We start from the raw sequence: 72,089 nt of genomic DNA, 5'->3' as shown, positions 1-72,089 counted from the left end.
GGGATCATCAAATTTACAATTTTGGTAAAGGACTACCTGCTCTATCCATTTAGTTTCAATTTAGTATAAATAGCACTAAAGAAGATGTCATTCAAGTGTTTTACACATAAACACTATATAACAAGTTTGGCCCCGCCCTGGGGTCAGAACCCCTACCCCGGGGATCATGAAATTCACAATTCTGGTAGAAGCTTTCCTGCTCTACACCATTTATCTATGCATTTAGTTTTTCTTACATGTGTGTGTGGTTCTTGAGAAGAATATCTTTTTAAATTGGTCTAGTTTGGGAAGTTTTTGCCTAACCTCTAAGGCCCCAGGGGTGCAGGAAACCTGAAATTTATAATTTATGTCCCCCTTGTTCCAAATATGTTTCATACCAAATTTGAAAAGAATTGGAATGATAGATATCAAGAAGAAGTTAAAAATGTCTATTGTTCACTCATTTCTCATTTAATAACTGACCATTTTGGTCCACTCTGATACCAAAACCCCTACCCCTGGGATCATCAAATTTACAGTTGTGGTAAAGGATAACCTGTTCTTTTCAAATATCTATTTACTTTGAATTTAGTATCAATAACACTAAAGAAGATGGTATTTAATTGTTTTACACATAAACACTATATACCTAGTTTGGCCCCGCCCTGGGGTCAGAACCCCTACCCCGAGGATCATGAAATTTATAATTTTGGTAGAAGCTTTCCTGTTCTACATCACTATGCATTTAGTTTTTATTTTACGTGTGTGGTTCTTGAGAAGAAGATTTTTGAAAATTGGTCAATTTTGGGGAGTTTTTACCCTGCTCCTAGGGCCCCAGAGGTGTTGGAGTCCTGAAATTTACAATTAATGCCCCCTTGTCCCAATGATGCTTCATACCAAATTTGAAAGAATTAGAATGGTAGTTATCATGAAGAAGTTAAAAATGTTCAATTGTTAACGCACGACGGACGACAACCAATTGCAATAGGTCACCTGAGTTTACTCTTTATAAAAGAAGCAACAATTTCTTCCATTCTCGGAGATATGAATCAGAAAGTCTTTTGATTTCTTGGATTACTTTTATTGGGAGAACTTACATTTTTTTTCAAAAACCCTTAAAATTTGCGTCATTTTCTTAATTTCACCTTATTTTTAAATGACAGAAAATAGTAAAAATGACTACTTAGGAAACATATTTCAAGCCCTACCAAATCAGTAAAATCCAGGAGCTTCCGGGGTCTTCGCCCCCTGGGTCCCCACTAGGGCTTCGCCTTTGACACACTGGGGGCCTTAAGGCGACCCCCAGACCCCCTGTCTCATAAATTTGCGCCCCCTAACCACAATTCTTGGATCCGCCCCTGACTGTGGTTAGCCATCCGACTCAAAATCAACTAATCCTTACTTCAGTAAGCAGGATTAACCATTGTAGATAAAGTTAACCATCCACAGAACAATTTACTGACTCTCATAATGTGTATAATTATAAATATGCTCCTATGAAAGTCACATGTAGCGACAAAAGAGATACCTGATCCCACCTTTGGTGTGTCCAGGGGTCCGTGTTTGCCCAACTATCTATTTTGTATTGCTTATAGGAGTTATGAGATTGATCACTGTTAAAAAAAATATGCACTGCTTCAAAATAAGTATGTTATGTTGTTACAAAAAACATATACAGTGTACATTGCTTTAAGATTCATATAAATTTATACTGTTACAAAAATATATATACATTGCTTCAAAATTAATATAATTTCATACTGTTACCAAAAACACATACACTGCTTCAAAATTGATATAATTTTATACTGTTACAAATACATATTCATTGCTTCAAAATATACTTTTCCAGCAAGGACCCGAGTTTGAAAAGATCCCCGGTACCCCTTGCTTGTCGTCGAAGGCGACTAAATGGGGCGGTCCTTTGGATGAGACCGCGAAAACCGAGGATAATGTGAAGGGATTAACACAACAGAATGCCATTTTTTTCTCAAGTAATTCTCTGCAAGGATTTACACTGTAAATTAAGCACAACAGTGTTACATCAAATTGACGAAGCCATTAATGCACTTGACGAATCTGGAATAGTCAGTGTGACGAGTAAATCATTAAGTTTGACTAAGATCGTTGGTCCTTGAGACGAAAACGTGCATCAATTTTACTATCTATTAAAGTCAACTTGACAATATACAAAGTTCATATTGATATTAGATGAAGTCAATTTGACTAAGCCAGTTAGTACCATTGACAAATAATCCTAGTCCAATTGACTAACTGCATAGTTATTGAGTGGCCAGTCAACCTGACAATTTCACCTTGTCATGCAAGTTGACCAGGAATTTCTTTCAGTGTAAGTGCCGAGCATAGGTCTAAATTTTACAGCCCTTCACCGGCAATGGTGACATCTCCATATGAGTGAAAGATTCTCGAGTGGGACGTTAAACAATATACAATACAAAATATAATTTTATACTGCCAAAGTTTCAAAGTTTCGGCTTGAGAATCACTGAAGAGACATTATTTGTCGAAATGCGCATCTGGTGCATCAAAATTGGTACCATATAAGTTTTACATTGGTATCATATAAGGTTTACATTACGACCTCTGGGTCGAGGCCTCTGCTGGTGGATCTACAACCCAGTAACTAAGTACTTCGTTACTGGCTTGAAAATACGGATGTATATTTAAAGGGGCATGAATACGATTTGAGCTGAAAATTTTCAAATTTTATCTTTCCATTTTTGTTATTTGAAATGCATAACTATTTCTAGTGGTCAACCAAAATTTGAATATCAGTTGTTGAGTTATGAGTGAGATACAGCACCCGCAATTCTTTGTTATGTAAACAAGGTTCGTGCCATGTTTTTGTTTACATCAGACTGTTTAATAGAAAATTGCGTGTTTAATGCAAAACCACAGGGTTTTGACACAATATGAGCAAATTGGTATATATAGTATGATAGTGAGAAGGGAGCTAACAAAGCAGCCATTAAATTCTCGGTTGCTCGCTTCAAACTCTCAAAACTTCGGTATTAATCGTGATAATGCATAAAAACTTTTCCCAGTTGAAAGTCAGAATATTGTTCTGTTTTATAATACAAAAATCGTTTACCTGACTTCACAGGAACTTTGAAAAAATAAGTCCAACCTCCGAGAATTAGGTCGCCGTCGTTAACCCTACACCGTTTTCTCCATGCGATTTTCCTTCATTACTTTGGATTTTATGCATCTGTCATCCGTTGTAGTCCAACTTGGAACATCGTCGCAAACCACGGGTTATTGTTTCATTTTAGAATGATTTGCGACGATGAACTTGGAATTACTGTTTAAAATATAGCTACTTGTGGTCACCCTCACAATATTGGAGAGAATGTTGATCGTCCGTTTTGGCAGATCAGATTCGTTTTCACCAGCTAATAGCCTCCGAGTGCAAAACACTAGAAAATATTTAGTTATGTTAAGAATTCACTTATAAATTGAACACATCTGTTTAAACGAAAATTTTACTAGTTTATTTAACCTATGTAAACAAAAACATGGCACGAACCTTGTTTACATAACAATGACTTGTGACCTCTGTATCTCCCATGTACCTTGACAACTGACATTCAAATTTTTGCTGATAATTAGTAATACCTTAGTTGAGCATTCTAAACATTAAAAACAAAAAAATAAAATTTGAAAATTTTCAGCTCAAATCGTGTCCATGTTCCTTTAATTGCTGCGACAAGATTTAGAAATTCATTTCAAAATGAAGAATGATCTCCCTCATGCATATCTCTGATCCTTAGACGAATTTGGTTCCAGTTTTTGGAACTCTCTTTTTTTCCTTTTAGCTCTTACACGTTTATTGTTATTTCGAATTTCCAAAATTTCGGCTTGAGCATCACTGAAGAGACATTATTTGTCGAAATGCGCATCTGGTGCATCAAAATCGTTACCGTATGAAAGGTGAAGGTAATGAACAGTGATCAATCTCATAGCTACTATAAGCAATACAAAATAGATAGTTGGGCAAACACGGACCCCTGGACACACCAGGGGCGCGATAAGGGGCCTAGGAGGAGTAAGCATCCCCTGTCGACCAGTCACGCCCGCCGTGAGCCCTATATCCTGATCAGGTAAACGGAGTTATCCGTAATCAAAATCAGTGTGCCAAGAACGGCCTAACAATCGGTATGAAACAAGTCAGACAGCATTTGAACCAATGTATAAGTTTTACATACCAGGGGCGGATCCAGGAATTGTGGTTACGGGGGGCGCCACTTTATGAGGCAGTGGGTCCGGGAGTCCAGGGGGGCGAAGCCCCCGGAAGCTCCTGGATTTTACAGATTTTATGGGGCTTGAAATATTTCTCCTATAAAGTCATTTGTACTATTTTCTATCATTTTAATAAGGAGAAATTAATAAAATGACCCAAATTTTAAGGGGGTTTTGGAAAAAAATTAGGTTCTCCCAATAAGGTAATTCACGAAATCAAAGGATTTTTTCATTTATTTCTCCGGGAGTGGAAGAAATTATTGCTTCTTTTATCGTTTACTACATTTTCCGAAACAAGATACCGCGAATTATCTGAAATTTGAAAATTTTAGGCTGCGCCCCCCTCTTAATCCGCCACTGCATACTGCTACAAAAAGACTTTTCTACTACTTCAAAGTTGATATAAATTTCACCACACACACAGCTGAACATGGGATAACACGGAGTAGTGGAAGACAGTCAATTAGCGGAGGATGTGACATCACTGTTGCATATTGTTCTACTCTCAATATCAATCTAAATAAAACAGAGGCAATTTGGATTGGAAGCTGTAAAATTTTCATGCCTGAAATTTTAGCACTTGAATGTATAAACGATCAATTTTACACTCTGGAAAAACCGTTCTTGGCCCACTGAGTTTGACTATGGATAACTCGATCAAGATATAGGGTTCACGGAAACACTGAAGCCCCGTGTTACAGCAGGTGATGCACGATAAAGATCCTTTCTGTTCAAAGGCCCTGAGCGCAGAACATAGACCTAAATGGAGCCCTTCACTGGCTCGAAAATCCTTCTACATTCAGAATGGGTGATAAAGATCTAAAAAGTGAGAAGTTTGAGCTTGAATATAGTCCAAGTAATACTTCAACGCCCAAAAGCAAAAACTGGATAAGGACGGAACAGAAAAATTAGAGCATTCTGTCAGATGGCCTACACTTGATATAAAAAAGTCTCCTTTCCAACCCACCAATTTCGAATTTCCTTTATCAGGTTTAGGGGGTTAAAAAAGGTATTTTCAGGGATCTTGGTGTAAATGGAAATGGCTCCACTTCGATGTGTCCTTAGATGCAGCATTTTGTTTCTGCTGTATAACATCTTACAAGGGTGGTATGTTGTCCAATCATAATAAGGAGAAGGCATTTTTGTCAACGGGATTCCGTAATTGGAAGAAAGCCACAATGCGCTTCGAAAAGCATGCCAACAGCAAGTGTCATGGAGAAGCAGTTGAGAGATAGTTTACACTCCAAAAGTATTGACGGATGTTGGTCAATCTCTCAGTAAACAACACTCGGAACAAAAACAAAGACAACAGTGATTGTTTCCTGAAAATACTTGGGAGTCTAAGATATCTAGCAAAACAAAATATTCCAATCAGGGGGAAACAGGAGAGTTCTAATTTTCAGGAGTTGGTTAAACTGCAGAAAGTGATCCTGATTTGCAGGCATGGATTCAGAGAAAAACTGACAAATATGTTTTAGTACAAATTCAAAACGACGCACTTAAAGTAATGGTCAATCAAGTTCTTAGAAATGCTATGAAAGATTTAGAGAAGTTCAAATTTCTAACCATAATGGCTGATGAGACTACTGACATTTCTAATAGAGAACAACTCGTTATTTGCCTCCGATACATTGATGACCAGTTTGTGCTATACGAAGTTTTTGTTGGCTTTTATGAAGTCGATGACATTATTTAAAGCCGATACAATCGTTTCTGCAATCACTGATACCTTGACCAGGTTCAATAATCCTTTTGATAAATTACGGGGTCAGTGTTATGACATGGCTGCCTCAATGGCAGGGTCAAAAAGTGGAGTTGCAAAACAAAGAACAAAGTACAATTGTATACATAAAAAGACCCAAAAATTTTCTCTCTATAAAATGTGTCTGGAATTAACCTTAATAAGCGTTTTAAGAAAGTAAAATATATGACAGGTATACTATGTCAACAAAATCAGAATGATATTTCTAATTGGATAGCATTATGACATCATGAATAAGACATTTCCCACCTTTTTTTCAAAATAAGCCTGAAAACTGTCAAATGTCATACAGATTATTGCTCAGGAAAAGATGTGCGCATTTGTCGAGCAAAATAAAAATGATATATATTGTGTATTATTTTAAGATGAAAAACATACTTGAATATGAATTTGCTCGACGCATGCGCTATATGTTTTCTGAAAAGAAAACCAGCTGAATTTGTGGATATTTTCATTGAAAATGGCATTTTTGCAATTTGATGCCAACTTCTAGCTCTCGTCATATGACAAAAATCATTTTGCTGATCAAACTGAGCGGATTTGGGGTTTGCTAATCCATTCCTTATTTGAATGCCAGGGTTTGAGCTCCAAGTGAAATCATCAATATTTTGGGCCAAATGACTTTAGAAACTGTACTGCTCTTTATTCGCACTGTCGTGACCCTGCTCTAAACTTGGCATGCTCTGATGCTGTTAAATCGTCTACAATTATGAGAGATGCCCTTGAAGTAACGCGTGAAATAACAAAATTGATCAAAGAGTCGCCAAGAAGAGAAGCAATTTTTAAAAATTTGAAGAATCTGAGAATTTAGAGACTTCATCACCAGGAATAAGAGTTTTGTGTCCAACAAGGTGGGCAGTTCGAGCAGATGCTCTTCAGAGTGTAATACCTAACTACAAAGTGTTATTGAGTGTAAGGGGGGTATCGATGCAGTGTGTAAAAGTTTCAGACATGAGATGCAGAATAAGAGGGCTTATGACCTAGATGAACAAATTTGACTTTCTCTTTGGTTTTCTGTTGGGTAAACAGTTGCTTCGTCATAGCGATATTCTTAGCAAAGCCCTTCAGACGAAAACGTTGTCTGCTGCAGAAGGTCAGAAAATGACTCTCAGCACGGTGAAAACTCTGGATTCTCTTAGAACAGACGAAGCTTTCCTCTCATTATATGAAGATGCCAAAAAAGCCACATATTTTGATATTGATGGTTCCGCAGTGCCTCGTCGAAGACTACCTCCGGAAAAAAAATGACTAAGGATTTCTGTATTGTATTACCACGACAATTGCGAAGATTTGTTCAGAGTTTTAAAAATATTTTGAGGCAATTGATTTACTTGTGAATGGCATTAGAAGTCGTTTCGATCAGCCAGGATATGCCAAATATATGCAGCTGGAATTGTTTTTGTTGAAGGGGGCCAGAGGAGAACATTTTGATAAGGAATTTGAGTTGATCACAAATTTTTACGGTACAGACATCAATGCCAAAAATTTGAGAATCCAATTTCAAACACTCGGGTGCAATCTCCCCCTTCCATTCAGACAATAACTGAATTCATCAAAACAGAAGGCATATTACTGTATAGCGAAATTGCAGTTTTGATTGAACTTCTCCTTGTAATGCCAGCAACATATGCTACCAGCGAAAGAATGTTCAGAACACTGCTCCGCATCAAATCGTATCTGCGCTCAACTACTGTATAAGGGAATAATTTCACGGGTTGTAATTTTCGTGGTTTTATTTTTTTATTTAGACACATTCGCGGGTTCATAAATTCGCGGATTCGGATCACTATAAGCCCCCCGCTTTTTTTTTTAAAAACACATTGTGTATTAAAGAAAGGTTAACAAAATATTCACGGTTTCTTTAATTCGCGAATTTGTCTAGACCGCGAATATAGCGAAAATTTCCACCGCGATTTATTTCCCCCCATTGAACCAATTAACCTGATGATCCTTCACATATATAAAAAAGAGACGGAGAATCTGGATCTACGAGGCGTGGCAAATGAAAATGTCAGTGAGAATGAACACCAACTATCCGTTTTTGGAAAATTCTAATGAAAGGACTGAAATGTTGTGACATTTTGATGAGCCATTAGCCAATCCCTGCAGCTCACTCAGTACTGTAGTTTCAGTTACAGTTTGTATATGAAGTCAATAGGAAGAGGAAGTAGCTTGTGTGTGTGCTCGACGTAGAAACTTTTTTGTTGGTTTAGTGCCCCCCCCCCTTACTTTCAATTTGCTACCGACGCCTATGATGAGTGAGAAGTAATATAGAAAATGAGACAATTAAAACACTCATGATATAAACGTATGACAAATATCAATACAATTTACGGGGCGGGCTGGCGAAATTTTACTGCGAGTTATTGTTCTTGGGCTGGAACGACGTGGAATCATCCACACTATACTAAAGGGGAAATCCTGGTGTATCTAAATTGCTTGAAGTTTTGCGCTCTAGAAATACTAAAGAGTTAAATAATTTAGGGATGTTTATATATTTAGCACTTAATAGAGGTCATGAACAAAGAGAACCTCTCTCTCTATTAAAGTTAGTCTGTATATTATTATGTGTACGTATATTTGTATATTATGATTACAACTGTGTTGTTTGTGTATGAATATAGTTCTACACACAGCCCACTAAATATACCAACAATGAAAGGAAAGCTGTTTTTTCTCCTCTGATTGACTGATTAATTGTATCTTGTTAAACATCTCTCTAGAGAATTTTTCACTCATATGGAGACCTCACCAATACCGGTGAAGGGTTTCAAAGGCCTTTGCTCGGCGCTTACGACCTTTGAGCAGTGAGGGTTCTTTAGCGTGCCACACCTACTGTGACCACCGCGGCGATCTCTTTCCGGAATGATGTTCAGTGTTACGCGAGGGGATCTGGAAATCCCCATTGAACTGTGTTATAGGATAGCGTTCTCCGTTTTGACCTTGATATTCATTTATCTCGGTTTTACATGGTGAATTCAGGTACTGTCACACCACTGGCATACATTGTAAATATAATCCTGGTTCTTTTTTTAAAGTTTTTGTTGCTTTGTCTTGTTTTCTTGATCGATTGGTCTCTATGATGAACGACTTACTAAATTACTAAAAATGGGGTGTGTCGTTGGCCATCACAAATTTCTTAACCTTGGAAAACATTTTCAACAGTATTACATCGCGTGATATAAGTGAATTTTTGAATGAGTTTCTTTTTTATTTCTAAAATCAACAGTTTGGCTTTCCAATTTTCGAATGCAAAAGTATATTTACATCAATCTACCAGATGTACCAGGTATATGTGGATTAAGAAATGAAATTTTTGAAATCTACATGAGGGTAGGAACTGCGACGCTCTACGCCAGCATCCTTCAACTGTCCACTAAATGATTTTATTTTAAATATGGAAAATGAGGAAATTAACACTCACGGATTTATATTCCTTTTGTATCTACGAACGAAACATACATTTAGTTTTTTTTTTATCATAAACTATCACAGATTTGTAGCTCGCATGTAACACATTACTTTTCAATACAAATATTATTAGTTCACCATTATTGAATGAAAAATCACTGTAATGAATTATAAGTGTCGTGAAATAACTTGAATAATCTTGAATTTCATTATTTTTTCTTCTCGAAATATTATTTTCTACTTTTATAATGAAAAAATGTACGCATGGAATAAAAAAAAAATGAAATATATAGGCTCCATTGAGTTCAATAACTATGATCTAATTACTAACCAGTAATTGCCCTTTGATTTCAGTACTATGACCAACGACCTTAAAGAGAAACTTTAAGTCGGATCATTATTCAAGTTTTAATCAGGGCAATATGGGGTTTTAAACACAAAGTCCACTAATGCATGTAATTTAAACTTAATGACTTTAACAACTTCAAAGTGTCTAGTCACGAGATTATTTATCCACTGAATACTAAATCTGCTTATTCCATTTATTACCAATTCTTACTGTAAAATCATTGTCCAACAGGCACGGAACATCGATTTTCAAAGTTAGGAGGGGTGCAAACGGAGAAATTGATTTCACAATTGTCCAAATTTTTGACAAAAATAATAGACATACTTTCCTACAGGAGCTTGAACACACAATTTGAATATGGCGGCCTAGAAGAATAATAAAGCATAAAACCAAAGAGTAGACGTACGTTAAATGAGTCGATGATGACACTGGGTATCCCCCACTCCCCATGATAGTCAGAGAGAGTACAATAGGTTTACTTCGTGTTGTTTTACGCAAATTAGGCGCTATTTCAGCCATATTTCGGCGAGCGCAAAATCTATAAACGTTATGACAGAGAACGCCCTCGTACATGATGCGTTCTACACAGAACAATTATTGATGACTAAGGTTTCTATTAGTGGCAACAGACAGTTTAAAAGTAAATTAATGGTGTTTCATATCACTAAAGCTATCTGAAATTGCCCATATACGATTTGACTTTACAGTTTCGACGGTGGCATCAACCTGTTCCGGGATCCGTGGAAGTGCTCACAAGTCCATGTTCGGATCCATGGAAGTGCTCGCGTGTCGTTGTTCGGATCCGTAGAAGTGTTCGCATGTCGTTGTTCGGATCCTTAGAAGTGCTCGCGTGTCGTCGTTCGGATCCGTGGAAGTGCTCGCGTGTCGTTGTTCGGATCCGTGGAAGTGTTCGCGAGTCTTTGTTCGGATCCCTAGAAGTGCTCACGAGTCGTTGTTTGGATCCGTGGAAGTGTTTGCGAGTCGTCGTTCATCTTAGAGGCTGTGAATTGTTGCCGGAATCCGTAGAAGTGCTCGAGTGTCGTTGTTCATTTTGGATGAACTGTTGAGTAAACGACATTTTATCAAACTTATTTGGGCGAGAAAGATCCCGTGGTCTGCCAGTGGTTAAGATGGGGATTCAGGCCACATTTGTAAAGTGTTGCAAATATTCCATCTGATTTGCGGCCAAGAAAAATTTAAAGAATCTTGAATATGAACATTTCTTTCGCAAAATACCGGGTGTTCATGCGACAAATCCTCCCAAAGATCAGCAATTTCAGCAACTATAAGAAAGATATCTCTGAGCTGCTTCCACATATCAGAATGCGCCAGACTTAGGAGATTTTTAGATGTCGTTGGACTTTCTGGGTCGCATGCTGGTTCATAACTCACAGTCGTAGAGAACAGAATAAATCTGTGACATGGTAGGAAGATTTCAAACTAGTAAGATACACGTCAATAATTAACATTGAAATGATGGTGCAGGGGAAGGATATGCGATCCTTTGATTTTGGAATGTTATCAGCGATGAAACCCAAGATGGGTTTTTCGAGGAAGGAGATGCAAAATGATGTGTTCGATTCATCAAAATTCTCTACCTAATGATAATTACTTAATTAGCCTATCAATAACACACTTTGTGCAGCCGTATAATAACTCGGACTGCTTCCACATGGGCTGCTCTCAAACACTTTGTAAAAACTGCCTTCACAATCGGATCAATAAAAAATCAAAGTGAATCAAACAATACACCCCGAGCTCGATACTCTTTTTGTAAATTTTAAAGTTTATACATGACGTGAATACTTCTCGTTTCCAAATTCCTTAAAGATAACCATGGTATGGCACTCTGAAATGACTTTAAAATTGCGGACGACTGTTTATTTATACATTGATGAATATGGCTAATCATTAAACCCATCACTGTACGTGTATCCCATTTAGACCTATATGATTGATTGATTGATTGAATATTGTTTTACGTCCCTCTCGAGAATCCTTCACTCGTATGGAGACATCACCACTGCCGGTGAAGGGCGGCAAAATTGAGGCCTACGCTTGGCGTTTATGGCCTTTGAGCAGGGAGGGATCTTTATCGTGCCACATATGCTGTGACACGGAACCTCGGTTTTTTGTAGGTATGCGTGATAATGATGTGTAGGTATGTGTGATAATGACGTGTAGGTGTGTGTGATAATGACGTGTAGGTGTGTGTGATAATGACGTGTAGGTGTATGTTATAATGAAGTGTAGGTGTGTGTGATAATGACGTGTAGGTGTGTGTGATAATGACGTATAGGTGTATGTGATAATGACGTATAGGTGTGTGTGATAATGACGTGTAGGTATGTGTGTGATAATGACGTATAGGTGTATGTGATAATGATGTGTAAGTATGTGTGATAATGATGTGTAGGTGTGTGTGATAATGACGTATAGGTGTGTGTGATAATGATGTGTAGGTATATGTGTGATAATGATGTGTAGGTGTATGTGTGATAATGATGTGTAGGTGTATGTGTGATAATGATGTGTAGGTGTATGTGTGATAATGATGTGTAGGTATGTGTGATAATGACGTGTAGGTGTGTGTGATAATGATGTGTAGGTGTGTGTGATAATGAAGTGTAGGTGTATGTGATAATGATGTGTAGGTATATGTGTGATAATGATGTGTAGGTGTGTGTGATAATGATGTGTAGGTATGTGTGATAATGACGTGTAGGTGTGTGTGATAATGATGTGTAGGTGTGTGTGATAATGAAGTGTAGGTGTATGTGATAATGAAGTGTAGGTGTATGTGTGATAATGATGTGTAAGTATGTGTGATAATGATGTGTAGGTATGTGTGATGATGACGTGTAGGTGTATGTGTGATAATGATGTGTAGGTGTGTGTGATAATGATGTGTAAGTATGTGTGATAATGAAGTGTAGGTGTATGTGTGATAATGATGTGTAGGTGTGTGTGATAATGATGTGTAGGTATGTGTGATAATGATGTGAAGGTGTGTGTGATAATGACGTGTAGGTGTGTGTGATAATGAAGTGTAGGTGTGTGTGATAATGAAGTGTAGATGTATGTGATAATGACGTATAGGTGTGTGTGATGATGACGTGTAGGTGTGTGTGATAATGATGTGTAGGTGTGTGTGATAATGACGTATAGGTGTATGTGATAATGACGTGTAGGTGTGTGTGATAATGACGTGTAGGTGTATGTGTGATAATGATGTGAAGGTGTGTGTGATAATGATGTGTAAGTATGTGTGATAATGATGTGTAGGTGTGTGTGATAATGAAGTGTAGGTATGTGTGATAATGAAGTGTAGGTATGTGTGATAATGATGTGTAAGTATGTGTGATAATGATGTGTAGGTGTGTGTGATAATGATGTGTAGGTGTGTGTGATAATGATGTGTAGGTGTGTGTGATAATGATGTGTAGGTGTATGTGTGATAATGATGTGTAGGTGTGTGTGATAATGATGTGTAGGTGTGTGTGATAATGACGTATAGGTGTGTGTGATAATGATGTGTAGGTGTGTGTGATAATGACGTATAGGTGTATGTGTGATAATGATGTGTAGGTGTGTGTGATAATGATGTGTAGGTGTGTGTGATAATGATGTGTAGGTGTGTGTGATAATGATGTGTAGGTGTGTGTGATAATGACGTATAGGTGTATGTGTGATAATGATGTGTAGGTGTGTGTGATAATGATGTGTAGGTGTGTGTGATAATGATGTGTAGGTATGTGTGATGATGACGTGTAGGTATGTGTGATAATGATGTGTAGGTGTGTGTGATAATGATGTGTAAGTATGTGTGATAATGATGTGTAGGTGTGTGTGATAATGATGTGTAGGTGTGTGTGATAATGATGTGTAGGTGTGTGTGATAATGATGTGTAGGTGTGTGTGATAATGATGTGTAGGTGTGTGTGATAATGATGTATAGGTGTGTGTGATAATGATGTGTAGGTGTGTGTGATAATGATGTGTAGGTGTGTGTGATAATGATGTGTAAGTATGTGTGATAATGATGTGTAGGTGTATGTGATAATGACGTGTAGGTGTGTGTGATAATGACGTGTAGGTGTATGTGTGATAATGATGTGAAGGTGTGTGTGATAATGACGTGTAGGTGTATGTGATAATGATGTGTAGGTGTGTGTGATAATGATATGTAGGTGTATGTGATAATGACGTGTAGGTATGTGTGATGATGACGTGTAGGTATGTGTGATAATGACGTGTAGGTGTGTGTGATAATGATGTGTAGGTATGTGTGTGATGATGACGTGTAGGTGTGTGTGATAATGACGTGTAGGTGTGTGTGATAATGACGTGTAGGTGTGTGTGATAATGACGTGTAAGTATGCGTGATAATGACGTGTAGGTGTGTGTGATGATGACGTGTAGGTGTGTGTGATAATGACGTGTAGGTGTGTGTGATAATGACGTGTAGGTGTATGTGATAATGACGTATAGGTGTATGTGATAATGATGTGTAGGTGTGTGTGATAATGATATGTAGGTGTGTGTGATAATGACGTGTAGGTATGTGTGATGATGACGTGTAGGTATGTGTGATAATGATGTGTAAGTATGCGTGATAATGATGTGTAGGTATGTGTGTGATGATGACGTGTAGGTGTGTGTGATAATGATGTGTAGGTGTGTGTGATTATGACGTGTAGGTATGTGTGATAACCGTTTGACATAGCTGGTATACTCGTCTTTGTAGGTCTAACTTGACCAGGGATAAACCTCCAACTCGCAGAAACGACTCATAATCATCAGGGCGATCAATTCTAATTTGGACAACACAATAAAGCTGTATGATATCCGCAGCTTCCTAGAACTATGGATTCTTAAAGAAGACCCAGAAATGATGGAGCATCATTCTATTATCGATTATGAGTTGATCAATAACAAAATTGTTCATGCTTTGAACGCTGTGTGCGATTGCCTCTAAAATAACAATACCATGATGGACGTTTTTCTTTACATTCTTAGTTTTGAATGTACGAGTAAATTGCATTCAAACTCGGATCATCTTGAAGTGTAATATAACCGTTTATTGAATACAGACGATATACCCTCAGAACGTTGACAAGCCAAAAACTACACATCATCTGCATTGTGTATGCCTGAAATCCATATCACTGTAACCTTTCTACCTTTAAACTTTATTATCCTTTGTTTAATATGCGTCTCCAATACATGTCACGTTTTCTTACCGTCGTGACCGATGAAGCATACAAAACATTTAGGAGATATTGACCGCCAGCTTCTTATTTTGGACAGGTTTTCTTAATGTTATACTTGAAAGAATTGCGCAAAAACTTTTTTGACCAAGAACATCCTTACCGACTACAAAGAAAACGCCCATTTCGTGGTTACTTCCCCCATTTCGGCTCCTTGAAGTTTTGTGGTAGTAGCGACATTAATTTGCGTTAAATTGGTTTCTACATACGATAAGAGTTCAACAGTTCAGTTAGATTTACAGTGTAAATAATGATTAATGTACTGTTGAAATTTTATGAACAAAAATGTATAGGCCCATAGAAGTTGAAAACAAAAATACGTGTGTCGCCAAATTCAAGAGGTTTGGGTGCACTTTCAGTGTGTTAACTTAGAAATCTAAAATAATCAACAAAAACAAGGTGTTCATTATACGTCTGTATTCAGAATTATGTATGGCAAGTGGTGCGTGACGATCTCTCTTAATCTACAAATCTAGAATCAGTGACCGCAATCGACCTGTACTCGGCACTCCAGCAGATCACCACACAGGTGTAAATCAAACAGTTAAAAAATAGTAGAAAGGCAAGTACATGTATACAGTATCAATCAAAAGAAAGGCCCTTTTCTGGCCAACTTTAAATGTATAATGGCAGTAATTTGACTAAACACGGATATGATAATTTCATTTTGTCACGCCAATTTCTAATTACAATTACACATCTATATATATATATGCTTGAATCAGGGACATGCAATGCAACAACCGAGACAGGTACGGCAACAAGCAGACTGACTAGGATGTAATACAAAATCAAATGCTATGAGAATTTCATACTTCAGAGATATATGTTCTCTACAATACCATTCCATTCACACACGACATGCTGTCTTTCACTAGATAAATTCATAACACTTCCTGACTGCAAGCATCACGTTCACAGAAATTTATTTTTGTGCATTTTTTTTTTATGAATATATTACTGGAAAAAATATCACGTAATAAAATGCCTATAAATGCTTGAATGATCCTGTGAAACTTTCTTAAAGTTACACAAGAAAACTTGGCACTTGTTAAATATCACTATTGTATGTACATTCTATAAATAGACAGTCTACAGTCTATAAATAGACTGTCTACAGATAAAACGTGTGCACGGAATGCCTCTTCCCTGACGAATGGGAAGAACTCTTGCTATCAGTCTGTTTTGTGCCTTTTTTACTTGCTCCTCCACGACTGGAGCCGCTTGAGGACCCCGTCTTCTGTGGGCTTAACTTCTGAACTTGACTGAGAGGAATGACGGGCGCAGAATCAGCTCTAGTGTATCTCCGCGGGGGCACAGGAGGGGGTGCGTCTGGTGGAGATTTGGGCTTAATTTCGTTAATGCCGCCGACAGTTTTGAGATTTTCTGTGCCCTTGTGCAGTCCGAGTTTGGCAAGGTCAGCGGGCCGGTACCGGCTGCTCTGGTTACCTGGTTCACCCCGTTCTAAACGCTCTAGCCTAGACCGGAAATCGTCTAACTTTTCATAAGCGGGCTCTTCGAAAAAGCTCTCTTCATCCGAGTCGTAATGGAACTTGTCTTTCGGGGGCATTTTGCCGTCACGTAGATACTGATACAGCTCATCCACGTCGTCCATTAGGAAGTCCTCGCGGCTCTTCGAACGTTTCACTCGAGAATGTCCATTCACATTCTCTTTTGGTGAAAACATGTTAACCATTTGGTGAGATTTATTTTTAACCATGGCGGCTTCGGGGACAGCCAAAATGAGATGTATGGTGTTATTATAGTTGGCAACCATTCTGTTTACTTTAGTAATAATGTCTTTTATTGTCTGGTTTTCTAATATCTCTACAGAATTTGTTGCTGGCAAGACTTTCATTAGCACCTCTGTTGGTACGGGAGTTATCCTAAACATACCTCTGTCCAGGGGGCACAGGAACGCCACTTCATCCGTGTACACCCAATCCAGGCGAATTACCCCCGTAAAACGGTTACTGTCCACTTTGGGCCACACGCCTTGAACTAACTTCACTGTGAGGGGGAGACGGAAACGCCCAATAATATCTTTAATGGTCATCACCCCCGCCACGTCCTGGGGTCCCGCTATGGGGGTAAAGAGTCCTCGTTGTTCAAAATCCAGGAACAGAATCACACCTTTAGAATCTCGACATTTTAATACTTTACGCCGTTCTCCCGTTGGCGCTTTCACTGCGACGTCATTCATGAGGGTCAAGGATTCCCCGGCGGGTACAATCTTTGATTTATCGTACGTCATCTGTCCATCTTCACTCGACATAAACGCCTTGATATTCTGTCTCACCAAACAACGAGTCGGCCTCACTTTTGCCAAGTTCATCACACTATCAATCGGTCTGGCGGAACGCCCATCCTCGGACAGGAGTTCGAACCACCCCTGGTACGTGATCGGAATCGAGAGTCTCTGTTCCAGGGACTGGAGTCGCAGTCTCCCGTCCCGACCGTCGATTCGTTGTACGCTGTGTGATAACACTTTTATATTTGTTTTGATAGAATGAATCAATACCTCCTGTTGTAAATTCCTAAACGGGATCTTGGACACTCCCAAATTCATAAATTGTCCCTTAACAATCTTCCCGAGGGTCGGGACGTCCACCTGCATCAGGACGTCTCGGAGGGTCAAGGACTGGGTGTCCCAAACGGCCGTCGGGAGAGAGCCCATGTCTTTCGCCATACTGCGTACCGTGTTTATGTTCCCGCAATTAGCATACTTGTAGAGCAAGTCTGGATAAGCCTGTAATAGCATGGCACTCATGTGGAACGCTCCACGGTCTGTGCTTACAAGACCAGGTAATCCAGCTAACGTTTGCTGCGCTAGGTAAACAGTCCCGTTATGGGAGAAAATTGATCGACAGTTGTTCGGATTCGATCAGCTGGAAATGTTTATATCCGATACTGGCTCGGATATAATAAACTATGGACATGTATCAACAGAGCTGGTCTAGCATACACCGACACGACGTGACACGGAGTGGATTGTCGTGTACAGTGTAACGTACTGGTTCAGGGTTTACGCTGGTCTGAGGGAGAAAACTGAGTGCTTACAATTTTTCATGTATTTTGGTTTGGCTTCCCGCCATGCACACGGGTCTCAAACTCCCACACAATTTTTACATGTACCCAGTACAAAATAATGGGGATTACAAGCGGGGTGAATCAAGTCACCACATCTGTAAATATTTTCTCTGTGAATGAATGAAAAACTGTGTCAGTTTGCCAATATGTCTTTTAAGGGGTGACATCATTCTATTATTCTAAAGACTCGGAGGAATTCTTCCTTTTGTGAACAAAGAAAGGTCTTAGCATTTAATGCACCCACGTTTGTGTGTGGGGAAAACCTCAAGGCTGTGACTCAGATTTAAAATTACCCATAATGCGTGTAGTTCAATATTGTGTATAAAACATACAGTTTTAGAACCCGATGTTACTTTGATCTATTGACAAAGTCTCTTTATTTGTTTGCTTTCTATGGGTGTCAACAACCTTTATCCAAAGACGGGATACCCTGCCTGTCTTCGCAATAAACAGATAATGACTGCGGATTAAGTTACGTCAAATTATATCAATCTGATACATGATTTAAATCTATTTAGTTTAAATCGATCATTGACCTAGTTACTGATAATTGCTGAGACCCATATTGTCCTGTTTGATGACTTGATTCAGATCATAATTACAAGTTATGTTGAGATTCCCTCTCCCCCGTCTGGAATGAGATTTCAGTCGGTGAAGCGCTCTAAATTGCCGGTGACACATTGAATAGTGACCCCGTTGGAAAATGACCCAAAGGTCCTTTTCCAACGGATGTTTGATCAATTTTCAACGTTGAAAATTGACCCAGACCGTTAATTAACTACCCCCACCCCCCCCCCCCCCCCCAGCGTGAAATTTTGACCCTTGTTGAAAATGACCATTACCGATAGACATGTTATCCTCAAGAGATCATTTCTGGTGGGGTCATATTTCAACATTGAAAAATGACCCCAAATATACACAATGTTTCTTTGCAATCCATATCTCAGTCCGGTACATGTAGTAGGGGGCCATATTTCAACATTAAAAGAATGCCCCATATCTACTAATAGTTTTCTGTACAGTCCATATCAAAGCCAAGTAATGGGGGTCATATTTCAACATTGAAAAATGACCCCAAATAAACAAAGTGTTTCTCAAATGCAATGATTCCCGTGTATGGCGTGTAAGGTTGGTTGGAGGTTGGAAATAACGAAAGTATCTGGTGATGCAAAATATGATACGCTGGTATGTTACATGCATATAACACTGTATGACTATTTAGGACCTGTCCATGGGGTTAAAAATTCACTGGTATGTTACATGCATATAACACTGTATGACTATTTAGGACCTGTCCATGGGGTTAAAAATTCACTGGTATGTTACATGCATATAACACTGTATGACTATTTAGGACCTGTCCATGGGGTTAAAAATTCAAAATTTTGGTACATTCCTTTCTGTTTTCCTATAATATTATATGCATACAGCTTTTATCTAGTATCAGCAAAATTAAAGACGTCCTATAAATGATAAAGACATTTAATCACTATAACCATTTTGGCCCCAAAAGCCCTACCCTGGGATCATGAAATTTACAATTTTGGCAAAGGGTTTCCTGTTCCATCCAGTTTCATATCATAAGCATTTGAGATTGATTGTATCTTGTTTAACGTCTCTCTCGAGAATTTTTCACTCATATGGAGATGTCACCAAGACCGGTGAAGGGCTTCAAATTTAATACCTGTGTCACATTACACTGCGATTAGGTATCCGACTAGGTAGCGGGTTCTGAGCGGCCTGAGAATGCCAAAATCTGAAAAGTGTCCGGCCGGGGACCATGCGGTGAGAACACGCCATTCAGGGCCCGTATACCCCACCGGCAGCTTTTAGCGCGGAGTTAAATCCTGGCGATGTCAACCCCATCGTTTGTCCACCGCAAGGCTCACCGGAGTATGCCTTACGGTGGCCTGCCGGACACCCAACGGTGACCACTGCACGCCGGTGATAGACAGTTCGTAAAATGGCGGGAACTTTCCCACCGATATCCGAACGATCTCCTGGCGGCGCCCGTCCGATGCTCGACCGATGTCCATTCGGTGCTCGGCAGATGCCCGGATGATGCAAAGGTGCCCGGATGGACGCCGTACGGCTACCTGGGGCCCTATAAAACAGACCGCCCGAGCGCCCTTTCCCACACTTTGAGTTTGTACAGCACGTAGGTCGTTTCACGTCAGAACTTTCACAGAACTTTCACAACTTTTTGTACATTTTTGTACAGGTTTTTTTTAGAAAACTTTGAGCAAAGTTTCAAAGTTAACATGCCCCCAAAGAAAGCAAACAAGGATAAGAAAGGGAAGAGGACAAGGACTTCTCCCAGAAAGGAGAGGGCAGTGGCAGTAGAGGAGGGGGAAGATGTCCCGCCACCCCCTTCCGACGAAGAGGGGCAGGACGTTGGCGATCGGGGAGGGGACACAGACCAGGGGACCCGTCCGGGGACCAGCCAGGGAACAGGCCGGGGGTCAGCCGGGGAGCCAGCCAGGGGGCCAGCCGGGTAGCCACACAGTGGGTCAGGCATGGAGTCGCTGTCGATCTCAGCCACCTCAAGTACTACACAAAGCTGGAGACGGTCCCCATTGAAGTGGATGAGAAGGTGGCAGCATTCTTCGAGGGGCATCCCCTGTATTACGACATCATCCACGAGAACCACAAAAACACACAACTCCGCAACGCCAAACTGCTAGACTTTGGCATGGACGAGGGTCTCCATCGTGAGTATTTACATTTCTCAAATTTTCCGTATGAATTCTCCAAATAAATTCTTAAAATCATTCTATGTTCATTTGGCATTTATCTGGGTAAAAAAAAATTGTGGCAAATTTACAAACAAAATAAGTACAAAGACATTGGACAAAAATAGAAAGCTGAAATGAAAAATTGAAATAGAAATATTAAAATATTACAATTGAGAAAATGTACATTAATTATTTGACTGTAGGAAAACATTTAACATTTACAAAGTTTGCATGTCACAAAATCCACCAAGCGTATTCATTATTAAAAATTAACTTTTTTTGGGTACAGCTGATTGGGTGTGGCAACGCTTTGTGTCGATGAGGACAGATCACAACAAGATGGTCAAGGAGGGCAGAACCGGGAAAAGTGGGTCAAAGGCCAAGCAACAGACACCACTTCAGACATTCAAGCTGAATGCCTATCGTTTCCTGGATGCCCACTACAAGCCCCGCACCAAGACTGAGACTCTTGGCATGGTAAGCATCTGCCAAAAAAAAACATATTTTAAAGACATTAATTATGTACACTACAAAATAATGTGTTTAAAAGTTGTGGAAGATTAGGAAATACATTTTTTTTATATTATTCTTTTACCTTTGTGTTGCCAATGTTACTTTTATCAGCATTGCATGACTTCTTATCCCAATCTACAAGTTTTTCTGCTATGCTGGTCCTCTTTATCCAACTACAACTTTTCTTCCTTATGCTTCAGATTGCAGGTGAAGAGTCCGAGGGGAGGGTTGACTCCTCGTCTGAGGACGACAGAGCTTCGCGGACCTCATCGGCCCAGAGGTCCAGAGGTGGAGGGGGTGATGAGAGGGCCCAATCGCCGGGCCTTCGCATTGTTGCTTCTACCAGTTCCCTGGGCTCCACCTCTGCTGCGGCTGGAGGCACATCATCCAGGGCCCAGAGGAAGAGGTCCAAGAAAGAACACCGGGATGTGTCAGACGTGCTGGCGAACCTGCTAGAGGAGTCACGACAGGAAGTGAAGTCGGCCAGAGAAAATGTAAGAATTCATAGTTTACTCGTTATGTTTTATATGCTAAACTTGAACAATCTGTAACATAAATAATTTGTTAATGTAAAAAAGTGTTATTTCCTAATCTTCCACAAGTTCAAACTTTTTAAATTACAGTGTACAAATCATTGTTTCTAAAATATTTTCTGGTTGTACGCCTCTTACATATTCCGACCACCTGTTGTATCTGTCATGCACCTTTCACGACAATTTTTTATGTTTTATGCATTGCAGTTCTCAAGTGCCAGTCAGGGCCGTTGTGAGCGTGACGCGTGGGGGGAGTGGCTGCTTTCTGTTCAGCGTGAGATAGTGCCACAGCAGTGGCGCCACTTCCAGGAACAGACTTTTAGATTGGCCATGAACTGCCTCACCGTCCCTCAGCTAGCGGCTGGCTACGATCAGCAGCAGATGCCCCCTCAGCAGCAGATGCCCCACCACCAGCAGATGCCCCACCAGCAGCAGATGCCCTATCAGCAGCAGATGGCCCACCAGCAGCAGATGCCTCCTCAGCCGCAGATGCCTCATCCTCAGCAGCAGCCACCTCAGTTTGTGCCACATACTTCCTTTACGCCACAGCAGGGAGCAACGCAGCAGCCCCAGTTTCTGGCACCCACCCCACCAATGCAGAGACGCAGTACGCCATCTCCTCAACAGGTACAATTTATTTTTATTCCATAAAACTTTTGTTCCTGTAGTTCATTATTTAAAAAAAAAATGCTCCACACATGTTTTATTTACAATTAAGACTTGATGCCACCAAATAATATTTTTTAAAAACATTTATGTGCAGTGTCTCTTTTGATTATGTTTCAGGCGAGTTTCCAACACCGTTCACACTCGGCGCCACCCGTATGGGACACCCTGGCAAGCAACTATGCTGCTGGAAGCGCATCATTAATCAACCAGGCCTGGTCAATGTCAGGCCAGTCAAGCAGCCAGGGCCAGGGTCAGGGTCAGTCGAGTACTCAGGGTCAGTCGAGTACTAAGCAGAGCAGTCAGAGTGAGCAGAGCAGTCAGGGTCAGCGCCAGCCCCTCACCCCCCTCACCCTTCGCCCGAGAACGTCACTCACCTTTGGCGATGCCCTGGATACACCACCGTCCTATGCACCCAGAGACTCTGCTGAGACAGTGTCACAGACTTTACGGGATGCACAGCTCACACTGTCTCAGCCCAGTGCAGAACAAATGGTGTACGTGCCGGCTGAAGTACACCCGGAACCATCCGCATCAGGGGACTCGTCGTCAAGTAGTCAGGGAGAGGAGGACGTCTAGTGTATGAGACTGAGATACAAGCTTTGTGTGATAATATGTGTTTGTGTGAGAAACTGTGATACCGGATTAACCACCGGGTCGGACTGAGATATATCTTTGTGTGAAAAAGGATGTATCATAGGAAATGACAGAGATACTGGGACATTATACTGTGTCATACTCTAATATGTACTATGTACCTGAGTTGAGGGGGAAAATAAAGTTTTGAACAGTGAGATTTAACACTGGGTCATTATCACTGATGTACTATGTGTCTTGAGTTGTTGGGGAAATAAAGTCTTGAAAATTTATCCAAATGTGTTATTGCTTTTATGGCTCCTTTCAGATGAAAAGAATGTTATGTGTTTGGGTTGGCAACTTTCCTTGAACAATTTTTTAGAGAAAAGGCACAGTAATCTTCAAGTGACAAAGATTTCTGTTCCTTTTCTCTGAAATATTCTTGAGTGAAATTTGTGAAATATTGTGTTTTCGGGTGGTAAACTTCTGCACACAAGAAACCTCATGACTTCTTTCTAGAACTCTTGAGAGAAAACAAATAAGATTTTAGTAGGAATGGCCCGGTTATATTTCTTTTCCCTCCAAAGTTCTCCCCCCCCCCCCCAAAAAAAAGGGGGTTCCGGTTTTAACACAACTGTATTGTTAACTTGATACAAACAACAGGAAAAACAAAAACAGTTGTTAAGGTTTAACATAGCTTTATTGTTAAAAGTTAATACAAATAACAAGAACACAACACAAATAGGTGTTAACGGGTCACAAAACTTGATTATTAAATGTGTTAACAAAAAAACACAAGTTACTTCAACTGACAGATAGGAAGTCATATATGATGTTTCTTTTCATACCGTGACCTTTTAACTTTCATATCAAGGCCAAATGATTAGCAAACTCCTCTAGCAAGGAGATTATTAGGAAATCATATATGATCTTCCTTTTTCAAACATGACCTTTGACCTTAACTTATCTATCAATAGCAGCATCCTGCCATGGAACACTCCCAGCAGGGCTGTTAAAGTATTTCATTAAGTAATGGCGCTGCTTTTTCCCCTCTGCAGTCTGCCTTGGTCCGCGACCAGCAGCCTCAACTTCTGCCATGACTGCGCCATCCCTCCATGCTCCTGGGATAATATTGTGATTGTCCCCTTCTATATCCAAGTCGGCATTCTGTAGGTTAGGGTATCGCATTCTCATGATATTGTGCAATGTCAGACAGCCTGTAACAATCCATACCGTTGCTGGTGGTTTAGTGTTCATTGTTGTCAGCAAACAACGGAACCTGTTGGTCAAAATTCCAAAAGCATTCTCCACCACCCTCCTAGCCCGTGAGCACCGATAGTTAAAGATCCTTTCCTCTCGGAGCATGTAACGCTTGGAGAATGGCTTCATGCAGTAGGGTCGCAGGGGAAAGGCATCGTCTGCCACTATAAAGTATGGCGTGTCTCTGTCGTCGTTTGGCAGAGGGTCGGGTTGGGGGAACCCAAGCCTCCCTTCCCTAAGCGCGGGCTCCAGAACAGATCCGTTGAAAACACCTGCATCTGACGCTGAGCCATTTGCCCAACGTCAGCCCATAAAAATTTATAGTCTGCATCAACCACTCCTAGCAGGACCATTGATAAGAAGCCTTTGTAGTTGTAGTATAGGGTGCCTGTCTGCGGTGGCTTCTTTATGGCGATATGCTTGCCATCAATTGCGCAACAACAATGCGGAAAGTTCCACCGGTCCTGGAAGCGTTGAGCAACCACTGCCCATTCAGCTGGTGTGCGTGGCGTGCGGAAGACCTCGTCACGGTATTCTTCCAGTATAGCTCGACAGACCTCTGGCACGAACAGGGAAATCGTGTTGTGGGCAACACGGAAATCAAAGGCTAGCGACTTGTACGAGTTCCCGGTTGCCAAGAAGCGGAGGGTGATGGCTAGCTTTAAGCCTGGTTTCAAGGGTGGCCGCTGTCTGTAAACAAATAAAAAAGATAACATTTTACTACAGAAATATAGAACCTTTCAAATACAATTTAACTATGTAACCATTTAACAATTTAAAAATATAACAATAATTTAACAATAATAGTATTTTTATAACACTTACGTGTCTGGCTTTTCAATGCGTGGTCCCACCCGCTGCAGTAGTTCATGGAACATTGCGGGTTCCATTCGGAGGAAGGACTTGAAGTCTCCTTCATGCTCCCTCTCAAGTTCTCCCATCAATGTCTCATATTGACCATACATGACGCGCCTCTCTAGCCATGGTCTAACCCACCACCGACGTCGACGTCTCTGACGTCTCCTTGCCCTTTCTTCCTCAGCTATTAAAGCTGCCAAGATAGTAAGATAACGCTCACGTGCTTCAGCGAGTTGTAGACGTAGGAACGGCAGTCTCAGATGCCTCGGAGGATTGGCCATGTCGATGTTGATGGCAACAGCGTCGATGATGATGTTGGAGATGATGACGATGACGATAGGTATATTTACACCAGTTTGCAATTGCCTTAATTGCACTTAACACGCATGAAAAGGCAAAGGTCACCGAACGATACCCGGATGTTCTCAGAACGGACATCGTCCTGGCTTCATCCGATACCCCTCAGGTGTCCAAGCGGTGACCGCACGGGGGTACCTAGTCCGTACGATGTCCGTATGGGTACCGGACGTACCCCTCCCGGTTACCTTCCGGTTACCTACCGATAACCTTACGGATATCGGGCGGCCACCAACACCATCATTCCATACGCTCCCCGCCCGGTAAACATACGGCTGCCTTCCTTGTCCCGCCCGAGGTGCGGGCGGTATATGAGGAGAGCTAATCACCCGGCAGACTTGGAAATGTGTCCCTACGGTGTTAGATCTTGACAGGTCCCCCCCGATACCTATACCTCGCCCGGTACCCGCTAGTAATGTGACACAGGCATAAGCCTATGCTCGGCACTTACGGCCATTGAGCAGTGAGGGTTCTTTACCTACTGTGACACGGGACATCCGTTTTTAAGGTCATCTCCGAGGACCCGTGACATTCACACCTGATGCCGAGCGTTTGGCGATGGAACTATCACTACCCGTTTTAACGATCTGTCGCGGCCGGAATTCGAACCCCGGCCTACCGCATGCGGGGCGAACGCTCTAACCTCTCGGCCACCGCGGAGACGTGATAAGTTATTGTTTCCAGAAATCTGTGATTTTTTTGTGGAAAAATTCGTCGTTTTACCCCAAAATGAGGAATTTTAAGATACATGTATGTATTGGCTATATTTTTTAAAAATGTAATCTTATATAAGGAATTCTAATATATGGAATTGTTTGTTTTGTCATTTTTTTGTTTAACATAAAAGTTATTCATTGTTTCCAGAAATCTGTGACTTTTTTGGTGTAAAATCCGTCGTTTTCCCCCAAAACGAGAAATTTTAACACATGTGTTGGTAAAAAAAAAAATCAGTGTAATTTTATAATATAATGAATTCTAAAATATGGAATTATTTGTTTTGTCATTTTTTGTTTAGCATAAAAGTTATTCGTTGTTTCCAAAAAATCTGTGATATTTTTGGTGTAAAAATCGAACCCCCCCCCAACCCCCCCCCAAAAAAGAGGAATTCTAACATGCTTATTACTCATAATGGGTTTTTTTTCCAGTGTAATCTTATTTAGTGAATTATAAAATATGGAATTGTTTGTTTTGTTGTTTCTTGTTTAATATAAAAGTTATTCATTGTTTCCAGAAATCTGTGCTATTTTGTTGCTTTTTCATTATTTTGCCCCAACATTTAGAGAACATATGAAAATTAATCTAAAGATGGCTGAAATTGGTGACACTAGTCGCAATTGATCAGAATAACAGTAAAATAGATTGTTTTGACATTGGGTAACTTTTGGCCCTTATGCCCCTTCGTTTGTCTGGGGAAATGATCCCTTCTGTCTGCTCTCTCTCTCTCTCTCTCTCTCTCTCTCTCTCTCTCTCTGACAATCTATTTTAAACATTTGTATTATGTATGTAACATTTTAAAGTAAAAACAATGACCCCATTACTGATCAAAATTTAACGTTAATCACTTTTCAACGACCTTTTTTTATCAAAATTTAACGTTAAAATTTTATCGGGGTCAACTTTTAATGTTATGAAATGACCCCTGGGGTTGTTTTTCAACGGGGTCACTATTTAATGTTACAACGGCCTTTTTGGAAGAGACATGAAATCGTACTAAGCTATGACCACTCATTCCATTCATAGAATGAAACTCAATGATATTTGTATGCAAGGCAATATTCTTAGTACAATGTTACTAAATTATGAATACACCTACTAGTAATTATTGATAATTCGATCCAGATTTTGATGAATAATTGAATATTTATTTTGATATAGTCACCACCATTTTCCAGGTGAAGTGAAGGTACTCTATCAGTTCCAGACTAAAGAGCATTACACTTCAGAGTTACACGACAATATTTGTTGTTCATGAAACGGATTATACTTGAATTTAAACTTTTAACGATTGTATAATATCCGGTATATGATTGAATAACCCGTACCAAATCACATGGTAAGGGTCCTAGCCACAGGAAAGTATTATGACGTACAAAAGCGAATCCAGAAAACATTCGAACCGGGAGGGAGCAGGGATGGGGGCGGATACTGCGAAGTTGGCACCTTTTCTCGCACTCCATAAAGGGGGGTGGGGGGTTGCGGACCCAAAGCGATGCAAATGATCTTTTTGCTTGGTTGTAATGGTTAATCAACAAGGGTGTTTCAATCTACATGTACGTAGACCCCCTCCCCTAAATCCACCACTGACCTGGTGCTGCGATATTCACACAGACCCCCCTCCCCTAAATCCGCCACTGACCTTGTGCTGCGATATTCACAGATTGTCACTAGGGGAGATAAACCGACCCTACAGTGATGGCAATCGAAACTCCTCGAATGTCTCGCGCACTCGACATAGATCTCGGATGTAATACGGTGGCATCCATGAGCGAATTTGATGCATTGACAATTGGCAATGCATCAAATTCACTCATGGATGCCACCGTATTACATCCGAGATCTATGTCGAGTGCGCGAGACATTCGAGGAGTTCCGTTGCAGTGATGGCAGTCATTTAGACTTTAAGAATAGCAATAACGCTTTCTGCTATTTTTCTACATTGCCTTTCTAGTCATGAAAAATGGAAGAAATTTTTAAATGAAAAATCTTAGGAATTATTTTTTTTTACCTCGTGTTTTCAAAAAATAAAATGTTTAAATATGGAAGACAATTCTATCATATAGACAGTGAAAAAGGCGGTTGGTTCGGACTTTGAAATTGTATTGATACTATTTATACTTCTAAGCAAGAGTTCAGTTTTTGGCTTCATTGGGTTTGTGTGGACAGATAATCATGATTGCAAAGTACGAAAATGTATTGCCGAAAATAAACAGTAAGAATACATGTACTTGCTTGAAAGACCAGAATCTTCTACAGAAAATTCTAAAACGATATCCGATTCCCTTTCTGTTTCGCTAAATTCATCAATATTAAAGTTCTACCATATGAAGCTCAGCAGAGTTGTAATAGATATTTTCAACATTTGATTTGTCACTTAGTAAGTTTTACTTTTAAAAAAATCATCCTACACAGTACCGGTAAGAGAAGGTTAGTGTCAATTATCTTAGTCGTCTGTGAGAGAGTCGTACAATGGGCGAGAGTCGTACAATGAGCGAGAGTTGTGCAATGGGCGAGAGTCATGCAATGGGCGACAGTCTTACAATGGACGAAAGTCGTACAATGGGTGAGAGCCATGCAATGGGCGATTCACGGATGAAAATGAGACATATATGTATTTTTAGATTTACATTTTGTTCTCTAATGTTCAAGGATCAATAATTAGTTTGGCCCTTGCGCACGCATCTTCGCTAGCCAAAGGTTGTCGGTCCACTTCGCTTCCCATAAATGGAACACTGTCCACTTATCTATAGAGAATAGGTGGCAGATGTTTTACTTCGTAAGTGGACGTATATGTTCAATTCTTTAAACGAAATAATATGCCACCTAGCTCAACAAAACGGACACAGACACCAAGCTTCGACGACGATTTTACAAATTGATAAATGTAGGTATTGAAAATATACTTTACAAAATTCTTAAAACTTTTACACTCGATCAGGAGCGAACAGCGTTGACTGTAGTACATGTATGGTGAATACTATACATACATACATAACTGAAAAGAAACGTTGTTGTGAATGTTAAATATAAATGCAGCATTTTAAATTTGTGAATGTTTATGTATTATTATTGGCACGTTTCCCGTATTTCTGTAACACCCAGTCTGGGGATGTGTTCATACGAACTTACATTTTTTTTTTGTTGTTGTTGTTGTTGTTGTTGTAATCTTGACAATGTAGAGTGGATCTTCATGCGCTCTGACACGTGCCGACACCGATGCACAGACCAGTGGTTAGTTCTGCAGCTTCCATGTACCTATATCAAACGAGTTATTGGGGGTAATTTATAAATATAAATATATATATATATATATATATATATATATATATATATATATATATATCACTAACTTCCTCCTTAAATATAATCCAGAATTTACTAGCGTTGTGACTTGCCAATTTACTTTTTATATTTCATTTTACCTTTCTTTTACCTTTGTAAATTGTGTTTAGCTGCACCCATAAGTTTTTCGTTGTTTTAATTTCTATTCAAAATGAAGAGAGCACAACCCCCCGGGCGGTTTGGGAACAAAAGATTAATTATGCGATTTAGTTTCTTGCCTAGTGTATATTGCATTTAATTCTGGACTGACATGAGTGCAAAATCACTACAAAACATTCATTATTTCATCTAAAAAATCAAAGTCTTAATGAAAACGGTAAACCGGAGTCAAGGATTGGAAATCGATTAGTTGAGCTACCAATTTCGATGATCGATTTAGACTCCTTAAGTGATAACTATGTATTTATTTCAATGTTACATTTAAATACCGATGGGCTGTACTTCCCAAAGTTGTATTAATTGAATAAACTTGTAATACAATTCACTCACAATGGATTATCATCGGAAAACACTACACAAAATATCCAAACATACAAAACTGACAGTCACTGACTGTGGGAATATACAGTTTTATAGATTGACTTCCGGACTTACAGTCTTTTGTCGCAATTAACTGAAGTAAAGAGAATTTTTAAATACGAAGACCCATCAATAGTATCTAATACCATAGGTCTGTCTCACCGCCATGATGTGTCAATAAAATCACGGAGAGAATTTTCAAAAATATATGATTATTTTCACAGTAATGATTTCTTTTATGGATATCAAACCGGATTCTTAACAGGGCATTCTACTCTTCATCAATTATAGAAACATACCATAATATCGTCCAAAGTATTGACGAAGGAAAATCATGTTTGACCTTTGATAGAGTATGGCATACTGGTCTCATTTTTAAATTACAAGCTCATGGTGTATCTGGCAATTATTTACAATGGTTTAAAATTTATTCATGTCACAGATCACAAAAGTAATATATAATACACTTCTTTCGCCAAAACGTGATATATTTGTTGGTGTTCTCTAGGGTTCTATCTTAGAACCTTTACTATTTTTGAATTATGCTAATGATTTTGCTGTAAATATGCGATCAATGTGTAAACTATTTTCTGATGACAACTAACTTCAGCAATCTTCATATAATACGCTAGTTATTGAATATAAGCTTTATCATGATTTATTAATATTAGAACCATGGTCAAATATGTAGATACTCAAACTTAATCCATACAAGGCTAAAGTTGTTTATTTTTTTATAAAGACAACCCTGTTCTACCAAAACTATTTTTCAAGGTAACAGGCTGGGGTATGTTCTAGTCCATCGTCATTTAGGCTTATTATTGTCACACAACCTCAGTTGGTCTGTGAATGTTCCATAGTAAACGAAGCTTATAAAAAATAGAGCTGTTAAAAACGCTAATGTTCAAAATTGGTAGAAAACACATCTCAAAATTGTATATAGCATTTATTAAACCTACTCATGAATATGCCTTAAAATCATTTTCACTTCATTATCCATAAAGGCTTTAAATTTAAATATTTTGGTAAAGGTATTCAGTTTAACTGCATTAAGTCCATGAATTAGGGAGATTTTTAGAGAAATAATCAATTTCCTCTATATAAGCTACAACGTCCACCCATTCACCAGTTCCACTGACTAAGGGGCCAGGAACCAGTTCCCCTTACTAAGGGGCCAGGAACCAGTTCCACTGACTAAGGAGCCAGGAACCAGTTCCCCTGACTATGGGGCCAGGAACCAGTTCCACTAAGGGGCCAGGAATCAGTTCCACTGACAAAGGGGCCAGGAACCATTTCCACTAAGGAGCCAGGAATCAGTTCCACTGACTAAGGGGCCAGGAATTTCCCAATATTGGTGGAGGCAACCTTGCTCATCATAACAGATCAGAAAAGTACACATCCTACTCGACCCCCGTTAGATTTTTTTCCTGACTCATACTACCAGTAGACAAGTTCTATATTCTCCTGACTTGTACTACCAGTAGACAAGTTCTATATTCTCCTGACTTGTACTACCAGTAGACAAGTTCTATATTCTCCTGACTCATACTAACAGTACACAAGTTCTATATTCTCCTGACTCATACTAACAGTACACAAGTTCTATATTCTCCTGACTCATACTAACAGTAGACAAGTTCTATATTCTCCTGACTCATACTAACAGTAGACAAGTTCTATATTCTCCTGACTCGTACTAACAGTACACAAGTTCTATATTCTCCTGACTCATACTAACAGTAGACAAGTTCTATATTCTCCTGACTTGTACTACCAGTACACAAGTTCTATATTCTCCTGACTCATACTACCAGTAGACAAGTTCTATTTTGTCCTGACTCATACTACCAGTAGACAAGTTCTATATTCTCCTGACTCATACTACCAGTAGACAAGTTCGATATTCTCCTGACTCATACTACCAGTAGACAAGTTCTATATTCTCCTGACTCATACTACCAGTAGACAAGTTCTATATTCTTCCGACTCATACTACCAGTAGACAAGTTCTATATTCTCCTGACTCATACTACCAGTAGACAGGTTCTATATTCTCCTGACTCCTACTAACAGTAGACAAGTTCTTTTTGGTATTAACACAACCGACTTGGCAAAACTGCAGCGGATACAGAATATGGCAGCACGAATCATCACTCGTACCAAGAGAAGTGATCACATAACTCCAGTGCTGATTTCTTTACATAATTGGCTTCCTATTGACAGGCGCAGCCAATACATAATTATCCTCTACGCATATAAGGTGATCCATAAGATGGCACCAAAATACTTGGGAGGAGGTGATCACTGTTTACCAACCAAATCGCTCCCAAAGATCTGAAAATTCACTGACATTAGTTAGAGCTAGATGTCGAACCTCCACATATGGAAACAGGCGCTTGGATGTGGCAGCAGCTACACTCTGGAACTCTGCCTGATACCCTCCGCCGTTGTCAGAATGTGAACACTTTTAAAAAACATTTCAAAACACATCTTTTTAGACTTGCATATTATTAGTATTATAGGTAGTTAAATCTTTATGGTTTCTTTACCATCATTTTAACATGACTTTTTCAAGTGTATAATTGTATATTTATTTCAACTATCATTTGATTGTACGGTGTGGAACTTTTTTCATGAACATCCTGTCTCATACTAACACTATACAAAATATATATGGAAGAAAGTGTCCTTACTCATTTAATCCTATTTATTTGTTTCTTACCTCCCTTTGAGAATTCCCCCCTGATATTGAAATATAACCAGCTGTGTGTTAAGTACCACAAATTTTAGATCCGTGATTTACACTCAGGGCCGTAGCAGTGACAGTTCATTAATAAGCCAACACCTGTCACGACACAGGATCTTTGTTTATAAAGTGTAACTAGAAAGAAGAAAATGCAACGGACCAGATTGGGATTCGAAACCGGTCCCTCTGAATCTCTAGTTAGGTGCTCTAGTAACTGAGACATCTGGCCACTGGCGATCGAACCTGGCCAACTGCTGCAAAGGTAATGTCTGATAAGATCCATGACTTTTACTTCTAATAGGAGCTTAGCAAAGATATGGTCACCAGATAAAAATCTTAGGTACAACGCAGGGATCACAAACGGAACCTCGGTATCCCTATTACAAAGTCAAAGTAACCACTCAACGAACACTCATATCAATAACAGAAAACAAGTAACATAAACTCAAAACAGTTTATTAGAAAACGTCTAATTTATAAGTACTAGTACTCAGTAATCAATATAATAAGAACAGACACTGACTAGTTTGTAAACAAACTTTCAATGGAAATAAAGAGAACGTTAAACTTTTTGGAGCACCTGTTACTTAAGTATGAACAAGAAATAACGGTTCAAGGCAAATGAAACACTACACTGCCTGTGAAGGCACTTGGGCTGTAAACACTCAAAAAAAATAAAAAATAGTTGACTTTTGTATAAACATTTAACATATAGTGTTTGTAATTAAAAAAAAAAATACCTTAAAGCATTTCGACATAAATCCAGATCCGATCAGGAAACACTGATGGATCACCTGTACACAGGTGTAAAATATTTCTCATCATCTTGACATTTCTGATCATTTTATTTCATTCCAAGTCTGCAACAATCTTGCTTCGCTTGAATGAATATTGCAAATCAATGTCTGATTTTTTTGTACTGTGTAACAGTACCAGTGTTTGATTGTACATACATGGAATGCCATTTCAAACATGATATCAAATAGTTTTCAAAATGAGTAAGTAAACTAATAACATTAGTAAATTAAGGGGAAAATTATTGCACCAAAATAGTATGTTTGAGCACTGTATTTGTATCCATGGTAATTATTACTTTTTGTGAGCAATGCAACAGAAATCTCAACAACGAAAAATTGGATCCATAAATAAAGACACAAAAGTGAAAGTAGATTCTTATCCAAAAAATATTTACAATGATAAATATTAAAATCATATGGAGAGAGAGAGAGAGAGAGAGAGAGAGAGAGAGAGAGAGAGAGAGAGCAATAAGAAAGGCAAAAAAAGGAAAGAAAATTGTTGGCACTCAAAATTTATGAAACTGAAACAAATCTTTATACATAAATATTTGATAATTAAAGTTCAGTGTGTACAAATGCTTGAAGTTAAATACCTAGAAAGGCACAAGATTGTTCTTTCTTTCTCTTTTTTCCCCCTTAAATTAGTATAGACTGCAAATAAGGATGTATAGCCATATCTTATTGTCAGAATCCCGACAAATACAAAAATGACATTTCATTTTTTTTGCATTTCTACACTTGTTTTGTAAAATGCACCAAATGAAATGCGAAACCGAAAACAGACCTTTTTTGGTTTTAGAAACAAAGAGTAGATTAACGACTTGAATTTTTAAAGATTTGTTCAGTCATATTGTTTGATTGGCTCAATCTTGTTTGGTGACATGTTTGAACACAATTTTCTGCTTGAAAAAAAAAATACAAAAATAAACATTTTTCATGAAAATGTAATAAATATACAGTATAGACATCTAATATAAAATTCTTCCTATTTCATATCAAGCAATCCTTTCTTCCATTTATGTACTAATAAATTAAAAAAAAAAATTTATATACAACTTTTAAGGCCAGTATGTTCCAATAAGGTTAACTCCTTCTAAAATTCAGACCTGCTCTAAACAATTGTTTGAACAGACAATATACCAAGCTAAGTGTAGCTGTGGATCTGTAGCTCTCTGACAAAATAGTGGGGTAGCCCCATTGAGCTACAGGATCTGCAGCTACACTTAATGTAACACTATACAGAACAGGAGAGCAGGTCCGAGGTAAATACATATTGGATTCTCACAGCTCAGTTCATCTTTCTACACATCACCCATAGGAACACTCACTGAGAAACTGTCGTTAAATCTAAAATATTCGTAAATTAGAACTGACCAATCAGAGAGTTTGCCCATGCCCAGAAAGTATGACAAAAGAGGCAAGTCTCCAAAGCTGTAAGCGTAAAAAAAAAAAAAATAAGGACATTAATCAAACTGCCATTAATTTTTGTTCCTTATGAAGGTGGAACCATTGTTTATCACCATCTCTGAATTATTCAAATCCTGTGGAGGATTTACAAAATCACCAATCAAATGATTTGTGCATATTTGTAATCAATAATGTTTTCTCGATGAGTTTACCACTAATGACAAGTAGAAAGACGAAATTAACCGCGATATCCTGCGTAGTGTTAGTCTGAGAATGTAAAACCTCAAACTGGGTGCATTATATCATAATCCAGTCTGGTACAATATACATTAACAACATTATAAAAGTGAATTCTTTTTTTTTTAAATGCTGAGAAAAATATAGCATTGCATAGATTTACTCACAACCTTTGTGCAAACAGAAGACATAAAACATAAGCGGGTGTAAAATACATAATCACAGCTGGCATTCAGGCTGGACACGTGTAAAATACATAATCAAAGCTGGCATTCAGGCTGGACACATGTAAAATACAGGCACAAAATCAAACCTGGCATTCAGGCAAGCATTGAACTTACATCAAAGAGCAAAACAAAAGTAATACCTAAGCACTGACTAGATTATAACAACAGTTTTGGCAAAGATTTCAAGGTTTGGAAAAACTCACTCAAGAACCATAACTATGTATAAATACATTAAGGTAAAATAAAATTTGTTAATCTTTCACAACAATCATAATCAAGATGCAAAATCACAAATTCACCATAATATACAATTGAACTCCAGTGTCTCGAACACCGATATCTTGAATACCATGGATACTTAAAGGACACATCTCGTGTTTTCAAAGTATACAGAATTATATGCATTTTGTCTTCCTTATGCTTATAGAAATTAATTGTAATAGTTCGTTCGCTGAAGTATTGCGATAATTAGCCACAATACGGACTTAAATCTAAGCCCCGATTTCAAAAAGCCTAGTTAATTAGATAGGTAGTCACGTGGTACAGTGACGTCATATGCGACCTTCGTCCATCAACTTGTTGTAAAAGTAGTGTTAGATATTTTTAAAAACTCGGGTTTTAGGGGCCTAATAAATTTACCATGGATAACATTTATTTCGATGTTGACAAATTTCTCGAGTCTTATATCTTTTAGCCACCAGTGCATACAAATAGCGACCCAAATTTAGCGAGAAAAGCGAGTATGAAATCTGCATAAATTTGCGAGTAAATAATGTTTACATCGGATCACTGTCTAAACACAATTTGGTAATGCCATGTCTGTAAACAACTGTAATTAGCGGTGTTGCTTTTCTAAAATAAACAGTGCAACTATTATTAAATTTATTTTTGGAGAAGTTGGATAGGCCTAAATTATGATACGATTACATGTATGTATCATTGAAAACTAGGCCTACTGTCACGGGCGCATTTCGAAAAAGAAAAAATAATAATAATGATCAAACTTATTATGAAAATCACAATACTTTTAAATTATTTTATTAAAGCAATTTTATTAGGCCTAATCATTATTTTTTGTTATCAACACGTTGTTACTTAGGAAGTGGGAGCGCAGCGTGCTGTTGTTGTAAACACATAGCGTTCCTTAAAAATAATGTAAGCATTATAATTCAATTCAAAGTTGGGAAATATTATATTTTATTATTTATAATTGAAAGTTCAATTATCTTTTATCTTTAAATTTCTTTTTTAAAACTACCAGTTGGTAGACACTGCTAGCAAAGTTCTGCCTATATGTTGTTACAAGGTGAAGGTCAGTTGGTGCGAGTGTGTATTGAATTCGAGAGCAGAACGGAAAGCATATGCCGTAGGCCTATATGTAACAGTGCGTAGCTTCGATGGAACCATTTTCTCGCAGTTTATCTACGTATTTGTCCAAGTGCTTGTTTGAAAAAGTACAGGGACAAATTTTACTGGGGGGTTTTATGGCAAAGTCGTTGTGCCGACGAAAAATATTCACGTCTTGTCTCTCATAACTTCCTTCGAAAATTGAAAAAAACACAGTCCAAATCTTCTCTACTGACAGCAAGTACACCCTTAAACGGCACAAAACACCCTAATGCAGTGTTATTTACAAACTGTTAATGTGATAATTGTTTGTTTGTCAATTAAATCTAATCTGTTTATGAAATGACTATCAACTGTTTTCAAATCTTCTCGCTCGAGGTCGCATATGACGTCACAGATAATGGCGCGTAAAATATCGAAGAAAATATGCATATCGCAAGAAATGAATTTCATCGCTTTCAAACTCGAAAACTACGCAAACTGTTTCATTTAAAACACATGTAAAGTAGTTTTAGGCATGAAATGAATTAATTTTGCTGAAAAAATTAAAAAGTTTAAAAACATGCGATGTGTCCTTTAAAAGTGATTCGGAAGTCCCAACCACTTATTCTTAAAGTATTTTATTCTCGATATCTCAAATCCTCGAATATCTCTCAGTTTTTTTCTCGGTCCCATCGAGTTTGAGATAATAAGGTTTGACTGTATATATCATATCTTTGTGTATTAAATTTTGTTATCTGATAAGAAAAGGAAGGGGGATCTCAATGTAATTATTTTGATTAGAATGCACAAAAACAAACAATTTTAATTCAAAACATATAAAAAGAAAATGTAATACTTATGATATTGGCATCATTATATCAGGTCCTAATCCTTTACAGTAGTCCGTTTCCTATGTAACACATCATTATATCAGGTCCTAATCCTTTACAGTAGTCCATTTCCTATGTAACACATCATTATATAACAAACGAATCAACTGATATACAAATCATGTTTTGAACAATTAATTCACGTAACTCAAATGAATAAATTCATCCGCGAGATGCAGCAGTAAAACTACCACTTTGTTATGACAAGTAATGGAGAGACATGGAATTTCCTCCTACGCTTGAAAACATTAATCTTAACAAAAACGTTGAAGCATTCGGAATCATTCCCTGTGCGTATAATATGTAATATCTCTAACAAGTACATTACTAAACAACCAGCTGTTTAAAGCTTTCCAGAATGAAGCATCATCGATAACCACCAGTAAATTGTTCATTCCTCTACACGCTAACCTGGTATAAATATTGAAGGTTGCTAGGGAGGACAGTAAACCGAGGCTAGAGATGATGCAACATTGTGCTACATGTCGTAGTGTGGAAACTGACACTCACTCTGCAGAGAACAGACTTTCCATATCACACAGGACAATGGGTTCCCATCCACACCTTCAGCCCATGGGGATTGATAAAAAAGGAGTACTGGCAGTTTTGCCTATTTTTCTCCAGCAATGTTTCATTTATAAAACTTTAAATGTTAAGACCCCCCCCCCCCACCCCCCTGCCACCCCCCCCCCCCCCACCACCCCTTCCTCCCAACAAAGAATGTACCATCTGCCCATTGGGAATTTTATTTAGAACCATGCAAGAAATTATAAAAATGATAAGATACCATATAAGAAGAATTTTAGCAAGACACAAAATGACAGATTTTCCCATAAAAATGGGTATACACTGTATATATATTTAGTGAGAGCTAATCAAGCAAGATAACTATGCGATACAGAATAAATTGTTAGCGATATTCAATTTTAGCGATCTCAACACTCTCACTAATAATGCCAAAATTAAATCCTTGCTAAAAATTCTGCTTATACAAGTTAAATTTCAAATGAATAACAAATTCCTGAGCTTCCACATCTGCAGCAATGAGTGGTCTCAGTCCACACAACATACCAGCACAGGGTGTTTTTCTACATAGATTTTCTGTTTGATAGACAGACATCTTATTCAGTATTACAGATTAGAGCTTGTTACGTTATACCGGTATGGGGAGTTGTTTGTAGACTGTGTCCAACCTCCATGTTGTGTGTATTCTAGTTTTTTGGTTTCTCCGATAGCTTTTGAAGGACAAATGGAGACACACTGTCAGGCTTATGGCTACTGCAAGAAACATACACCTATATATATAGACAAATATCTGATACACGTACACCTATATATAGACAAATATCTGATACACATACACCTATATATAGACAAATATCTGATACACGTACCTATATATAGACAAATATCTGATACACGTACCTATATATAGACAAATATCTGATACACGTACCTATATATAGACAAATATCTGATACACGTACACCTATATATAGACAAATATCTGATACACATACACCTATATATAGACAAATATCTGATACACGTACACCTATATATAGACAAATATCTGATACACATACACCTATATATAGACAAATATCTGATACACGTACCTATATATAGACAAATATCTGATACACGTACCTATATATAGACAAATATCTGATACACGTACCTATACATGTATATAGACAAATATCTGATACACATACACCTATATATAGACAAATATCTGATACACATACACCTATATATAGACAAATATCTGATACACGTACCTATATATAGACAAATATCTGATACACGTACCTATATATAGACAAATATCTGATACACGTACACCTATATATAGACAAATATCTGATACACGTGCCTATATATATAGATAAATATCTGATACACATACCTATATATAGACAAATATTTGATACATGTACCTATATATAGACAAATATCTGATACACGTACCTATATATAGACAAATATCTGATACACATACACCTATATATAGATAAATATCTGATACACGTGCCTATATATATAGATAAATATCTGATACACATACACCTATATATAGACAAATATTTGATACATGTACACTTATATATAGACAAATATCTGATACACATACACCTATATATAGACAAATATCTGATACACGTACCTATATATAGACAAATATCTGATACACGTACCTATACATGTATATAGACAAATATCTGATACACATACACCTATATATAGATAAATATCTGATACACGTACCTATATATAGACAAATATCTGATACACGTACCTATATATAGACAAATATCTGATACACGTACCTATACATGTATATAGACAAATATCTGATACATGTACACCTATATATAGACAAATATCTGATACACATACACCTACAGTGTATATATAGACAAATATCTGATACACGTACCTATACATGTATATAGACAAATATCTGATACACATACACCTATATATAGACAAATATCTGATACACATACACCTATATATAGACAAATATCTGATACACGTACACCTATATATAGACAAATATCTGATACACGTACCTATACATGTATATAGACAAATATCTGATACACATACACCTATATATAGATAAATATCTGATACACGTACCTATATATAGACAAATATCTGATACACGTACACCTATATATACACAAATATCTGATACACGTACCTATACATGTATATAGACAAATATCTGATACATGTACACCTATATATAGACAAATATCTGATACACATACACCTACAGTGTATATATAGACAAATATCTGATACACGTACCTATATATAGACAAATATCTGATACACATACACCTATAAATAGATAAATATCTGATACATGTACACCTATATATAGACAAATATCTGATACACGTACACCTATATATAGACAAATATCTGATACACGTACCTATACATGTATATAGACAAATATCTGATACACATACACCTATATATAGATAAATATCTGATACACGTGCCTATATATATATAGATAAATATCTGATACACGTACACTTATATATAGACAAATATCTGATACATGTACACTTATATATAGACAAATATCTGATACACGTACATTTCTAATTGTTGAAATTACAGTGTTTCTATACAAAAAACTATGAAATGGGTTCTAGAATTGACATTCATTACTAAAGGCACTATGTACGAGAATGTCCATGTAACAGAGCTGGTATTCTGAATCTGACCAAAATGATTTTGATTCAGAATTATGACATCATCAAAATGAAAATTTTCTGCCATCTTTGGTCTTATAAGATTTTTCTCTTTCAGGAAACATCACGTGTAGGCTTGGACAAACAAAACATTTTTAATATAGATTTATTTTCTAGTACATGCAATTTGCAGAAATATTTTGTTTCTACAAAGCAATTCTCAATGTTTTCTGAATGTAAACAAGTATCAGAAACTGACAAAATTTTGTCAATGTTACCTTCTGTCAGAGTAGAGGTGAGGGTGAGTTTACAGCTATCAATATTTAGTTACTATATATATATATAATTGCTGGTTATTTCTATCATAGCATACTTTATAGAATGGATTTCATATGAGAGAGAGAGAGAGAGAGAGAGAGAGAGAGAGAGAGAGAGAGAGAGAGAGAGACTTACTGATAGGGAGAAGCTGGAACTCCCACTAACATGACTGGTGTACCATTCAGGAAAAGTCGCCACATGCTCTGTTGTAAGAATAGACAGGGTTGATATTTGTATGCTATAAATTGAATGTTATTCTAATCTCTGTTGTAAGAATAGACAGGGTTGATATTTGTAGGCTATAAATTGAATGTTATTCTAATCTCTGTTGTAAGAATACACAAGGTTGATATTTGTATGCTATAAAGTATAGATTGAATGTTATTCTAATATTACATGCATTATGATAAACCAGGTCATTATTGAAAAAGATTTTCTTATGGAGAATAACTAGAAAACGATAGATACACTGTACATTAAATTATCCACACAGGCATCTTCGCTAGCCAAGGGTTTACGATCCGCTCCGTAAACCCTTAGCTACCGAAGATGCCTCACAGGCAGTCCTAAGATTATCTACCGGAAATCCGGGTTCATGCATATGGGAATTAACTTGACATTTATATTGGATGTACATAAATGTAAATATAATTTGGATAGCAGTAGATGGTCCTACCTTATGGAATCCACGATCGTCTAGATCCCACAGATGATGACACTGAAACATACGTGTGTTCATAGGTTATCATTTTGTCATATATCCAAATCGTCTGTGTGTAGAAAAAATACTACATTCTTGTATTGTATGAACTTTTGCACTCATGCAATGAAACCTTCCTTTTAAAAGATGGAAAAGCTTCACAGGACGACCTCCTTTTAAAAGCTTTTGTAAGTGTTTCTTTATGCAGTGGGCAATTTTTAGACATCTTGGTGTATCAATGTGGTGACTATTGTTGTCTCATTATCTGACAAGCATAACTACAGGATATTACTGTGTTTCTGGGAGGAAAAAACACCAAATGTACAGGATATTACTGTGTAACTAGAAGGAAATACCACCAGAAGTACAGGATATTACTGTGTAACTAGAAGGAAATACCACCAGATGTACAGTATATTACTGTGTAACTGGGAGGAAATACCACCAAATGTACAATACATTACTGTGTAATTAGAAGGAAATACGACCAGAGGTACAGAATATTACTGTGTAATTAGAAGGAAATACGACCAGAGGTACAGAATATTACTGTGTAACTAGAAGGAAATACCACCAGATGTACAGGATATTACTGTGTAACTAGAAGGAAATACCACCAGATGTACAGGATATTACTGTGTAACTAGAAGGAAATACCACCAGATGTACAGGATATTACTGTGTAACTAGAAGGAAATACCACCAGATGTACAGAATATTACTGTGTAACTAGAAGAAAATACCACCAGATGTACAGAATATTACTGTGTAACTAGAAGGAAATACCACTAGATGTACAGGATATTACTGTGTAACTGGGAGGAAATACCACCAAATGTACAATACATTACTGTGTAATTAGAAGGAAATACCACCAGAGGTACAGGATATTACTGTGTAACTGGGAGGAAATACCACCAAATGTACAGTAAATTACTGTGTAACTAGAAGGAAATACCACCAGAAGTACAGAATATTACTGTGTAACTAGAAGGAAATACCACCAAAAGTACAGGATTAACTGTGTAACTAGAAGGAAATACCACCAGATATACAGAAAATTACTGTGTAACTAGAAGGAAATACCACCAGATGTACAGGATATCACGGTGTAACTAGAAGGAAATACCACCAAAAGTACAGGATATTATGGTGTAACTAGAAAGAAATACCACCAGAAGTACAGGATATTACTGTGTAACTAGAAGGAAATACCACCAGATGTACAGGATATTATGGTGTAACTAGAAAGAAATACCACCAAATGTACAGGATATTACTGTGTAACTAGAAGGAAATACCACCAGATGTACAGGATATTACTGTGTAACTGGGAGGAAATATCTCCCAAATTACAGGATATTACTGTGTAACTAGAAGGAAATACCACCAGAAGTACAGAATATTACTGTGTAACTAGAAGGAAATACCACCAGAAGTACAGGATTAACTGTGTAACTAGAAGGAAATACCACCAGATGTACAGGATATTACAGTGTAACTAGAAGGAAATACCACCAGATATACAGAAAATTACTGTGTAACTAGAAGGAAATACCACCAGAAGTACAGCATATTACTGTGTAACTAGAAGGAAATACCACCAGATGTACAGGACATTACTGTGTAACTAGAAGGAAATACCACCAAATGTACAGGATATTACTGTGTAATTAGAAGGAAATACCACCAGATGTACAGGATAATACTGTGTAACTAGAAAGAAATACCACCAGATGTACAGGATATTACTGTGTAACTAGAAGGAAATACCACCAGAAGTACAGAATATTACTGTGTAACTAGAAGGAAATACCACCAGATGTACAGAATATTACTGTGTAACTAGAAGGAAATACCACCAGAAGTACAGAATATTACTGTGTAACTGGGAGGAAATACCACCAAATGTACAATACATTACTGTGTAATTAGAAGGAAATACCACCAGATGTACAGGATAATACTGTGTAACTAGAAAGAAATACCACCAGATGTACAGAATATTACTGTGTAACTAGAAGGAAATACCACCAGAAGTACAGAATATTACTGTGTAACTAGAAGGAAATACCACCAGAAGTACAGAATATTACTGTGTAACTAGAAGGAAATACCACCAGAAGTACAGGATATTACTGTGTAACTAGAAGGAAATACCACCAGAAGTACAGAATATTACTGTGTAACTAGAAGGAAATACCACCAGAAGTACAGGATTAACTGTGAGGAAATACCACCAACCAGACCAAGACTCTAACCTGAGCGGTCTGATATCTCTAGTCAGGAGCTATTTGGTCACAGGGAATCAAACCTGGGTGACCAACACACTTCCCTCTCTGCTCTGAACATAACTTCTAATCTTTATTACCTGACCGACATTTCACCTGTTAGTTCCAGGGTCTGCTCTATCAAACCAAATATACCAGTACGGGAGAAAATGCAGCAGACTAGACCTGAATTCTAAACTGGGCCCCCTGAATCTCTCAGCTTTCTGGTAGCCAGCAGTCAAACCTGACTGACCACCACAATATTACTAAAAATATTAATAAATTCTAGAGTGTTTTTTGTATGTGACTTAGCATGTGTGACCCACATTTGGTTTGCATGTTTCATGAAATTGACCAAAGATGTTCTAAATTTCTATCATTGATTAGACATTTTGTTCTAGAGTTAGGTTTACTGATAATGTTAATCCTGTACCTTAGCAAGCTGTTTCCAAGTCACAAAGTGTGTCGCATCCTTCATCTCTATGTACATCACATGGACAGTGTCCTGAATAAAACACCTCGTTAAATTAATCAAAAAATCTCATAAACAATATCCAGAATAAACAAGCGTCTCATCAAATTTACTGTTATTAAAGAGTTCAATGTAAACAGTATTACTGGGAATCTAACTAACAAACTTCATCTTTAACAATAAAGAACTATATTCATTAACAGAAAGAATAGGCTAATTCAGTCTGAATTCTGACTGTAACTTAAAACTTTATAAATAACAAAAGTTTTTTTTTTGTATGAATTTAATTCTTGTTAAATAGTTGAATTATACAACACTAATAGAAACAGTTCTAGTAATGAATTACACATTAAAAGACCATTTTCTACAATTTTCTTTCACTACTTCTCACTGAGCTATAAATGGCATCAGAAAGTAAGAGAAATAAGCGGACACCAAGGTAAAATAAAGATTCAATGTCCTTGATAGTCTTCATTGATTCAGAAAAACGACCTGAAAGTGGACATTTCTACAAATATCATATCTACATTTAGGAATCAGTTTGGAAAATTTTGATTCTAACAATAAGACAGATTAGATGTAGCTAGAGAAATACAAGGCTGTAATGCCTGTTGTCTCATGCAGTCCTTTATCACAAGAAATGTTGTAGGTCTATTTCAGTCACATGATCATCGTCGTGTCAAGACGACCTGTTGTTTGTAATAATGCCTACCTTGTTTTCCGGAATGAGACTCTCATCACAAGGATTTTTTGTGTGATCAACAACTTTAGCCGATTTGAGAATTTCTTCAATCATCTCCTCATACTTAGCTGATGTCATTCTGTACAGAGTCATATTTTATACACATAAAAAACATGAAATATACAATGTACTATATAAAAATATAACAACATGTCATATATAATACTGTGGATTCCTTATTCCATGCGAGTACTTGATAAAGCAAAATTTCTTGTAAACGTTAAATTGCATGAACACGAATTCACGTGTCGTCAGTTAATAAAGAGTTCTAACTTGTATTTAAGCAACAGAAAATTAGATGTGGGTAATTTTATTTCACAAGTGATGCCTCTCGTAAATGTAATAATAAATTCCTCGTGTATACTTAAGAATCTAGAGTATACAATACAGCTGTATGTGATAGACGAGTAATATGCTTGTTTATTTGTTTGGCATTTCTTTGAAAAAAATTTCACTCATATTGAGATGTCACCAGCTGTAAGTGAAGTACCACAAATTTAGACATGCATGACCCCCTTACAGTGAGGCTTCTTTACATGCCATACCTGCTGCAACATGGGAACTCCATTTTTACAGTCATATCCGAAAGACTTGTAATACTCACTTCTAATGGCTGAGTGTTTGGCGAAGGAGCAATCACTACCTATCTTTACATCTTAGATTTAATCACAGCATAAGCAAGTCTCAAACTCACAACCTCTCAATCACATAGCAAACTGTGCCACTGTGACCGATAACAAATAATATCTAATGCATGAACTTTCCCACTTTTTCTGTTCCATTCATTTTAAACTGATGATTTTCAAAGTCTACATACATAAACCAGAACAAAAGTATAATTTCAAAAGCACACACAAGGATGTGTGTGTGTGAGGGGGAGGGGTCAGTTTACACACACACACACACACAGTATCAAATATGAAGCATGACAGATTTTAAAACCCTGGACAAAAATATACACAATTCGCTTTTAAAGTAAAACAACTGCAAATTTGCATTACACAAAATGCTATTCCCCAGAAACAGGTTGAGATGAATGTTCTAGTTTTAAAAGAATTTGAATAGGTACAGAACAAAAATACAGGTATATGTATATTTCTTCAAAAAAGATGTATTACAGGTTAATCACATCAAAAGCCAAATTGATTTCAAACACAGACTACATTACAACATTTCTTAAAAACTGTGATTCCTTCTTTGTATAATATTACCTGTCCATATCCTAACATTACCTGTCTATATCCTAACAATACCTGTCTATATCCTAACATTACCTGTCTATATCCTAACATTTATACCTGTCTATATCCTAACATTTATACCTGTCTATATCCTAGCATTACCTGTCTATATCCTAATATTACCTGTCTATATTCTAACATTACCTGTCTATATCCTAACATTACCTGTCTATATTCTAACATTTATACCTGTCTATATCCTAACATTACCTGTCAATATCCTAACATTACCTGTCAATATTCTAACATTTATACCTGTCTATATCCTAACATTTATACCTGTCTATATCCTAGCATTACCTGTCTATATCCTAACATTACCTGTCTATATCCTAACAATACCTGTTTATATCCTAACATTACCTGTCTATATCTTAACATTACCTGTCTATATTCTAACATTTATACCTGTCTATATCCTAACAATACCTGTCTATATCCTAATATTACCTATCTATATTCTAACATTACCTGTCTATATCCTACCATTACCTGTCTATATCCTAACATTTATACCTGTCTATATCCTAACATTACCTGTCTATATCCTAACATTACCTGTCAATATCCTAACATTACCTGTCTATATCCTTCAAAATGACAGCAGACTGGTTTAAAATGGAATGTCTCTTGAAGTAAAGTTCTTGGAAGTAAGGGTTCATGTTGAGTCCTTTGGACCCGAAGTGATATGTGCGCGAGATGTCCGGGATGATGCATTCTCTGTTCTTCCTTATCATGGGTAGCCTCATCCACATGTCCCAATCCCACTGCTGAAAGGTCAAGGTTACACAATCGTAAAGCACAGTATTTCTTACTGTGTCAGGTGAAGGTCATTCTGTCTTCATCTGTTAGTTTAATGTCATTACCATGTGAGTCTTAATTTGTCATTTTAAGGTCAATATTTCATAATTGATCATGTAAGGTTATTATTTCTTAATTTGTCAGTTTAAAGTCATTATTTCTTAATTTGTCAGTTTAAGATAATAGTGTCCTTAATTTCATGTAAAGGTCTTTATTGTTTACTTTATCAGGTGAAGGTCAGAATGTTTCATACTTTATCAGGTGACGGCCATTGTTTCTCTAGCTCCTCCTTGAAGAGTTTCCTTTTTAGCAGCCATCCAAGCCCTGGCATTGTCTCCACTCTGTACAACAGCCCCGGGTCCTTACAGGAGTGAGAGTACCCCTAGGGAAAAAGAATCATTAATCTCCACTCTGTACAACAGCCCCGGATCTTTACAGGGAAAAAGAGTCATTAATCTCCACCCTGTACAACAACCCCGGGTCCAGGGGAGTGAGAGTACCCCTAGGGAAAAAGAGTCATTAGTCTACAGGATTGAGCCCCTGATCCTTACGATGAGTGCCTCTAGTCCCTACAGTTAGTCACGGATTCTTACAAGAATGAGATTACCCCTAGAGAAACAATTGTCATTAGATTACACGATTTAGCCCGGGGTCCTTACAAGAATAAAATTACCCCTTGAAGGGAAAAAACCACCATTAGTTTATATTATCAATATCTTCCATGTACACACACAGTGCACATGATGTTTTGAAATACTAAATATCCGATATGTACATTTTCACAGTGACCCATAATATTAAATGGTCAGTCAGATGGACACAAGCAAGTCCATACAACTGACTGTTAATTCCACCCACCTGGTCATTCCAAGCGGAGACACAGTATAAGGTGTTGTCCTCCTCCATCAATGGTAGAGTCTGGCTGAAGTAACTGGAGGTAAAAGTCAACTATCATACTACACCCTAGTGACTTAATTCAACAATCATACTACACCCTAGTGACTTAATTCAACTATCATACTACACCCTACAGATTATCATTTATTTCCAAGTCAATTTCAACCTTCAGTATGTTAAACAAAGTTTTCTAGACTTAAATGTTGTATCATTAACTTGTGTTTAGTAATTTTCACAATATAATCTAGGAAATTGTTTTTAATGCTATATTCTTTTATAATCATTTCAGGAATAACTTAATATTTGAGAAAATATAACTGTTGTCCTACATACAAAAAAACTGTAGCGTAAAAACATAGTAAATATAATACATACTTGAAGAAATCAGGTGACACATCCAGATCCTCTTCTATAATGATAGTGTACAGCGCCCTCTAGCAGTAACACAGAACTTACATTATATTGTACATGTAGAGTGAAGAATTTGACAAATAAATTGAAAAGAAAAACAATATGCTACATAAAGCTTAAATTGCATATAGACTTAAATTGGGACCTCTGGCAAAACAGTAACACAGTACTAATTAAGCTTATCAAAATTAATTAACCTATTAGCCAGGACATTTAGGAAACTGCACAACAAAATGATTCGGGCAGTATATAATGTCACTATCAATGTTTGAGAAGACATTTTTCTCCCAAAATAATCCCTTAAAAGGGACATGGACACTATTTGTGCTAAAAAAAAATTAAAAATTTTGTTTTTCCATTTTTAATGTTTAAAATGCTTAACTATGGTATTTCTAATGGTCAGCAGAATTTCAATGTCAGTTGCCCAGGTACATGGGAGACAGAGATCACAATTCCTTGTTATGTAAACAAGGCTCGTGTCCTGTTTTTGTTTATAAATATTAAATATACTCAGACTAGTTAAAGTTTCATTTACAGCAGGTTTTTTTTTTATTTACATGTTAATTCTTAACACAATTAAATGTTTCTAGTGTTTGGACTTTGGCACATCTCATTTTGTTTTAAACAAGCTATTTTCAATTGAGCAATCTAATGTAAACAAAGACATGGCACGGGCCTTGTTTACATAACAGAGAATTGTGAGTGCTGTATCTCATTTATGACTCAACAACTGACATTCAAATTTTGTTTGATTATTAGAAATACTTTAGTTAAGCATTGTAAATTTGAAAATTTCCAGTTCAAATCGTGTCCATGCCCCTTTAATTTGATACATATCACTGGTGGTATATGTATATATCTAAGTAGGAAGTTCTTACAGGGTGCAGTTCGAATGTGGAAGTGAGGCTGGCCTTGTAGTGCTGACTAACCCGGGCATTCTTCTTTCCTAGGGGAGTGTGCTGGATCCCTCTCAACCCCAGAAGTCTGGTCACCGCCAGGGGCTCCTTAACGACAACAATAATAATGATTAAATAACATAAGACAACAATAATAATGTATTAAATAATGTCAGACAACAATAATAATGTATTAAATAACATCAGACAACAATTATAATGTATTAAATAATGTCAGACAATAATAATAATGTATAAAATAACATCAGACAACAATAATAATGATTAAATAACATAAGACAACAATAATAATGTATTAAATAACATCAGACAACAATTATAATGTATTAAATAATGTCAGACAACAATTATAATGTATAAAATAACATCAGACAACAATTATAATGTATTACACGTCAGACACACACAGACAAAAGTGATGACATTCCATTGGAAAACCAGAATTGTTGATACAATGTACTTTGGAGTTTCTACTGAACAAAGTCATCAATTCTGACTACTGCATAATTAACAAATTGTCAAATTGTACAGCTGTCAATTTTTACATATTTTAATTGTCATTTTCAAATCCATAAACAGAATAATTTTATTTTTAAATAAACAAAGTTATTTGGGTTTTTTTGTGCAAAATGAATTTTTTTTTTACAGGGAATAAAAAATTCATTAGAATGAAAAACTTTCCTTCAAACATGTACATACAGCACCTCCCAGATTTACTAAGTACATGTACTATTGATAAAATCCTAAACATTATACTACTAATATACTGATATACATGTCACTAGTACTACATACACATCTGTGCTCGTAATTAAACTTCTCTTCACTAGTATACATGTGTAAACTACAACACCCATGTCTTATTTTCAAGGTTTTCTAAAAATCTAGTTAGTTAGAATTTAATGTTATTTTAGAATTTAGATTTTAGAAGACATTAGCTATTCTAGCAGACTTGTTAAAAGTGAACAAAACTAATAAGCTGAAACTTGCTAGAATTAAGATAATTAGGTACACATCTCCCACACATTCGAGAATTAAATGTTGAAAATAAACTGCATCTGACATCTACATGCAGAGTAAGTCTACAGCTGTTGGTCAATATGAAAGTCCTGTATATGCTTTACTCCGGCCATGTTCATTCATAGAGAATGATGCAGTAATTGTAAAAATGTTCCAAGTACCAAAAATTAAAATCTAAATAGACTGAAAATAAAGTAACTAACCTGAGCATTACTTTGCAAACTAGTGGGAAAAGGAAGTGGAAGTTCAGGGTAAAAAATAACCAGTAAAACATTTCAGAATTTAGTGCAGGGTCAAAAGTAACCAATCAAAAATCACACCTGTATCAAGTGCAGGGTAAAAAAATAACCAGTAAAACATTTCAGAATTTAGTGCAGGGTCAAAAGTAACCAATCAAAAATCACACCTGTATCAAGTGCAGGGTCAAAGGAGACAGATAAAAATTCGCTCCAATTTTTAGTGCAGGGTCAAAAGTAACCAATAAAAAATCCCTCCAGTTTTATAGTGCAAGGTCAAAGGTTACCAATTAAATATCACTCCATTTTTCACTAGCATGATGCAGGAAATTAAAGTATACAAAGGATTGGCTATTTACAATTGCTTTATCACAAAGCATTTACTGTAGTGGCAGATATTCAAATACCTTAAAAAATCCATCGATGAAGACCGTGATCATCTCCGGCTTCACTCCAGCTGTCGCCAACAGCTTCACAAGCATTCTGTAAGTTTCACACCGTTAACATTGACTAACAGTATGATAAAAATTGGTACTAAGATTTCATAACTGAAGTCAACTTTTAATTATCATGATGAGAATTTAGAAAGTTACAACAAATGTCATTTTCTGTATTGAATCCCATACAATTAATGACGAGATCACTTTCAATCAAAAATCAGAATCTTAACTGTCATGGTAGCCTAGTGGATGGTGTGCTTGTTTTATTCTAGATCCCACTCCCGTGTCAAATCTAACCACAAATTTAACAAACTTCAATTTGCACATTTAAAGATGTTTGCATACTAATATGACTAATTAAGCCAAACTACTCCTGGGGGCAACAATTTAAACAAACTAATGAATCAGCACTACCGGGGGGGGGGGGGGGGGGGGGGGGGGGGTGCCTGCATATCAATATGACTAATCATGGCACTGTTCTTCTCAGGATTTTTCCAATATATTCCCCTTTAAAACTTTGATCCCCTATTGTGGCCTCACCTTACTCTCTTGGGTTATTATTTAAACAAACTTGACTCTATACACTATGTCAGGAAGCTTTCATGTAAATTTCAACTTTTCTGGTCTGGTAAGATATTCTTAAGAAGAATATTTTTAAATGATCCCACCCTATTGTTGCCTTTTTTGATTATCTCCCCTGTGCAGGGAGCATGGCCCTTTATTTGAAAAAAAAACAAACTTGAATCTCCTTTACCCAAGGATAATTTCTGTCAAGTTTGATTGAAATTCGTCCAGTGGTTCTGGAGAAGATGAAAATGTGAAAAGTTTACAGACAAACAGAGAACATACAACAATTAAGTGATCAAAAAAAAAAAAGCCACATTAGTTTTCAGCTCAGGTGATCAAAACAACAAAATTAATCCATTTAAAAAGCACATTTCCATAGTGGACTCCACTATGATAGTTTATGTATTCTATAAATGAATTACAAAAGACTTTGAAGTCCCAGTTTTACATGTAAAATATCTAACCTGTAGAGATACTGTGGTCGGTTGCTAGCAATGACTGTTATCGCGACATTGTCCAAATTGTCCACTTCCAGCTAACCCAATGATAATATATAAAGATTACTAAGTAGTGAGACTTTTCAAAGGGCTGTGTGTACCTTTAACACTCTGAGAACAGGGTGTCCTTACAGTGGGAAAGGATGATTTTGTTTTTTAAATTCTCATGAGTCTAGTTACAAGTGATATTTGTGCAAAGTGCATGCATATAAATTAATAATATTGTGTTTTTTCAATTACTAAGATGTGGCCCAGACAATTGTTTTAGTTTAAGCCATCATCATCATATTAATTTGTAAATATCACTAGAGAGTACAACATAAAATATTACTCAGAAAAGGATCCAAACACAAACTTATATTTTTAATAGTGACATCATTAACCTTCATAAAATGACCTTGATCCAGGGTTATCATGTTGTCTGGTTACAGACAACCCCTGTGTAGAGTATGAGGCAGATGTTCAAGAGTGACATCATTAACCTTCATCAAATGACCTTGATCCAGGGTTATCACGTCTGTTTACAGACAAGCCCTGTGTAGAGTATGAGGCAGATGTTCAGGAGTGACATCATTAACCTTCATCAAATGACCTTGATCCAGGGTTATCATGTTGTCTGGTTACAGACAAGCCCTGTGTAGAGTATGAGGCAGATGTTCAAGAGTGACATCATTAACCTTCATCAAATGACCTTGATCCGGGGTTATCACGTTGCCTGGTTACAGACAACCCTTGTGTAGAGTATGAGGCAGGTGTTCAGGAGTGAGGAAGACATGGTAAAGAAATACCCAAGAATTTTTTTCACACATTTTATTAAAGGGAAAAAAAATTCATGCAGCATGAATTAGCACATTGTCCAATTTCCACGAGTCTGTATACATTATACTACATTTTCTTTTGCCGTAAATGACTTGTGTGGATAATTTAGATGCAACAAAATTTCTGAGGGTTGTGCTTAAATTTTTCATTTCTCTACTGTATCCAAAGCAATGTTTTTACAGAGAGAGCACTAATTATTTACAGCACCTATTGCCTTTGTTAATATTAATCATTTTTGTACATCACTGGTGGTGTGTTTATAACAACAGATTGAATGCTAGTTAAAACATGTATCTTGATTTAAATTCAAGTTTACAACATCGACTATTTAATTGATTTTAAGTTTCAACAAACTTCAAAAAACTGCTACAAAATCTTGTGCTTTGCTGAAATTAGCATGATGATTACCCAGGATATTTAGTAAAGATTACTGCGATGTTGAAAGTCAAGATGACTGTTATCTCAAAAATATAGCTGCATGGTTTGCAAATTCTTACTCTTTGTTTAGAATTCATTATTTCCGCAAAAATATTCATTGAAAATCATTTCAAAGTATAAAGTTAAGATTACCGCTTGGTCCAAATTTTTGCTGCATATTATACACACGAAGTGCATTTTGATTCCCAAATTTTCAGGCCCAAAGTGGGGGTTGCGTATTAAACACAACTGTGTATTATATTTAGCAAAATACGGAAATGTGATGCCTACCTTACGGAGATACTTGTCTTGGATTTCTCGAAGAAATCTCACTCAAACTTAAGTTTTGAGTTGTTTTTTTGGGGGGGGGGGGTTTTGTTATTTGAGCAGTCAAAATTTGAGTAAATTCTCAGACTTATATTGTAAATCCAAGTTTCAACTTAAGTTACTCTCCAGAAATCCAGGCCTGAAGTACTGTGATGTCTACCTTAGAGAGATACCTGGAGTTATGTAATGTCTACCTTAAAGAGATACCTGAAGTACTGTGATGTCTACCTTAGAGAGATACCTGAAGTACTGTAATGTTTACCTTAGAGAGATACCTGAAGTACTGTAATGTTTACCTTAGAGAGATACCTGAAGTACTGTAATGTCTACCTTAGAGAGATACCTAAAGTATCGTGATGTTTACCTTGGGAGGACTGAAAGTGATCGGGGCGGGATCATCACAGTCACACACTTTACCATATCCCTCCATCTTCTCACAAAAGTTCTGTCGCCTCGAATCATTCTCTGGCCAAGAGCATTTAGAATCTACAACAGTATGTAAATATATTTGTAAGCACAGATGTAAATGAATTCGTAACCACAGATGTAAATGAAGATTCATATTATAGATCCGGCGGGTGTGGTTCTGCAGCATCACCTGAAGTACAAAGTGGAGGATCCAGAAAATATTCCAAGGGGTGTTGTGAGCCAAGATGTTACCTTTTTCACACACACCCTCCCCCCAAATAAAACAGAATAAGTTGTAGACCACAATCTTCCTAACCTTTTGTCAAAATTTTCAACAAAAGGAAGGGAGTGGGGATAACCCTCATAACCCCCCCCCCCCCCCACCCCCCCCCCCCCCCCCCCACTCCAACCCTAAATCCACCATCAAGTATATGTAATGTTAAAAGTGTTGAAATACCATAGATTACTCATCTTACACAATTTATTCTGTGCTAAATCATGAAATTATGAGTCTTCCACAGAATTATTTTCCTGATATAGTTGCATAATTTATGCTTCTATCACACACTTCAATATTTTAATATTACCTGTAAAACAAACTTGAATTGGTTTAGACTTTATCAACATCTTTATATTGTATAAAGTACACGTAAGTTTGTCATTGAGTTGCACCATATTACACACTAGAAATGACGTCACAATATGTGTGGCTCCTCCTCCCACTTTGCTGATAAAGCAATATTGCTCCATGTCATATGAAATTCATATTTTCTTTATACTATTCATCACATAACTAACTCGGAATAAAATTGTGGTTATCAGACAGTAATGTAGTTGCATCATTTTTTCTGGTGCCCAGTACCTACCTTGTAAGGGAACCAGTTTAATGACTTCCTTTACTGTGATGCGATTGCCCCACATCCCCATACTCTCCACTTTACTGTGACGTTCACTGACGACGTTACCTAATGAGAAGACAACACTTATAAATCACCAGGATATCAACAACAAAAAACAAATCTATCTTCATTTGTAAATCATAATACATGGTTGAAATATATAGCAAGAGCTGTACACAAGGCTTCGGATGGAAGCAGAATAATTACAAGTACAGTAAAACACGGTTATAGCGAATCTCCAGGGTCAGTTCATTATAACCATACTTCATTATACAGTAAAACAGTTATAGCAAACCTCCAGGGTCAGTTCATTATAACCATACTTCATTATACATTCAAACACAGTTATAGCAAACCTCCAGGGTCAGTTTATTATAACCATACTTCATTATACAGTCAAACACAGTTATAGCAAACCTCCAGGGTCAGTTCATTATAACCATACTTCATTATACAGTAAAACACGGTTACAGCGAACCTCCAGGGTCAGTTCATTATAACCAAACTTCATTATAGATCCCTGTACATTACAGTTCCCTGCCACTTACAGACCCCTGTGCATTAGTCCCCTGCCCCTTACAGTCCCGTGTTCCTTACAGCGCCCTTAAGCCAATTAAACTTAATTGATAGATTATCATCCCTGCCCGCCCTGATTTTTTTATTTTGTGAAACTTGCTATTTCCGTAAAATTTTCATGTCCGACTCCGGTATTTACACTTCTTGTTTACATTTCCGGTATAGCAATGTGAAAAGCCAAGTGAAGAAAATAGATCATATGGTTTTCTTGACTTTTCACATTCTTATGGGCGTAAATGAAAGGAAGGGATTAATGTTCTTCATATCTTGAAGAAGTCTGGTATATTTTTGTGTTCAAAATTAAGGCTTAACCGGGAATTCGTCTGTGAAACAAGCATAGATTGATATCCATCTGGCATTAGATGATGCATTTCTGTTGACAGAAACTCATTTGTCATTAATATTTTTCTCAGAAAATAAAAATTAAAAAAATAAAATCCTCCCACCCGCCCCATAGTTTTTGGTGACCCTGGATGATAATCTACTAATTAAGTTAAATTGGCCTTACAGTGCCCTGCCCCTTACAAACCCCTGTGCATTACAGTCCCCTGCCCCTTTAAGTCCCCTCTACCTTACAGTCCCCTGTCCCTTACAGTCCCCTGCCCCTTACAAACCCCCTGTGCATTACAGTCCCCTGCCCCTTAAAGTCCCCTCTACCTTACAGTCCCCTGTCCCTTACAGTGCCCTGCCCCTTACAAACCCCTGTGCATTAGTCCCCTGCCCCTTACAGTCCCCTGTCCCTTACAGTGCCCTTTACAGTCCCGTGTCCCTCACCTCCTTTGTGACAAATGAATATCCACATGTCTCTGAATGACAATCTGTCCACTGTCACACTGCCCATCTCTCGCAGGACGCTACGGACTGGAGCCTTCAGCTGGAACGACCCCTCATCCTAGGGAATAAAACAATGTATGAGTGATAAAAATTAAGACCCAATTGGAAAAAGGACTGGCTCTGAGCATTTTACACTGAAAAGAAGTAGTAATCACTCGACATCCAAGCCCTAAACTAAATATATGTATCATCCGACATCTGTTTAATCTGTTACATGTATACACTAGTTAAACCTGTAATCATCCGACATCTGTTTAATCTTTTACATGTATACACTAGTTAAACCTGTATCATCCGACATCTGTTTAATCTGCTACATGTATACACTAGTTAAACCTGTATCATCCGACATCTGTTTAATCTGTTACATGTATACACTAGTTAAACCTGTATCATCCGACATCTGTTTAATCCGCTACATGTATACACTAGTTAAACCTGTATCATCCGACATCTGTTTAATCCGCTACATGTATACACTAGTTAAACCTGTATCATCCGACATCTGTTTAATCTTTTACATGTATACACTAGTTAAACCTGTATCATCCGACATCTGTTTAATCTTTTACATGTATACACTAGTTAAACCTGTATCATCCGACATCTGTTTAATCTGTAACATGTATACACTAGTTAAACCTGTATCATCCGACATCTGTTTAATCTTTTACATGTATACACTAGTTAAACCTGTATCTTCCGACATCTGTTTAATCCGCTACATGTATACACTAGTTAAACCTGTATCATCCGACATCTGTTTAATCTGTTAAACTGAGAATTTCAACCCAAATTTTCATTGTTTAGTGTCTCTTTTCCATGTTTTGTAAGACATTTTTTGAATGAAGAAAAGCATGCAATCTACATGCATGCTCTCAATTTAATTAGAAATCCCTTCCTCTGGAAATGTCTGTAAATACCTTCCGCCATTGTCAGAATTTGAACACTTTTAAAAAACATTTAAAAACACATCTTTTTAGACTTGCATATTATTAGTATTATAGGTGGTTAAATCTTTATGGTTTCTTTACCATCAATTTAACATGACTTTTTCAAGTGTATAATTGTATATTTATTTCAACTATTGTATTTTATATATCATTTGATTGTACGGCGTGGAACTTTTTTCATGCATATCATGTTTTAGATTTTAGTAATTTTACTTCACATTATTGATGTTTTTCTAGCATTGTTTTGATATTATCTGTCTTAATGCTATTATAATTTCCTTTTACTACGTTTATAACATGCTGTATCAATTTTATTGTGTGCAGCGCTTTAGAGTGGTTATTTATAGTCATATAGGGCGCTACATATATAAATATTATTATTATTATTATTAAATGTAATTGCCTTTTCTCATTTGTTGGCGATATAGATCACTGGTCTTGTCCATGCTAATTTGACAAACCCATCACCATCACAAACACACAGCATCTGATTTACTGAGAAATTACGTAGCTATCTAAGAATTCTGAGGCATCCACATGGTGCGACTTATATCTATAATTGTTTACCCTGTTTTGGAGATTCTAAGGAATGTGACTTTTTCTGGCATGAGTAATTTGACTTACTTTGATTGCGAAGATGAGAACTCGGTTTTTGGAGACGCGGCTGAGGAAATTCAGCATGGCTTGATCCTCCCCTGCACTGTATGTATCAAACACCTGCTTAGCCATTACACTTCCCTGTAACCATGGCAACATTTAACAACATCATCATTAAACTGATTTCATCAAACATACAGTAACGATACAATTTTGGTTATCAATATCTAAATTACCACAAAAGTCATTACTCTACCGTGATAAAAAGTTAAGACAAAATTAAAGTGGTTGTTCATATAAAAAAACTAAATATATACCCCATATATAGGGGATCTTATTTTGGGGGGTGGGGGTGGGGGGGGGTGATGTGCTAATTTTGGATGAATTTTTCAAGGGGTGCTTATTTTGGATTTTTCAGGCAGTTGAGTGTCAACTCACTCAATATTTTGAACACACAAAAGAAAGATAACTCTGTCTTAGTGTTATAAATGTAGGATAGTTTTTTCTCATTCTTCTCAAACCTTATACGTAGTTTTAAAAATGATACTGATTTTCAAAAATTTTGTTACACCTTTAAAAAAAAAAATCGACATATTTTAGACCCAATTAGCAAAAAAATATAATATTACGTACTTTATAATCTGAAAATTCATTATTTTGATTCCATAATAATGGTTAATAATTCAAATTGATGCAACAGATACTATTTGAAAATGTTCCTCTGCACAAAATAAAAACACTTTACAAAACATGATGTAAGGTTTGCAGAGATAGGGAATGTTCCTCAGTTCTGAAGTACTAGTTCATACTCACAGTGCTACAGCTAAAGTACTGATTCATACTCGTAGTATTACAGCAAATTTATAAAGTACTGTTTTATATTCACAGTATTATAGCAAAGCTCTCAAGTACTGTTTCATACTCACAGTGGCTTGATTGAGCACCACCAAATGAATTCCTCGGTTGACATCAAAATCATCATCCTGATAAACCTGAAAAACAATCCAAAGTAAGAACTAATATTTTGAAAAGCTCACATCATCATCTTACGCAGTAAATTAAAATATCTTAGTTTTATATCAGGGTGCCAGATATGTTCACAATTTCCTGAGATTGATAGTGATATAACTAGATACTTACAGTGACTTCATTGAAAATTATATAACTAGATACTTATCATGACTTTATTGATAATTATATAACTAGATACTTATCATGACTTCATTGATAATTATATAACTAGATACTTATCATGACTTCATTGATAATTATATAACTAGATACTTATCATGACTTCATTGAAAATTATATAACTAGATACTTATCATGACTTCATTGATAATTATATAACTAGATACTTACCGTGACTTCATTGATAATTATATAACTAGATACTTACCGTGACTTCATTGATAATTATATAACTAGATACTTACCGTGACTTCATTGATAATTATATAACTAGATACTTATCATGACTTCATTGATAATTATATAACTAGATACTTATCATGACTTCATTGATAATTATATAACTAGATACTTATCATGACTTCATTGATAATTATATAACTAGATACTTATCGTGACTTCATTGATAATTATATAACTAGATACTTACCGTGACTTCATTAATAATTATATAACTAGATACTTATCATGACTTCATTGATAATAACTAGATACTTACCGTGACTTCATTGATAATTATATAACTAGATACTTATCATGACTTCATTGATAATTATATAACTAGATACTTACCGTGACTTCATTGATAATTATATAACTAGATACTTACCGTGACTTCATTCACAGTCACATGCACCAGAGACTTGCTGGAGGTGACTGCAAGAGAAATTTCCTTGGGTAACTCCTCCCTTTTTTCCTTGAAGACAGATGCTTGTTCTTTTTCTTTGGTATTTCTCTCTAACAATGAGGAAAAAATTGTAACAATATGAAAACAAGAGGCCCATGGATCACAATGCTCACTCAAGTTACTATGGCCCTGGTGTTCTTCAGATGATTTCAAAAGATTTTTTCCCCTCTTTGAACCCCTTATACATAGTTTTTACTCTATATCATAATAATGACCCCATAATAGCCCCATGGGGACAAGACATAACCAAACTTGAATCCACACAACATAGAGACGCCCATCGTCGGAAACCCACGGTCAGTCACTCTGCATTTACCTCCCGTGGGAAACAACACCGATATTTTCGCATAACTCATTAAAATGCATGACCTTACGTGACCTATCGAGGACCAATGGGAATTGCCGTAAGTTTTCCTGGAACTCAAAGTGTCAGCTGTAATGGCAGTGCCCATGAAAGTGTGTTTTGTTGTGCCATTATCAAAGAAATAAAGATGAAAATTCCAGATTTTGCACCCAAAATGGCTGATTATTATGGCTAATACTTCACTTTCACATATACCCCCCCCCCCCCCCTTTGAAGTTTCGGAAATCCTGGATCTGCCCCTGGTATGTTAATTATCATCACTGCTACATGGCACGTGAATAAATTCAGTCATGCATGCTACAATTTAAAAATAGATGCAAATTTGAATTGAAATATGGTCTTACAATCCCGTACACATGTCATTTTGTAATTAGCGTAGGTGAGACATCAATTGTGTTTACGCAATGTAAAGGTCATAATTACTGGTTCAAATTGTGCCGACAACACAACTGGAACAAATTACGCAAGTAAATTTAACATACCTATATAAACCGATGAAATAGCAAGCCCATTCATTGCTCCCTGATGGATAAAAGTGGCAAGACTATGACGAGAGCTGAACATGTAGACCTGTACATAGACTCATACGCAGTAGATAGTAAATGCTTGGTAACACAGGCTTTTTCCTCCCGTCTTTATAGACACAAGTACACCCTCCGCCTTAATAATGCAGATAAAGCATCTCGCTGAAAGTTTTGTAACTTGTCCAACTTAAACATATTCAAAATCTTCACTTCGAAAGCATGTTTTTCTATGCTCCTGAGGACTGGAAATAAGGGACTTTTTCATTGGTTGAATATCACAATAAGGAATGGTAAAGCGACCAATAGCATATAGAAGCCAAGACACACCTTCCAGTGAAAATACTGGTGTTGTGTCTCATGATAGGTAAACGTAAGAGCAACCGACTGAGGGTTTCTGACGATGAAGGATGCCTATCAAACTTGAATCTGCATACCTGACAACATTTGCATATTAAAGGACACAACGCATGTTTCTAAACTTTTTCATTTTTTCAGCAAAATTAACTCTTTTTATGCCTAAAACTACTTTAAATGTGTTTTAAATGAAATATTTTGCGTAGTTTTCGAGTTTGAAAGCGATGAAATTCAAATCTTGCGATATGCATATTTTCTTTCGCTAGTTTACGCGCCATTTTGTGTGACGTCATATGCGCCCTCGGGTTTGAAAACATCTATTAGCCATTTCATAAACAGATTAGATTTAATCGACAAAAAAACCAATTGTCACGTTAACGGCTTGTAAATAATAATGCATTAAGATGTTTTGTGCCGTGCTCGGGTGTACTAGTTGTCGGTAGAAAGGATTTAGACTTGAGTATTTTTCAATTTTTCGAAGGAAGGTACGAGAAAAAAGACGTGGATAATTTTTTTGTTGGAGCAAGAACTTTACCTTAAAAAACACACCCAGTCACCTTTTCAAACATCGCTTGGACAGAGACCCTGATAAACTGCGAGAAAATGGATATATCGAAGCTATAAGCACTGGTAGGCCTATAGCATACATTCTGTTTTGCTCTTCAAATTCAATACACACTCAGATCAACTGACCTTCACCTTGTAACAACATATATCAACGATACAATGTAACTTCTACCAACTGGTAGATTTACAACAACAAAAAATAAAGATACAAAATAATTCAACTTTAAATTATACAAATAATAGAATATTGTATTTCCTAACTTTAAATTGAATTATAAAATTATTTCTTTATTGAACTCGTAGCATCTTGAGTGCGTCAGTAGGCTATAACGCCGTGCTCCCACTTCGTACCTCCTAAAGACGTGCAGATCACAATTCAAAAATAGTAATAAGATTGCTTTATCAAAATAAAATAATGTGATTACCACTTTAAATTTGAATATTTTTATTGATTTGTGTGTGTGTGTTGTCTTTTTCTTTCTTTCCGAAATGCACGCGTGACAATAGCTTGGCATAGGGCCTAGTTGTCAACAATTTAATGTATCATAATTTGTCTAATCCAAAAATAAATAATGATTGCACTGTTTATTTTAGAAAAACAGCACCAATTACAGATGTATAAAGGAATAACATCCCCAAACAGTTTGTAGACAGCGACCCATATAAACATTATTTACTCACAATTTTGCCGATTTCATACACGCTTTACTCGCTATATTTGGGTATTTACATCGTTATATGTGTGCACTGGTGGCGAACACATATAAAACTCGGACAATTTAATTAGGCCCCTAAAAGTTGAGTTTTTAATAATATCTCGCAGTACTTTCACAATCCGAAGGGCGCATGTGACGTCAGTGTACCACGTGACTACCTACCTAATTAACTTGACTTTTTGAAATCGGGGCTTAGATTTAAGTCTGTATTGTGGTTAATTATCGCAAAATTTCGGCGAACGAACTATTAGAATTAATTACTATAAGCATAAAGAAGACAAAATGCATGTAATATTGTATACTTTGAAAACATGAGATATGTCCTTTAACATGACACATACACACACCTCTATGATTTGAACTAGTGAACTTAATCTGCACTACCTGATGATGCTTGCATATCAATATGACTAACCATGGCCCTGCTGTTCTTGAAAAGACATTTTAAAAGATTTCCCCATAGATTACCATTAAAACTCTGATCTACTATTGCGGACTCATCCTATCATCCACGAAATGATATGAATAAATTGCATCCGTATAACTAATCATGGCCCTGTTCTTCTTGAGAAGATGATTTTTAAAAATTGAATCTTACATATTCCCATGTCAAATTTCTATCCACTATTGTGAATTCATAACATTATGCCAAACAATAGTGAATTTTACTACAGTAATTGTGAAGCATCATATTGAAAGGGGTAAACAGATGATATAGAAACTAAGCAAGTTATTCGTCAATTAAGATCTTTGAATACTTCAATAATTGCCCATTTTTATCATCATCAATAGAATGTGGCAACAAATAAAACATGAATATATGTGTACTTCTAGTTCCAACCTTTATCTAGGTTTTTCTTATGTGTCTCCAGAATGAATGAAATGTTTATTATCACAGTCACCACCAATATCAACAGCAAGCCTCCCTGTAACAAAGATTATATGTCCAAATAAAGCAAGCCTCCCTGTAACAAAGATTATATGTCTGAAATAAAGCAAGCCTCCCAGTCACAAAGATTATAAGTCTAAATAAAGCAAGCCATCCCATTGAACAACATCTTCAAGAGTTAGACCATCTTCTGCGATGCTTTCTTTATAACAATTCTTTGGAGTCACCATTTCCCTAAAATTATCTGCGAAGTTGTATGAAATACATTCTATACATTAAAAAGTGAAGATAATGAATGGTGATCTGTTAAATTTCCATCATGTATTACAATGCATATTGTGATACTAAATTTTTTGTTTGACACATAAATGATATAACAGTAACACATTAAAACATGAAACAATTTCAGAATATATATTACTTGCGTACTAAGCCAGCATGAAAGATGTTTTGCATTACTAAAATGATAATGATATACCGTATTCATCTTATAGTAAGAATGCCCCTACCCCTACATGCACCCAGGGACTTTTTCAACTCTAAAAAAATTAAGAGTCCCCCATTTAACTATATATGACTTACCTCATACTGATGATAACAACTCCATCTTTGTGTATTCATTATGTTAATTGTTTTGATGACTTGAAATAATAAATCATTGAGACTTTTTAATACGGGACTTTCGAGATACGATCCACCCTGACTTTTATCGTGCGTTGAACGTAATTTGTAGGGCATGCCACTTCCAGATTACAATAAACAACTAAGTAAACAAGCATGGAATTCTTCAATTGCTATCAAATTCCTGCATTTAAATGCTATCTTTGAAAGAAAGGAATCACTACAACCATGCATTATTATAGGAAAATGCATTTGATTAAAATATGCGAGTTAGCATGGGAAATAAATCTAGGGAATATCTTGAGGATATCGGTAAAACTTCCCGCCTTGCATCCAATGATACGTGACTGTGGTGTATAAACGTCAAATATAATCAGTTATTCCAGCACATCCCCAAAGTTCCGTATTTTTCTAAGTGCTCAACAGAATGAATATGGTAATATAGACAATCTTTAATGTTTGTAAGAATAAGATTCCGAAGTGCTAAGCATACCTGTAAAATCCTTGTGAGCCATTTCTTTCTCAGGAGCATTATGGATGCAAGATAAATGCTCTAAACATAAATAGAAAAACTGTTAAATCATGTTAAACCAGACAGATAACCAAATGTGGAGGTGAATCACCATTCTAAATATTCCTATTCTTTGTGTTATACAAAATATATAGTTGTATTGTTGTCATCTTAATGATCTTATAATAGACGAGATTTGGTTGGCTGTGATATCAGGGACAGAATTTACTCTGGTGAGTCAGTCAATTCATTGTTAAAGCTTCGAATTGTATGCTTTGCTTCAGTCTCTCTTAATTGGTTTAGTGAGCTGAATAGCACTTAACATGAAATCTGCATGTACTTTAATTTCTATTATTGATCCAAACACCAAATCATATTTCATTTGCAAGAATATTATGCACAATTTCGCAAAACAAGCCATTCATAAAAATTAATACTTCTGACATATAGAAGACTCTAGCAACAAATAATGATTCATGAAAGTTATGTCTCATTAATAAATCATAATTGTATAAACATGAAAATGAGGTAACACAAAATAAAAGTGGTCTACAGTAACATGTCTTTATCTAAAAAATGATATATCACAGGAGATAAAATTGCCGACTCCTGTGGATATATATTCCAATGTGAAAATTAAATTTTCTATAAACACATTTTTTATTATTCTCAGAGAAAATTGGTGACATTTCTGGTTGATAGGATGTTGAGTTGCCATGATATATTCTAAACATGTGTCAAATATTTTTTTTGAAATACAAAATATGGATTGTTATTCACAGTGAAAGCGAAATGTCGTTGGACCGACGGACATGTCCGGTAATTTGACTCTCGGTCCGGTAAACTTCGTTATATTTTCGTTCCGAATGTCCGGTGACTTTCCAGCAACGGTTTCGAAAACTACGCAGCATTTTCCCCCTTATATAACTGGTACCGATAAACGGTATCATTTCCAATGCCAAAAACCGTTGATTTTTCCCAATTTTGAGACTAAAAGTTCCCAATTCACTTGCCGAAAAATACACCGCTGAAATCGTAATTTTCTTAGTCTGAAACATTGTATGAGTTAACTAAAATGTTCCCTTCCGGTATTAAATCGAAAGTACAGATCATGGCAGTGTGTTTTGTACGATGATTCCTTATGTTTCACAACAACAAATATTACCGTAAAAAAATTTGTAAAGAGATGAATACTTTTTGTTTTGTTGTATTTTTTCTTTTCTTTTAGCTGAAATCATTTGCCTATACATTGGTAGAAAATTCCCAATTTGTTCGATTTTGATGCTATTTTTCCCAATTGAATGGGTACCGGTACCAGTGGGTAGAGAGAATAATCGCTGCTACGTTTCGACTTCCAGTTCCATTTATAAAAAAAAAAACATACAAAAACGGCAATATGTTCCAATTAAAATGGAACAGTAATGCAGTCCACAGTAAACCTTTAAAACGAAAATCCAATGACCAGGAGGCTCAAAGTCTTTCATGTTTTAATATAAAAATAATACTACTTTTTTTCGGTCTGGTAAAATGTGATTCGGTCCGGTAATGTTCCTGTGTTTACCAGACCGAATGTCCTGTAAAACATTTCAACATTTCGCGATCACTGTATTCATCAAGTTATAATACACGTGTAGATAACTTATGTCAAATAGATACCCATGTATAAACAAAGCCTGCTTTTTAAGGTCATACCGTACAATCAACAACTCAGGCAAACTTACTCAGCAGCTGTTCCTTGCATGTGAATTGACGCGGTCAGGCAATGGGCGGTACCACCAGTTACGGGGGGTTCTGAGCTGCAGGTGGACTCATACAATCAATAGTCACCGGGTATACATTTAAATATTGATTTTCGTTCCCTTTTCCATGACTATGAATCCATGAAAGTAAAAAAAAAATAACGAATATCTAAAACTTTTCATACATACGCACAAACAGGATCAATAAAACGATTGCTAAAATATAAAACGTATGATAAGCTGATATATTTCCGGTAGATAAAACCCTAAAATATGTAAACATTATCTAACAGGTGTGGCACGCCAGTTTTACATATGTTAACCTTTGTACGATATCTTAAAAACGGTATGAGATATCTTATCTTATATATTTTTTCTTTAGAAGATACATGTATCTTACAAAAGATATACGATATCTGACATCTTTTATAAGATATCTCATAAACTTTTATAAGATTTCTTATATATTTTATAATATCTCATTAATGAATTTTCATAAGATATTTCATAAACTTTATAAGATATCTTCTCACTTTTATAAGATATCTTATTACTTTTATAAGATATTTTTTAAAAGAAAGTTTATAAGAAAGTTCATTTATATTTTATGAGATATCTCATACACTTTATGAGATATCTTTTACAAGATATCTTATAAAGTTTATGCGATATCTTATATAGTTTATAAAATATCTTTTATATTTCATGATATATCTTATAAACTGTAAACTATATGAGATATCTTGTAAATCATATGAGATATGTTACAAACTATCTTTAATAAGATATCTTATAAAAGCTTTCAGATACCTTATAAAGTTTATGAGATATCTTATAAGAATTCATTTATGAGATATCTTATAAAATATATGATATCTTGTAAAGTTTATGAGATATCTTATAAAACATGTAAAATATCTGAGAGCTTTTATGAGATTTATGAGATATCTTATATATTTTATGAGATATTTTATAAACTGTAAATTATATGATGTATCTTATAAAATTCATTCGATATCTGATTGAAAATAGAAGATATCTCATAAAATATATAATATAACTTTATAGAAAAATAAATATAAATAAGGCGTGTCATAAACCAGTGGTAATCTCAAAAGCTTACAAAAGGCAGACCGCACAATAGACATTTTCTTTACACCAACATAAACTCAGATAATTGAAGATATTGAATTATTTGAAGACATCATCAATTCAATTATTGTACGCAGTGATTGAAATGATATGCACATCAAATCAATTATTGCTCTCGTCAATTGCATTAATGCGCACATTAAATGAATTGATGCTCTCAACGCCACACATTGAAATTGATGAGAGCAATGATTGATTTGATGAGTGCATCAATAAATTCAATATTCAATCATTGCGTGCAATAATTGAATTGATGATATCTTCAAATAATTCAATATCTTGATGAGAGCAATGATTGATTTGGAATTATTGCTCGCAAAATTGCATTTGAAGCTCGGTATAGATGATTTGATGATCTCTTTAATTAATTTGAAGTTATCTTTAATCATTTACATCGTTTAACTTTAAAAAAAAAAAAAAAAAAAAAAAAAAAAGAATTAATGCGTATCAGTGAGAGCAACAACTCACAACTCACACCAAAGAGATTTGTGGATATGTTGAATTGAAGATATCTCTACTTATATAGATTAGTTGATCTAGAACAATAATGCGCGCAGAAATATTGATTTTGGAAAACGGAAATGTTCATATCTAGTGATCAGTCATCCAAAAAATTAATTTGTTAAACACCACTCTGATTCTTCGCACAAGTACTCTGAAGTTGAAATAAAATATATACTGGAGTTCCTCATTGAAAATATTTTCGTATTCCTTGGTGATCAGGTCTTCCAACGGTCTGTTGGAATTCCCATAGGCACGAATTGTGCTCCTTTGTTAACTGACCTGTTTTTATATTCCTATGACGCAGAATTTATTCAAAAACTTCTGCGTGAGAAGAAAAAATCTCTTGAAGTGTCTTTCAATTCGACATTTAGATACATGTATATCGACGACGTATTATCTATTAAGAATGATAATTTTCATTCATATATCGATTCGTTATATCCCAATGAAATCGACATAAAATACACCATAGAGTCGTCCACTTCTGCTTTATACTTGGATATTTTATTGAAAGTAGATAACATTAATATTAACGGCAAACTAACAACTCAGCTTTATGACAAACGGGATGAATTCAGCTTCTCCGTCGTCAACTTCCCATATTTATATAGCAATATTCCATTATCACCTGCATATGGTGTTTATATATCTCAACTGATTCGATACGCACGAGCTTGTTCTGCGTATGGTAAGTTTAAATCGAGGCATGCTACTGACAAACAAGTTGATGGTGCAGGGGTTTCAACAGTGTCGTTTAAAGTCGACATTTCACAAATTCTATGGTCGTTATAACAATCTAGTTTACCAATACAACCTATCGTTGGGTCAAATGATGTCTGTTGTGTTTCATACCGATTGTTAGGCAGTTCTTGGAACACTGATTTTGACTACGGATAACTCCGTTTACTTGATGAAAATATAGGGCTCACGGCGGGTGTGACCGGTCGACAGGGGATGCTTGCTCCTTCTAGGTACCTGATCCCACCTCTGGTGTATCCAGGGGTCCGTGTTTGCCCACCTCTCTATTTTATATTGCTTATAGGAGTTGTGAGATTGATCACTGTTCGTTATCTTCACCTTTCAATTTACTATACATATTATTAAAGAGATAATTAATTTGAAGAGATATTGAATTGTTGCGCGCATCAAATGAATAGATGGTATCTTCAAATAATTAACGATGTATTCAATTATTTGTAATATATACTAGTATTAAATTAACTTAGATTAAAGAAAATAAATTATAAAGCATAGACATGTTGCACTAACATGGAAAAATAAAGTGATACCAGCACATGTAATGCCATACTCATTCAATGTATTCTTTACCAATATGACTAACATTTAAATTAGATACGGCTATCGCTACCACCTGGCTGCATCTCCCCTTAAAGATATATAATAAACTGTTGGGACATTTCTGCATATGATCAGCCCTTCCACACTTGCTCAAAATGCACAAGATAATCTTGCCAAGCTACACTTCTACCATAAAACATGTCTGATTCTTTCTCTTTTCTTAATCTGTTATAATAAAAAGGATGTGAAGCCATGATTTTTATCCAGGAATAATGGTACGTAATTCTCCCTTCCGGTTAAGATTGGTACCGTACGTAGACCAGCCCCTGGAACTGACAAGTAAAAATGCCTGTCAGGGGATAAAGCCGGATCCAGAATTGATGTCTTCAGATCAAGTGTGAAGACATTTAAGGACTAGAAGGTGTTATCAAGTCCTGCCAGAGGCAAAAAGATTCTGGGTAGCATATGCCTTCGAAAGCGAAGACAGTTTAAGGAGGGAGGAATGTGGCGGTCAGACGGGTTCGTTCGCCTGTGGCCAGACAAGTTGGTTGGTACCTGACTGGAGATTCAGGGAACCCGCGTTCCAATCCGTTCTAGTCTGTTGCATTTCCCCTTTAATCCTGTTAAGAACGCCGTCCCGCTGGTGTCCCCAAAGTGTTAACGTCTCTGTGGGGGACAATGCCAACAGTGTGATGTCCCGGTCTGCATAAAATGCGTCATGAGCTCACAACATAAAGGTAATGTTGTAGTGGACATGGAAGACATCATCACCACGAAGGAAAAAAGAAGAATCAAATGAGAGACAGAGGAAATCGAAGGCGACATCATTTCCAAATACAAGAAACAAGATTCTGATGCGGAAAGGAAGATTTCCAAATACACGGTGCATTACTCTGATGCAATGAATAAAAAAGTAAAGATCAAAGAAAACAATGGCACCTAGAATTCGACAATCTTGAAACCCTGACCCAGTCCCTTAGAGATTACCACATTGCAGATCTGAAATCATACCAGTCCCAGCTTAGAAGTCAGAATTCCAGTATGATCCGAACTGTTCAAGAAAACAAAGAAATTCTGAAGTCCAACAACGTGTCTGATGTCAATAACTACGAATCTAATCTGACTGAATTCAGGAACATCCAACAAGTACCTGATTCAATACACTTAGTGACTATCACAATACACTTAAAACACAAGGGGAGGGGGGCATCAGTTTGTCTTTCTGTAAGCCTACAATTATGGAGCGCCAAATTAACATAAACTCAAATAATTGAAGATATCTTCAATTATTTGAATATATCATCAATTCAATTGATGCGCGCAACAATTGAATTAAAGATCTCTTCAAATAATTAATGATATCTTCAATTCTGAATTACTGCGCGCATTAATTGAATTGATGATAGCATTAATTCTTCAACTGAATTGATGCGCGCTTCAATTGAATTAATGATCTCTTTAAATGAATTAATGATATCAACAATTGAATTGATGCGCGCTACAATTCAATTGAAGAGAGCAATAATTGATATAATGCGCGCATTAAATCAATTGATGAGAGCAATAATTGAATTGATGCGCGCATTAATTCATTTGATGATATCAATAATTGATTTAATGCGCTCATTAATTCAATTATTGCTCTCTTCAATTGGATTAATGATATCTTTAATTCATTTGAAGAGAGCAATAATTCTTTTAGAGAGAGCAACTATATAATTAAAGATATCTTCAATTCAACATATCCACAATTGAATTAATGATATCTTTAATTGAATTGTTGCTCTCTTTAAAAGAATTGATGCGCGCATTAATTCCTTATACAAAAGCATTGTAAATGATTTAAAGACATCTTCAATTGAATTGAAGAGATCATCAAATTATTTAAACCGAGCTCTAAATTAATTATTGCGAGCAATATTTCTACTAAATTGATGCTCTCATCAAATGAATTGAAGAGAGCAATAATTGAATTAATGCGCGCATCAAATCTATTATTGCTCTCATTAATTGAATTAATGCGCGCATCAATTGAATTGAAGAGAGCAATAATTGAATTAATGCGCGCATTAAATCAATTATTGCTCGCATTAATTCAATTGATGCGCGCATTAATTCAATTGATGAGAGCAATAATTGAATTGAAGCGCGCATTAATTCATTTGATGAGAGCAATAATTGATTTAATGCGCGCATTAATTCAATTAAAGAGAGCAATAATTGAATTGATGATATCTTCAAATAATTGAAGATATCTTCAATTATTTGAGTTTATGTTAATTTGGCGCTCCATATACAATTCCACTCTGCAAAACTGTAACCAAGAATTTCGGGACTGTCGAGGGTTTAAATCTCTCTCTCTCTCTCTCTCTCTCTCTCTCTCTCTCTCTCTCTCTCTCTCTCTGAAACTACTTTAGTTCAGAAAGTTTTACGAGAAATGAAAATTTATTATGAGTGTGCTATGCTGTGATTTTTCTGTTAGATTGATTATGAGTGTAACGCTGTGATTTTTCTGTTAAATTGATAATGCTTATCGTCTAGGTTAGCTCTAAATTATATA

At 36.5% G+C, this 72,089-nt stretch overlaps 4 protein-coding genes across 6 annotated transcripts; 1 reads left to right on the top strand and 3 right to left on the bottom strand.

Moving 5' to 3' along the window:
- Nucleotides 1–15,433: 15,433 nt before the first annotated feature.
- On the bottom strand, nucleotides 15,434–18,234 carry LOC125671290 (uncharacterized). Its single transcript, XM_048906867.2, has one exon. The coding sequence runs from the start codon at nucleotides 17,799–17,801 to the stop codon at nucleotides 16,146–16,148; it is 1,656 nt and encodes a 551-aa protein (XP_048762824.1). The 5' UTR covers nucleotides 17,802–18,234; the 3' UTR covers nucleotides 15,434–16,145.
- A 3,326-nt stretch (nucleotides 18,235–21,560) lies between these two features.
- LOC125651348 (uncharacterized) lies at nucleotides 21,561–23,147 on the top strand. Its single transcript, XM_056161509.1, has 3 exons — nucleotides 21,561–21,863; nucleotides 22,110–22,529; nucleotides 22,689–23,147. Exons 1-3 carry the CDS (start codon nucleotides 21,561–21,563, stop codon nucleotides 23,145–23,147), a joined length of 1,182 nt encoding a protein of 393 aa, XP_056017484.1.
- A 960-nt stretch (nucleotides 23,148–24,107) lies between these two features.
- On the bottom strand, nucleotides 24,108–25,543 carry LOC125651349 (uncharacterized). The gene is made up of 3 exons (XM_056161508.1): nucleotides 25,230–25,543; nucleotides 24,829–25,094; nucleotides 24,108–24,688 (listed from the first exon to the last, which is right to left on the bottom strand). The coding sequence occupies exons 1-3, from the start codon at nucleotides 25,541–25,543 to the stop codon at nucleotides 24,108–24,110; spliced, it is 1,161 nt and encodes a 386-aa protein (XP_056017483.1).
- A 7,840-nt stretch (nucleotides 25,544–33,383) lies between these two features.
- LOC125671289 (protein O-linked-mannose beta-1,2-N-acetylglucosaminyltransferase 1-like) lies at nucleotides 33,384–66,754 on the bottom strand. 3 transcript variants are annotated; one of them, XM_056163969.1, is made up of 22 exons: nucleotides 66,557–66,754; nucleotides 64,818–64,877; nucleotides 63,656–63,740; nucleotides 60,212–60,339; nucleotides 59,337–59,402; nucleotides 58,438–58,551; nucleotides 56,801–56,918; nucleotides 55,418–55,516; nucleotides 54,508–54,629; nucleotides 52,548–52,618; nucleotides 51,484–51,559; nucleotides 49,782–49,907; nucleotides 48,868–48,926; nucleotides 48,454–48,526; nucleotides 47,849–47,977; nucleotides 47,374–47,564; nucleotides 45,524–45,632; nucleotides 44,773–44,844; nucleotides 42,046–42,087; nucleotides 41,505–41,572; nucleotides 38,990–39,108; nucleotides 33,384–37,902 (listed from the first exon to the last, which is right to left on the bottom strand). In XM_056163969.1, exons 2-21 carry the CDS (start codon nucleotides 64,854–64,856, stop codon nucleotides 39,042–39,044), a joined length of 1,854 nt encoding a protein of 617 aa, XP_056019944.1. In that variant the 5' UTR covers nucleotides 64,857–64,877; nucleotides 66,557–66,754; the 3' UTR covers nucleotides 33,384–37,902; nucleotides 38,990–39,041. The 3 variants fall into 3 exon arrangements, with proteins under 3 accessions (XP_056019944.1, XP_056019945.1, XP_056019946.1); XM_056163970.1 differs by lacking the exon at nucleotides 63,656–63,740; XM_056163971.1 differs by lacking the exons at nucleotides 33,384–37,902; nucleotides 38,990–39,108; nucleotides 41,505–41,572; nucleotides 42,046–42,087 and having other exon boundaries at nucleotides 44,785–45,303.
- Nucleotides 66,755–72,089: the final 5,335 nt, after the last annotated feature.

The sequence above is a fragment of the Ostrea edulis genome, chromosome 4, assembly GCF_947568905.1.
Source record: "Ostrea edulis chromosome 4, xbOstEdul1.1, whole genome shotgun sequence".
In the NCBI taxonomy this organism is placed as follows: domain Eukaryota; kingdom Metazoa; phylum Mollusca; class Bivalvia; order Ostreida; family Ostreidae; genus Ostrea; species Ostrea edulis.
This window is presented reverse-complemented; position numbering and strand designations above follow the sequence as displayed.

What these genes read in the sequence shown, in the direction of transcription:
- LOC125671290 (XM_048906867.2), bottom strand. Translation starts at nt 17,801, where the DNA reads ATGAGTGCCATGCTATTACAGGCTTATCCAGACTTGCTCTACAAGTAT.
- LOC125651348 (XM_056161509.1), top strand. Translation starts at nt 21,561, where the DNA reads ATGCTTCAGATTGCAGGTGAAGAGTCCGAGGGGAGGGTTGACTCCTCG. An exon ending in TGAAGTCGGCCAGAGAAAAT is followed by an intron (nt 21,864 to 22,109) that starts GTAAGAATTCAT and finishes TATGCATTGCAG; the next exon opens with TTCTCAAGTGCCAGTCAGGG. An exon ending in GTACGCCATCTCCTCAACAG is followed by an intron (nt 22,530 to 22,688) that starts GTACAATTTATT and finishes ATTATGTTTCAG; the next exon opens with GCGAGTTTCCAACACCGTTC.
- LOC125651349 (XM_056161508.1), bottom strand. Translation starts at nt 25,543, where the DNA reads ATGGCCAATCCTCCGAGGCATCTGAGACTGCCGTTCCTACGTCTACAA. An exon ending in CGCATTGAAAAGCCAGACAC is followed by an intron (nt 25,095 to 25,229) that starts GTAAGTGTTATA and finishes ATTTGTTTACAG; the next exon opens with ACAGCGGCCACCCTTGAAAC. An exon ending in TTGTTGTTGCGCAATTGATG is followed by an intron (nt 24,689 to 24,828) that starts GCAAGCATATCG and finishes CAAATGGCTCAG; the next exon opens with CGTCAGATGCAGGTGTTTTC.
- LOC125671289 (XM_056163969.1), bottom strand. Translation starts at nt 64,856, where the DNA reads ATGCTCCTGAGAAAGAAATGGCTCACAAGGATTTTACAG. An exon ending in TGGTGCTCAATCAAGCCACT is followed by an intron (nt 58,552 to 59,336) that starts GTGAGTATGAAA and finishes CCATGGTTACAG; the next exon opens with GGAAGTGTAATGGCTAAGCA. An exon ending in TTCTCATCTTCGCAATCAAA is followed by an intron (nt 56,919 to 58,437) that starts GTAAGTCAAATT and finishes TTTATTCCCTAG; the next exon opens with GATGAGGGGTCGTTCCAGCT.